Source organism: Lepidothrix coronata, unplaced genomic scaffold (assembly GCF_001604755.1).
Source record: "Lepidothrix coronata isolate B3197 unplaced genomic scaffold, Lepidothrix_coronata-1.0 Scaffold23, whole genome shotgun sequence".
Classification (NCBI taxonomy): Eukaryota; Metazoa; Chordata; class Aves; order Passeriformes; family Pipridae; genus Lepidothrix; species Lepidothrix coronata.
This window is the reverse complement of record NW_016690203.1, coordinates 1927386-1998696: the sequence shown is the minus strand read 5'-3', so window position 1 is coordinate 1998696 and position 71311 is coordinate 1927386. Positions and strand designations below refer to the sequence as shown.

Here is a 71311-nt window from a genome sequence, read left to right as displayed (position 1 = left end):
GTTGCATAGCCGGGGTGAGCACGAGGAGTGCTGAGCTCCCCTTTCTGCTGTGAGCGTGTGTTAAGGAAGGTACTCTCTTGGGAAGTGACTGAACGTCATCAGGTGAAACTAAAGTGGAAAGAAGCGTTTGTTTCCATTCTCAAGACTGAGAGGGGGATCTCATTAATGCATAGAAATATATATAAAGGCAGGTGCTGAGAGGATGATGCCAGACTTTTTGGTGGTGCTCAGTGACAGGATGAGGAGCAGTGGCTGTAAGCTAAAGCACGGAAAGTTTTACCTCAACAAGAGGAAGAACTTCTTTTTGTTGAGGGTGGCAGAGGACTGGAACAGGCTGCCAGTGGAAGTTGTGGAGGCTCCCTCTCTGGAGATATTCCAAACCCACCTGGATGTGCTCCTGTGTAATGGTGGTTGGACTAGATGATCTTCAGAGGTCCCTTCCAACCTTAACAATTGTGTGAATCTGTGATTTATTGAAACTTACAGTGGTGTGGAGATGCTGAAAGATGAATAGTTCATGTTCCTTCTGGACACTGTGCAAGGCTGGAGACTTCAAGGTCCAGCAGCACTGAAACCATTGCTGTCCTGAAACTTGCTGTACTACTCACTGCATCGCAGGAAGAGGTTTCATGAGGGTGGGAAAAGGTAGCCTTGCTGTCATGGATGAAACATCCTGAGAAAGTTGTTGTGAATCATTTTGGTTTGAAACCAAAGCTGGTTTGGAAGAAAACAAGGGAAAATACTCAGAGCAGACTCGAATTCTTCCTTTTTGATGTGCCCTATCCTAAAGGCCTGATTCAAACAAATGAAACAATATACTAGACTTTTGAAGAGACTTTTAAAAAAAATTACTTAAGACAGTCTATTTAAAAGTACAAATATTTACTGTCAATGCTATTGACTTCTTTCTTGCAGCTGAGAGTCAGGCTTTTAAATAACTGCTGGTCTTTGATTAGAGTAATGGATTTGCAGTAATCTCCAGAACTGGATCCACCTGTCATGGGATCTGATTACTGTCAGCTTTAGTAATACACAGTCACTACCAAGAAGGCTCTTGTAGCACCAAATTGTTTGTTGTTTAATGGTTGAGTTTGGGTTGTTTTTTTTTTTTTTTTACTTTTAAAATTTGTATCAGCATACATTCTGTACTGTGCAGTACTGCCAGTTTTGATCATTGAGAATAGTACCATCCTCTCCGAACACTTTTGGCGATTTTGGGATTACTGTAAACAGGTTGGTGAGATTGAGTTGTGGGTGTTCTGCTTATCTGTGTGGGAGGTCTTTATTGGGTCATATATCCTAGTTTCTGTTTATTTGAGAGTAGCCTGTTTAGCATGCAACTATGAAATGGTTGGTAACGTGCAGTGCTTGTACAGAAGAAATGCAGGTGATTTGCTGTTATTCATTGCATTTTGAAATGTAATTCAGACAACTAAAACAATTTCAAATTGTTGCTAGTGCTTAAAGCACCATTAATATAGTCAAAGTGAAATTCTGCTTAAATTACTTAGTATTTGTTCAGATCCTCTAAATTTACACAAATTATAGATTCTGTCAAGCTATTGTATTTTGTCCTCTATTTGTCCTTTGCTTTAATCTTTCCTTAATCCTATGTGAAGAGATTATGCACAGTGTGTCCTTAAGAGTATAAAACAAGCTGTTGTTTAGAGTAGGATTTCTCCTTCCAGTTTGGCAGCTGACTATTTTGATAATTTTACATTTTAGAGCTTCATATCACTGGGGAAATAATAGTATATAAGCATTACAATGGGAAAGGCCACTTCAGAGGCTTGTGCTAACCAGAAAAACTAGACTGAGCCCTTGCTTTCCCTCAGGTTGGTAAGAAAGAGAAAACTGAACTGCACATTTGAAAAACACAATATAGAGAGACCACTGAGAAAAAAAATTCTCACCTGAGCTGGGTACATGTGGTTTAAAGTGCAAAGTATGCAGAAGTCTGTAGTGAAATGTGAATCTCTAGAGCATTTAGATTCTAACTCATTGTACTCTGTAACTCCAGTAAAAGTGAAAGAAGCCTCTGACCCTGATGTCAGATCAGGCTGAAAAATGCAAGTGCTTGGCAGCCTCCTTTGTTCTAATATGGGTGGGCAGTGGCAGTAAGTTTTGCAGGAATCAGTGCTGCCTTTTTTTGGTCAGCAAACCTCTGTCACCCTCCAGCATTTCCTACAAACTATGGTGTGCCATAACATTGCTGTAAATTTGACCACTTAGTATCCAAAGAACCCTATCAGGTTTTTTAGATACATGTGTATGATGGATGTATTCTCTTAAAAGCTGGAAAAGAGCTTATAGTCGAGTGTGATAGCTGCAGTCCATTTTTTCCCACTGCATTTGGCTAGTTTTCATTTGACGATGTCTCACTGTAAGAGTTCCATTGTTTGCCTTTCTTTTGTGAACTGTAAGTGCCAAGACAACTCTTTAATGACAGTCAATAGTGGAATGGCCCAGTGTGCATCATTGTGGTGGTAGGTATGCAGTACATAGACATTGTTACCAGGGTACATAGTTTTCACACCTTGTTTTGTGCATTTACATAGAGTAGATTTGACACTTCCATTTGATTATCGAAGGAATGTGTTGACTTTTCTATACTTTACTTGATTAAGTGTTTTTGTGCCCTGAAAATTACAATATACAGGAGAAAAGGAATAAGGAAATAAAATATATTACAGAACAGGCTAAATGCACAATCACACACCCAATACAGAACTTCTGGAGGGGAAATTACACAGAACTTCTGGAGGGGAGAACTACTTTATGTGATGTTGTTTCAAGGGCACATGCCAAAATATTAGAATTGGACAAAAGGAATAATTGTAAGAGCACTTGATTAATATATACTCCAAAGAAAATTACTTGGAAAGCTGGTAGGGTTTAGGCACCAAAATTAGAGGACTTAAAGGTTAAAACTTGAGAGCTGTGTCTAGATCTGGGTCTGTTTATTGCATATACAGAGGTTTTCATCTTGGTTTTTTTGGTTTGCTTTGTTAGAGAGCAAAAGATTGAAAATGAAATGTGTGCAAATTCTCCAGATTTTTAATGTAACTTCAGGAGTTCAAGCTAGGGCCATCTTTGGCAGATATTGCTAAATCCCCTCCAAAAAACATGCCTTAAGCAATGTACAATGATATTTGTTGAAATGGAGAAACACAGGCACCCAAAATTTGTTACATTTAGGTTTACTTCACATTATATGTCTATGTATACCTATAAACAAAATGAATACACAGTTTATCATTGATGATGCTTTAAATGTGATGCTGTGTTTTAAAATGGGTATAAGAATACCTTCAGAATGTTTTTATGTTGATCTGGTTTTTTAATATATACATAAAACCAAAATTTGACAACTTGCAAGATGGACATGCAAAATATATCTTAACTTGGAGTAAACACTTGATCATCTGCTTATTACTGGAGTAAAAAAAATAGTCTTGTTGAAGAAATGGCAATATTGAAAGTATTAAAGACTTCAGTGTGTGCAGGCATTTTGGGGAACGAGATATAAAGCTGAACTCTGAGAAAAAAGCAATAGGCTTAAATATATGAAAGTCCAATTTAAAATCTAGTTACAATTTGAGATGTCTATGACTGTTACTTTTTGTTAAATCTGCTTTTTAGCTTTGTTTCAGAATATGCTATTAACCAGAAATCATATTTTACTATAGCGATGGCTTTGGAGGGGAGGTGTAGAGGGGGGGGTGTAAAAACATCTTTGTATTTTTCAATGCCAAAGTGGTGGTTGTCTGGTGCAAAGATTATAGACTGAGATGTCCACTAAGTCACTTGGTACTGGCATCTTGACAGCTGATGTGAGATTCCTTCCTGGCAACAGAAGCAATAAGAGTAACAGTGTGTGTTACAAGTGCTCTGAGGAAGCAGCATTTCAACTAATAATAGCTTAGAAACATTGGTCTACTGTTTAGGCAGATGTTTACAGAGCAGGCTAGTCGACTTGAGAATGCATTGTTCACACTCCCGAGAAGCCAGTTTTAATGTTAAATTTTGCCAGGCCTGTAAATCTCAAGACTGAGGCTTGTTATCAGCTGAATTTGAGTTCCTTAATCTGTTTGGACAGGACAGCCTGTAGCTAATTCTGGCATAAGGCTAAGGAGTACAGAGTTGCATGCTGAATTCTGCATCTCCTATAAAGGTAGGCTGACTGTTTGTTTCATTGACTTGAGCTATATTTTGTGTTTTCAGACTACAGAGGCAAAAGGTAGAGACAATGCTATTACTCAGCATTCAGTGGTTTGTTTGTGTGTTGGCATTTGGGTTATGGTGAGTAAATGGTACAGTGATTTACTGTTAGTTTTTCCTAGACTTGCATAAATAAGTGGATGACTACAGTGAGTTTGCCTGAGTGCCTTAACGTCAGTTTTTAGGATTGTGTCCAAAGTGCAGCCAGTGCTTGGCTGGAATTTAGGATTTGTGCATAGGACCTATGGCAGCTGGCCCTCATCTGACACACTGGTGATGGTATTGTGTATAATGAAACCTGGGGTTCAGATTCAAGTTTGGATCAGGATTCAAATTAAGATTTACATATATTCAAAGATGATCATTCAGCATTGCTCAGTGTGAATTCTTCTCCGAATGATAATTCAGATTTAGTCTTTTACACCAATGCACGAGAACTCTATACTTCTCTCTGCAGGCCTTGTAAAACTGAAGAATAAACTTAACTCTTCAGCAATTACCATGTCTAAGAATTATGGGAACTTCAGAGCAAGATATCCAAGTACATTTACAACAATTCAGTTTACCTTAGTGAAGAATGAAGTGGTTATCTCACTGCTTTACCTCCCTTCCTCACTAACTTTTTAAGCATAGAAATCCTGCTTTCACTACCAATCCAAAATAGTGTTGAGACCCTAGGTTTACCATGGCACCCTGTGCAAAATTTGGGTTTTTATGTTATCCAAAACTTAAACTGTGCCTTTGTTACAGATCAGGAAGCTGCTACTGTCTGCAAATTCAGAGTAAGGAGTTCCATCAGAATACACCAGCCTTAAACACACTTCCCTTGTTCTATGGAATAATGACAGTAATCTTAGCTCTCCAGTCTCTGCTTACTCTGACCCTAATCATACAGTAGGTACTTTCTGTGATTTGAAGGATTTAAAGGAACCAGTGACAATCAAGTATTCTATTTAAAGAACACATACAGTTCTGGAGGGGTAGTTTGATACAAAAAGTAGTGTCTCTTTTCTAAAAGCTTGGAAAATTATGTAGTTTCCTTTTTTTGTTGTTTTTATTTTATTTTAAGGATCTATGTGAGAATGACCATGTTCTTGTGTCTCTTATACTTCATATCTGGATCTCAAAGTAGCTGTAGTTTGGGGGAGACCAGTGAATATCCTGCTCCGTTATGAGAAGCATTCACCAACATAAAGCAATCTGGAAGAAGATTTCTCTTAAGAAAATCAAAGAGCATAGAATCCTTTAATAAAGCAGAAGACATTGAGAATTTCATGAGCTTTTGGCTATCCAAGTCTTAAAAGAGATGAACCGTTACACAATTATGAAACAACTGGGTGATGGCACCTATGGCAGTGTGTTGATGGGGAAGAGCAACGAGTCAGGAGAACTTGTGGCTATCAAAAGGTATGTAGCATCTCAATTCAGTAAAGGTACTTGCAAAATCTTAAAGATTTTCACTTCTAACTTTATCGTTGTCTTTCATTTGTGTAGGATAGAAAAAATGTCCCTTTTTAAAAGGAACTTAACAAAATTATTTTTTTTAATTAAGGTGTTTAATAAGATGCTTGTGAGTCAGACTTCAGCTAATATCAGTTTAAGTTACTGATTTATCTTGGCTTATAAGATTGCATGCTGTTTTGTTCAGTTTGAATATGCTTTCTTCTAAGAATGTTGTTAGGCTAACACCAAAGGAGAAGCAAAACTGAATGTGCAGTTGATTAATTAGGGAGTTTATTTATATGACTTGTAAGAATACCAGTCTTAATGGGTAGATTTAAAATACCTTCCAACCCCCTAATATTTGTAAATACTGCATTAAGTTTCATGTGTTGCTACAGTGATAAATAACAGCAACAATCTGACCAGGTAAATAAAGGCTGTCTCCTTGGATCTAATGAAGTTGTATTATGTGTAATCATGAGCTTTGTCATACTTGCCTTAAAAGATGATTCCAAAACAACAATTTATTAGAGGAATGGGGAAGTTCCACGTGAAATTCCTAGGGAATTGCAAGCAGAATATAAAGCATAAATTGAAATACCAGAAATTTTATCTTGCTGAGACTCTTTTTCCTTATTCATGGATTTACTGCACTGAGTTAATTGTAATATAATTTACTGACTTTCTCTTTAAGAATTTCTGAGAATTTCAGGTTTCTCCATATCTTGCTAGTACTGTTACTGAAGTTAATATTAATCTAACCTAAAGAGAACAAAATCTCCAGTTGATAATTTTTATTATTTTTTGCAAAAGGAACAACATTTTGTTTGAAGTGTTTTTCATTCTCATGATTTCAGGATGTGGAATTCTTCTGTGTGATTTTTAAGTTTGGGATTTGAGAGGAGACAGTTTTGGTTGAAGATACGTTTATTTTGAATGAAAATCTTGGGTTTAAATCTCTTCGCTTTAGGTGCTAGAACTTTACAGAAACACCACAGTGACATTCACAACCCTGTCCCAAGATCTGAGCAAAACCAAATATCCATATCTGGATGTATGCAAGACATACAAATAAATGTATTACACTGTTATGTACAACAATTAGTTTAGAGGCATATGTATGTATACTGTTGCCTGAAAAAAATGAAACTTTTTTTTTTGTAATTAATACCTTGGAACAGATTTGTAAAATGACTGGTCAAGTTAGATGCTTAATTATAATGGTAAGCAGTCCAGACACCTTGCAGATTTTAAAAGTATAATTTTTTTGTTTCCCTAGAATGTGCAACTTAGGCATAAGGATGTGATTTTCCATGTTTTACATACAGTGTCATCATTGCTTACCATATTATTAAGAGCATAACTCCAATAATACAAAGGGATTTTGTGTCCCTTATACTTTGGAGTAACATGGTCTCTGGCTGTACTTCTCTAAAAGTATGTTTTGAGTGTTTGATGATTAATCACTGCAAATTTATAGCAATTCTAAGTGTTGAGCTGGTTTTTAATAATATTGCTGATGGGTATACTTGAATTATTTAAATTGAGGTCGAAATACAGGTAATGCTGCACTTAGGAAATAACATGTTTGGGTTTTTTATTCTAAAAGCATTCTGTACTGTTCACTGAAAATATTTTATCTCGGAATTGTATTTCAGAATGAAAAGAAAGTTCTATTCATGGGATGAATGTATGAATTTGAGAGAAGTCAAGGTAAAGTCGTGAACAGACCATGTTTAAAAATAAGTGTCTTGTTAGGCTTGCATGAAGGAAAAGGGCAGCTGCAATGTCCAAGCATAAGGCCAAACTCTTTAAATGGCAACAGATTTCACAAAACCATGGGCTGCTCTTACTTTTAGAGGTCCTGCTGCTTTGTGGAATACCCTACTATTCTCAAGCAGTGGCCATGTCTCACAGCCAAACCTCTTGTCTCTGAGAGAAGATAAAGAAATTGGTTTTGTATGTGTGTATTCCTGTGGCTGACTATCCTGCTCTTTCATTTTATTTGCAGATTTCTAGGTATATCTCCATTCTTTATATCTTGCATTTGGGGCATTTGTAGAAAACACTGGGATATTTGGCTAGCCAAGGGATAGAATAACACTTGAAATCCTGGGCTTAAATTCTGTATTTTGGGCATCTGGGCATTTTCTGTATATACAAAACTCCCTAACAAAGGAGTTTAGATTTAACTTATTGGAGGTTTCGCATAATCAGTATATCCAAAAAGTACATCCATAAGAAAATCCTTGTTCATTAAAGTCTCATGCCAAAAAGGAAAAAAAAATGAATGCTGGGGTTTTATTCAGTTCAGTGAGCAAGAGCTGTTACAGCTTCAGATCTGTCTTTCATTGTAGGGAATTAGGTTTTTATGCTAATCTTCACTCCAGCTCTGATGTAATCCCTACAAATAGGTTTAAACTACTATTAATATAGTTGTTGGTTTTATTTTGAAATTAAACTGCTATTTTGTTGTTCTTTGAAACAGACATTGTGAGATAAGTAACAGTATCAGATGAACATGTTTTGTGTTCTGTACTAGAAACTTACATGTTAAAAATTTAGTTCTGATAAGGAATCAAGGTCACCGTGGAGTTATCTGAAGCCATATTTTGCTCTGTTACAGTCTCTGAAGAAGCTAAACCATGCCAATGTAATAAAATTGAAAGAAGTCATACGAGAAAATGACCACCTTTACTTTGTATTTGAATATATGAAGGAAAATCTCTATCAGTTAATGAAGGATAGGTATGTCTTTTTTCACAGAACAAGCAATGTGCTATCATGTTTTATTTAATGATTCTCATACTACTTTGAAGACCACATTGGAATTTCTGGTTTTGGCTCTTCTTGCAGCCCTATTGATGTTCACGGGAGTTGCTGCACCTGCTTACCTGAGGGTAGAATTCTGCATTGCTCTGAGTTACAAGATTGCATATTTTAATGCTTTTGGAAATAAGTTTGATCAGTTGTTAACATGATAGTTTGCATGCCTTTGTGTAGACTCATGAGAGAAATTCCAAATACTTTTTTTTTTTCTTTAATAACCTTCACTTTAATGTATGAAGGATTGGATAAGCACTGTTCATTCTACTTTTGCTCATGGGTTTGGCTTAATGTGGGGATGCTTATGTGCGTGTACATGCATAAAACCAACCTATATATAGGTTAACACTGATGTTGCCATCTTGGACAAACAGTACGTAGCAAGACTTGCAAGGTGGACTTTGGAATAGGATCCGTCTTTGCAGTAACATCTTTCTTTGCAGAATGCTTTTGCCTTTAATGTGTGTCTCCTTCTGACTTTGTCATGCACTTTTACCTCCTAATGTGCCGAGCTCTTGGGCTGATGTCCTGCGATAGCTGCTAGCGATACTAGCACAGAGTTACTTTGCAGCTGAGCAGCACTGCTCTCAATCAGGGTTCCCTTAAGGGTACCACTGGGTGACACCCCTACCAACAGTGCTCACTGTGTGATGTCTGCCTCGCTGCGTTACTGTGCATTCCATGTTCACCTGGTCAAGCACACTGCCAGCCAGCCAGCTTCTACAGAGGGATAGGATCATGAACCTCTCAGCAGAGAAGTTCCTCTGCAGCACTTACAGTGAGTGAAACTAAGGTCTGGTAGAGTTTTGAAGTGAGCTAGCTGAATATGTCTTATTTTTGTGCACAAGACTTGATGTGTCATGCAAAATGAGGAAATGGGTGTGTTCTGAAGATACATTATTTTTTCTTAATTACATGAAGTTGTTACTCTGTTTCTTCACAGAAACAAGTTGTTCCCTGAGTCAGTCATCAGAAACATGATGTATCAGATATTACAAGGGCTGGCTTTTATCCACAAACATGGTAGGTTTCATACTAGAGTTTAATTGTGTTGCACTTTTTTTTTAGAAAAGAAGATCATGTGTAGAAATAACATGAATAAAAATATCTAGCAAAGGCTATTAATTATCTCTAATAAAATATTCTTATCTGTTTCAAGTATGGTGCAGTTTTAAACCATGCCTTGTTACTCTTTGTTTTCCTATAATTGGATTTTCCTCTTTCTTTTGGAAAGCATTGGATGTTGTTCATACAATGTTCAGTAGTTCTTTCTACCTTAGCTACTAGATGAATAAACAAACTGTAGAAACTTTTATGCTGTGCTATACTAAACAATTCTGCTTCCTCAGAAAGATCTAATCAAGGAGCATTGATACATCAATACTTTTGTGTTCCAATACTATAACTAATAGGATACCCTACATATAAAAAATACTAATATAACTTGTTAATTGAGAAATTCAAACAATATCCTTATTAAATACAATCTGAATTTATTTAATACAATCTGAATATATTTTAATAGAAGGGCTGTTTCTAGGAATTACAGGCACGGTCTAAATTAGAGGTGCAGTGTGCTCACAACAATAGAAAGTTTCACAGAGTTTGCAAACCTCTTAATTAGCTGAAAATGAAATAAGAAACCATGTTCCCAGTGACATCTGATTGACTTTCATGTACCCCGATAAGGCCTGTTGATGAATTCAAATAAATAATTAGTTCTGTTCAGTATTATCAAATACCCAGAAATTGCCATTTTCTTGTCTTTCTGATCAAGATCATATACTGTTCTCTGATTGTTAGCATCCTCTTTTCCTTCCCCATTTCTCCATGAAATCAATGAGAAAATTAGATTTTAAGAAAAACTTCAAATTTTAAGGTACGATATTAATATTTTGATTTGACCATGTTAGGGGATAAGAATATGATAAATCCGAATATTTACATTTCATTGTAATAGTTTCAGCCAGCTTCTTAGAGTGGTTTTCAATTTGTGCACGCAGAAGTTGAATGCTTTATTCTAGTAAGTGAATTTCCAACAAGTTAATGTATAATATAACAAATTGTGTGTTCCAATTAATTAGTAGAATTGATTTGCTTAGCAACTTAACCACTGCCCAACTATAGAGGTGCTCAAGCCAACAGCAAGCACTGAAGAAACTTTATGTGCCTCATTACTGATAATTAGTGTTCCTGAGCAGAATTTGCATCTCTTTTATATGTCTGTATCTCCAAGTTGTTGTCAGAATGATAAGTAACTATTAAAAAATCATTCAAGGAATTTTATGAATCAAGTAAGTGTGTCAGATGCTCAATTTTTCCATTATCCAAAACTGAAAAAGCAGTTGTAGCTTTTGCAAAAGATTTCATTCTGAAATTGGTTTGGTGCACAAACTGATGTTTCTGCAATAGCCAAGTCATTTTCCTTAGTGTGCTCATGACTGTTTACATTTGTTAATTTAAGAACACTTGGTGTAATATTCACTGGAGGGAAAATGTGTGCACTTGTTGGGGGAGGGCTACAATTCTTTTATGTTGAATTTATATTAAAAAATATAAAGAAAAAAAAGACAGGAAATATATTCTTCTAAAACATCCCAAAGTAAATATTGGATTATTCTATTAGAAGGTGCTGCTTAAGAAATGATTACATGATGATTTGCCACTCTTTTTTGTCTGATCCTCTACAGGATTTTTTCATAGAGATATGAAGCCTGAAAACCTTCTCTGTATTGGACCAGAACTTGTGAAAATAGCAGACTTCGGTTTGGCTAGAGAACTAAGATCTCAGCCACCTTACACAGATTATGTTTCTACCAGGTGGTAAGTATTTTAAGAATTTAATACATTAGATTAACTAATTACCTTTCTATTACCACTTTAATTTATCTGTTATTTCCTTCCATCCTTATAGGTACCGTGCTCCTGAAGTTTTGCTGAGATCATCTATCTATAGCTCACCTATTGATATGTGGGCAGTTGGCAGCATAATGGCTGAATTATACACACTAAGGCCTCTTTTCCCAGGCACAAGTGAAGTAGATGAAATCTTCAAAATTTGCCAAGTACTGGGGACTCCAAAAAAGGTAAGACTTAAAAAGACTCTTACAGTTGTATTTTTAAAACAAACAAATTTTTACAAAACTTTGTGGTATCTATATTTCAGAACCTACATATTAAATTATTGGTTTAGTAAGTTTCCTGAGGCTTAAGGTTTTCTCAACCATATTTCATTTAAGCTTCCATTATGGCATGTAATGCTAGTCCTTTGTTGTATATTAGCATCTGTTGTGGATCATACATTATGTGTAGCCTTGTTCTCCTCTGATGAAAGCCAGATAAAATTGTTTAATTTAGTTATTTAAAGCTATTCATATTGGAAAGCAAACCAGAAGTCTCCCAGGATTTCATTTGCCACAGCCAATTTGCTTTCCTTTCCTGAAAGTGCAGTTTTTCTGTGGTGGCACCCAGAATTTAGAGCTAGTAGAAGATATGATAAATAAGACAAATTATGCTTTTCTTTTGAATTTGATCTCAAACACAGATGTCTCATTACTTCTTATTAGCAATAAGAAGTAATGGAGGGAAAATGTGCAGTCTTCTAGAGAGGAAACAATGTTTTTCAGTTACTTTCTGGATGGGATAAATACTATTTTAAATTACAAGGAAGGTTTGGTTAGGGCATATAAAATGTATGCAATTATATCTATTTCAGTTTAAAGTTCTTTTAGCAAATGAGTATGTGAACATGCAAGAAAAGGATAAGCTTACCTTCAAAATTTTGAATAAACTGAAAAAAAGACCATATACAATTAAATAATTTTGGAGACAGGTAAGAATTGGCAGATGTCTGTCAGTACTTTATGGATGCAAACAGATCTTGGTGATGTAACTGACTGACCAGAGTCTCTAGATCTGGGAAAACCTAAGGGTGAGAGAGAAAAATCAGTTTCATTAGTGTTCTACTGATATAAAATATAGTATAACTCTTGTCTAGTAATGGAGCTGTTATCGATAGAGAAGGAACTGAAAACGTAAAACAGAAATAGATTAAGCTTAGCTAGGAACATGAAGAGCTTGAAAGTGGTGGGAAGACATCCAAGAGAACATACTGAGAAACAGGTGCAAACTCATGACAGAGCAGAGGATAAAAGGTCAAGTGGAGAGTTACAGATGGTATGTTGTGGAAGAGAAACTTGACTCTAGAAGACTAAGTGAAAATTGGTATGATGTGTAAAACAGTGCTTGCCATGACACAGTTATGCATCAAAATAATGCGGAATATAAGTAGTATTTTAGGACTTGTGTTTTCAAATGCAGATGTGAAGTTTCTTAAGCGGATCACAAGTCTAGGGTACTAAGAAGAACATTTTGATGTATATTAAGAATACCTGTGAAAGAGAGTAACCTTCTAGCTTCTGGCACATTTTCAATGTATAACATAAACAGCATAGAATTCTGGAAGTGCAGGGAAAGGTTGTCATTTTGTAGAGCAATAGCTGAGCAGCACTGAGCTGACCGCTGTGTTTTTTCTCTAACCTTACAAGTAGTTAACAGAAGCAAATTATGACTGTTTAAAGTGTCATTCCCTGACTAGGAAGGTTATTGCTTGGGAAAGCAGGGAGCATTACCAGCTGAGTATTTCAGAGAAAACTGTAGCCTCCAATAAAGACCCTAGGGGTTAGAGACAGCGTAAGTCAGCCCTCTGGGATCAGGAAGCTGTAATTAGTTCCTTTGTGCCCCTGTCATCTGATGGGCAGACTTGGGAATTTTCTCTTGTTACCACAATGCAAAAGGCATTCTTCAGGGAGATCACTGTGTAAGAGGAGTACTTAAATATTATTATAGGAATTATCACAACAAATAATGCATTTGTTTCAAGTGAAGTACTGTTCTGCATTCTGAAAAACAGAAGTAGTTATTTTAATAGTGTGATTTTGCAGATAGTTTTACAAATAGTATTTTTTTCAGACACAAATTTTGATTAATTCCATTATCCCACAATAAAGAATTACAGAAATTATGCACAATAGTTCCTTCCAGTTTGCCTTCCTGTGTTTAAGGCCATGATACCGTACTAATGACTTCTGTGAATCTGGGTGTTTTAAATAGTGACAGGCAACTATTTTGTTTTATTTTATAAATTACATTGCTTTATTTATTTTATAAATAAATTGCACCATTCAAGTACTGGCAGTGATGGTGCACTTCTAATTTTATTTTTTTTTTATAAAAATATATTTTTCATTTTTGCTCTTATACTGTTTTCACCGTATCCCTATACTTCACCAGTTCAACATTCAGCCCTTGGTACTTCATTGTAAACTGTTCCTTTATCACTACTTCTAGAAGACAGAATGTCACCAAATCCAACAAAGGAGGACAGTGCAGTGGAGGAGGAAAGAAGCTTTCTCCATTAATTTAAATGAACAAACTATTCTCTGAGGTGGAATAGGAAGTCACTTGAAGTCTTGAGACTTATTTTAACCAGATGTGGTTTATAATTATATTTGAGTTCTTCGGTCACCATGGGCTGTGCTAACAGAGCTAATACTGTTGTACATAAAAAGATGTGTAACAGCTAACATGGTATCTTAAGACCAAATTCTGTCAAATCAATCCAATTTGCCCTGTAGCAGAGTAATAGGCTTGGTGGATAGAGGAAAAGCACTAATATCCTACATTGTCTTCAGGAAGGCTTCTGATGCTGTTCCTCACATTTTCATCAGCATATATATATACAAACTGTACAAGTGCATACCTGTTTTGAAGGCCTTCTTCAGAGAGTAAACTTCACTGGTTCTCATTCAAAATGAAAGATAGATTGAATAGAACTCATGAGTGGTTCTGCATCTGATGAAATTTTTGAAATTGAATTGAAGTCCTTCAGGTGGAATAGATTTTACTTCTTAAGTTGGTAGATAGGCTGAGAAGGATTGAGAATGTTAGAAAATGAGATTGGAATTTAGAGGGTTTTTTAAGTAAAACTAGAGATGTAGCTTTAAAGAAATTTTTTCAGTAATGTGTTGAGTGCTGTACTTAGGCAGGAATAATCCGTTACATAAATATCTGTGGATAACTATCCAGCTAACACATCTGTAGAAGAGGCCATAGGAGATATACAGTGTATTTTATGTCAACAGTATTTTGTTGCAATAAAGACAAATACCGTACCAGTGTGTAGAGAAAGGAGTATTGCTCATGGACATATGAACTAATCTTTCTGTTTCACTTGCTATATTACATCCAGTTTAAAGTTTCCCTTTTCAAGAGAGAAAGATCAGAGTCTAGAGAAGAAATAAAACTTTACAAGCCTAGACCCAGGAATTGTTTGGGTTTCTCTAGCCTATACAAAGGAGTACTGGAAGAAAAGGAGAAGAAATACATCTTCTAATGTATAAAAAAGCTGTTCTAGAGGGAAGAAAGAAGTAGTACTTCTTGGTATCTATGGATGATGCACTCTCTTGTCCTTCAGGTAGAATGTTTCCAAGTGTGGTATTCACAACAATGGGTCCACCTTTACCTACAGGAGAGCTTGAGAAGGATTGCCAGAAACTGGAAGCTGATGTTGCATTCGCTAGTGTTGTAATAATTGTAATGGATAATAGGAATGCCTGTTTCTGGCTACTTAGCAAGGAGCCGTGCAAACCAAGCATGACTCAAGCTGCATTAATTTTGATGTAATACTTCAAAGATACATAGTCTTTGTTCTTTTTTAGTATTAATTTTTCTTTCCTTTAAAACAGAGTGACTGGCCAGAAGGATACCACCTTGCTTCTGCCATGAATTTCCGTTTCCCACAATGTGTCCCTATAAGCCTAAAAACTCTCATCCCAAATGCAAGCAATGAAGCAATACAGCTTATGAGTGACATGCTAAACTGGAATCCAAAGAAGAGACCTACAGCAAGTCAGGTCTGAGCACATGAATAATTAAGTATAAGGCTGAATTTTTTTGCATTGCTAAAAAATTGTAGATACAGAAAGCATTTGGTTCTCATACTACTGATGACCACAGAAGCATCTCCTCACTTTGAACACTTGGGTGGGAATGAGATTGAGTGGTGAGGAGAAAAAGTTCTAAACCTGGCTCAGCAGACATCATAAACTCTTCAGTTATTTCTGCAGTGTTGTCTTCTGTATTGGCATATTTTAAAACTCTCTCCATACAGGATAGAGAAAAAGCTGAGCCACAAGTTTCCTCAGTTGTGTTCTATAAGTCACTTCTGCTACCTTTGTTTTCCTCCCCTAGCTGTGCAAAGGGTGTTATTGAAAACTACACTTTGCTTTCTGTGAAGCTGCAGATGGAATACAGTATGGAAGAGCTAAGGATTATTTTTACTTGGAGGTGGAATGTAAATTGTACTAAGTGATAAGGAAAGAACTTTGTGAAGAACATACCAATAGATCACAAAGGTCACAGTTTTTCTCCAAGTTGATTTGAAGAAAACATATTTCAAGTACCAAAGATGGTTACATTCTGTGGATTTATTTTTTTAAAATTCATACCTAATGCAATCCTATTTAGAAGTATAGGAAGGAAGTATAGAGGAAATTGGGAAAGAAAAGACATATTGCAAGTTGGATGTAATGTAAGTGATTCAGAAGTGGTTAAACAGATGGTACCAAATACAGCAACCATTTCTATCCACTTTATAAAGCATAACTATTGTACAGCCACTGAGAGATCTATCTGTAGTCCAGTACTATGTATCTCTACACAAAACGATGTATGGTGCCTTATAAAAGCAAATAACCAGCTTTTACACAAGTGAGTTATCAAGGAAGCAGCTGCAGCAGTTGTGTAATCCACAGTCAAAACAAAGAATTTAATGCATACACATGGTAATGTGTAAAAAGGCAGCAATTCTTGAGTGCAGCTGAGGCAAAACACCTCTTTGAGAACTAACAAAGAGTAGGATCCTACCCAGAAGGAGTAGCAGAATGTGCTGTTTTGACATAGAAGGAGGTGTGTTACTAAGGTGTGTCCATGCTCTGCATCCAGTGGTGGACATGAAAAGGTCAGAGTAAAAGGATGAAATAAACATCTGCCTTAAGACAGACATTGTAGTTTCCTAATAAACACCATGAAGGCACAGCAAGCACAGCTAATGTATTTTAAAGCAAAACAAAAGCAGGGAAAGCTGGTGATAAGAAAAATGAGGGAGAAACTTTGCTCATTAACATTCTGTAATTGTAAAACCCATACATGGCAATCATCACACTTCTGGTTTTTTCTTGGTTTTGTTTGTTTTGTTTTGTGGGTATTTTTGTTTGTTTGTTTGTTTGCTTTTTGTTGGGGTTTTTTGGGGGGGTTGCTTGTGGGGATTTGTTTTGTTTGGGTGGTTTTCTTATGTGGGGTTTTTTGCTTCTGTTTGTTTTTGTTGGTATTTTTTGTTTGGTTTGGTTTTTTTAATTAAAAAACCCCAGACTGTTCCTTGAGTTGCCAAAACATAGTCAGCAGTGGAAACATGCAATAAAGCATGTGGTAAAGGTAGTGGAGACTACTTGTTTTAAAACTGAGATTTGTTACTGCATGAATTTAGAATGGTGTTGAATGTAAAACACACCACAGAGCACAGACTCCACAAAACCTAGCAGTAAAGGAGGGAAAGAAAGGACATGACTGCTGTAACATGCACAATTGGATCCGTCTTACTAAGTTATGATGGGAAGACTTTGAAACACAGAACTGCCAGTTATCAATACACACTGTTTACATATGATCTCATTATGCATCCATCCTGCATCTGTGCAGGATTTGCTTGCTTAAATGTTTCAGAAACCTGCTTAGATCCTTGCTGAAGTTACCAAAATCAACTTTTTGAAGTAAAATTAGTATGTTATATCTTCTTCTCCAGGCTTTGAAGTATCCTTACTTTCAAGTTGGCCAAATTTTAGGACCTCCTCCACAGTATCTGGAGAAGCAGACTCCTATTAAACCGGTTCAGCCAACAGAGCCAAAGCCAGCTTTTCCTAAACTGGAAGCTATATCCAAGCCAGAACCTCTGTCTTCACCTGATTTACCTGACAAAACAGAGCCACAGTCCCTGCCAAAGGTTAACCACCAGCCTCTCCAGCAAATTCAGTTGCCTCAGAATACAGCTAACCAGCAAGTACCAAAGCAGCAGCAGCCACAGGCACAACCATTTTTTCCAATTATCAATAAAAATTCATCACCTGTAAGTTGTCTTTAATAACTACTTAGATGGTTTTATTAAAAGTTCTTAGTATATTAAACCAGGTGATCACTTGTCCTACATTTTATTAGAGGAAATACAAATAGATAACTAGGGACTAATAGAGGATATGCCAGGTTGCTTCCTAAAATTTGGCAGCCAGTCAGAAGAAAAGATTGCTTGTAACAACAGTGTGTGTTCATTTATAGTAGCCCTTACTGACATGCTTATGCAGTAACGTAGTTATAACAGCTATGACTTATTGACCTTTGAGAAATAATTCACAAAAATACTGTCAGTATACAGTAGAGAAGTGGAAAGGGAGAACTTCTCTTGCCTCATGCAGGAAAATACCCAAGAAGGTTTATCCAATTCCTAACCTTACAAGAATTTAACAATTAATATTTTTTTGTAAGATGAATAGTAAAATTTGGTTTGTAATCTTCATTTTGCTTTTGGGTTGTACTCACTGAACTGCAGTATAAAGCATGTTAAAAGTAAAAGGTATTCAGAAAATACTGGAAAGCAAATGGTAGTCAGATGAAAGGATAGTTTTTAAATTTAGTCATTTCATTGGAAGAGAATGTTAAAGAAAGGCCTGACAAGCTTCTTTTATTTGCTGTACTTACTTTGGGGCCACAGCAGTGTTCTGCACCACTGTATTCTATTTCTCGAAGGTTCATCTACCACTGTTTAGAGCACAAGTTCAACAAGATACCAGCAGTAGAGGCTGAACACAGAACTGGATCTGCAAATAGAATGTTAACCTCACTACTTTAGGTAGACTTGGGCAATTTAAGGATGAGAGTCCAAAAGAACTACACTCAAAATACATGCTGGCATTATTGTTATGGTTTGTACTTAAAGTCATTCTGAGACTATGACCAAAACAGGCACAACGTAACGAGAAAAATTCCCTCAAAGTCTTTAACCAATATTCAGAAAGTAAACTAGATACAAAATATAAAATTTTAGAATGGAATTAAAGGTTGTTTTTTTTTTTATTTAAAATAGAAACAAGCAGCTAGTGGCCCTCTGAATGTTGCACTAGGTCCTAAAAGCTGCAGAAGACGATGGGGTCAGACTTTGGTAAAGGCTATGGATAGCTGGGATGACTTGGATGACCCTGAATTTGGAATGTCATGTTCAAAGAAGCCTAGCATTGCATTGTTAAAAGAAAAGAAAAACAAGGAATTTATTTTTAGGTAGGTCCTACAATTATGAAATCGTATTTTCTTTTAGCAAACAGTCCAGTAGATTTATAGATTGATTAAGACAAGTCTGTGAAAATTCAAGTCACCCAAATTCTGCAAGAATGCCAAAAGCTGTATGAGCAGACCAGCTTTGGGTGTGGTGTTGATTTGGTGCTAGCAGTATCCCAACACAATCAAATTTGCTTTCAGGCACTACATGGTTTAGGTGTTTCTTGTGTTATTAAGAAAATGTCTGTCTTACTAAAATCAGACATACTAACATAATTTCCTTTGTCAGTTAAGTGATACTGTGCTCCCCATTTGCTCTTATTCTGTACTGTTGGATACACTTATTTCTTCCAATACCAGGTCAAATGCTCATGAGGTATTAGATTTGGCTGTTACTTTTTGGAAATAGACTCTGCTGATGAAAGTGGGATAACTGAAGAGCACCCTATTCTTCAGGCTAAGGTCAGCTTGTGGTATTCTGAGATGGAGGTGTTGGTCACATTGTTTGAAAATTTTGATTTTTTTCAGTGTGCCAGAACCAAAGCCTTCATGCTATATCCAGCCAGGAGCAGAAAATAAGGTTCTGATGAGAAATGATTCTGGAAGATCAAATACATCAGCAAAACAGTACTATCTAAGACAATCAAGATATCTACCTGGTAAGGTTAAAATTCAATACATATAGAAAATACAAGGTGGGCACAATCTACATACAGTACATTTAAACTTTGGATTTCTCATTGGATAATTTTACTGTTCATAACCAGGCTAAATTTTCAAGCTTTGGACTAAATGCCTTTCCCAGAACATATCACAATTGATGCAGAAGTTCATGGCTATGTAAACGTGGCTCGTACACCATAAAAGTTCACAGGACCTCTTATGACCAGTAACATAAAAAATCCTCAGTAATATAAATCCAACGTCTCTGGGACTACTAGGACTATATCCTGATTGACCTATAAGCAAGTGTGTCTGAGGACTGAAAAAACTACATATATTCTCTTCATCAGGAACCATAGTGATAGGACAAAGAGTAATGGGTTCAAACTGAAAGAGGAGAAATTTAAATTAGATATATAGAGGAAGTTCTTTACTATGAGGGTGGTGAGGCACTGGAACAGGTTGCCCAGAGAAGTTGTGGGTGCCCCATATCTGGCAGTGTTCAAGGCCAGGTTGGATGGGGCTCTGAGCAACCTGATCTAGTGGGAGGTGTCTCTGCCCATGGCAGGGGTGTGGGAATTAGAAGATCTTTAAGGTCCCTTCCAACTCAAACCATTCTATGATTTTATACATATATAATGCATATTTATCAGTTTTGCAGTGTCAGGAGGTTGGAGGTCTTTACACAGTTAGCCTTCTTTGTAGGAAGTGTTTAGAAATATCAGCCACTGGCACTGGCAGGAATTCACACATTCACTTCCCCTCCCTGGGTATCTTTAAAAATAGATAACTTAGTCTAAATCTGGGTGCTTTTATCAGGAAAATAACATGAAATTTTGTAATTGCTAGAAATGAGAATGGAAAGGAGGGGAAAGCAAAGAGAATGTTTCCTTCAATAAGTATTCTAAATATATACTATAATCAAATTATTTTCTTGGTGTCACTTAGTGTCATTTATTTGTTACCATGATGCTTTGTACAATTCCAATAAGCATATCATGACTTCTGCTGTAATCCACATGTGAGAATTCAGGTGGCTCACAAAGGAATTCCTCATTGTCAGGCAAGTTGTTTTGTTACAACGTATCATTAATTTGTCAGGAATTCATTAGGGCAGTGATGACTTCTGAATATGAAATCACTTCCTGAATGTTAAATAGGATGCCCAGAGGCTCAAGAGTTTAAGTCCAAAAGAAAAGAAAAAGAAAAATATAAAGGGCGAGGAGCTTCCCTATCTAAAGGTAACACAAATGGAAGGTTCATCTATATTTCTTATCTTCTTTTAAGCATGATTCTAGTGTCTCTCTGGTTTTCAGTTAGAAAGGCATAGATGTAAAAAATAATTAATTCCAAGATTTAAGGGAATAATAGCTCCAAGGAGCACATTTGTTATTTATACATATTACTTTAGTTCTGTAACCAGCAGATCTGGGAGCTGTTTTCGTGCAGTGTAATCCCCTTAAGTCTTGTAATGCTCCTAACATGTGAAGTAACAAGAACCTCTTTGTCCTACTTTTTAACTTAACCCTTAAAGAAATAGTTTATTTTCAGTCTTGAGAACCCTAGTTTTTGATAGGTATTTTTAATTTGTGTTAATTTTTTGATGGACAAAAATATCAATAATGCGATTATGGTTTTATAGAATCCAAGTAACTGTACTAAAAAGACTGTTAAAAGTTCTCTTGAAAGCATGAAGAGAATTTTTCTTAAATCAGTGTCACTAGTTTTCATGGCTTAGCTTAAAAATCTAACCTAATCAATGGACATTGTTAATTTACATTAATGGTGTTCACATTATGGCACAAATAATTCAGTGTTGGTTCACTGTTCTAAAAATGTGCATTTTTCATGGGTTGCATAATGTTTGAAAATTGATATTTATAACATTATTTATCATTTGTTTTCTAAGGTGTAAACCCAAAGAGTGTCTCTTTAGCAGCAGTCAATAGAGAAGGATCACAAGGAACCTGGAACAACCAGTTGTTTTCTAAATCGCTGGCACATACTGGAGGAGGATTTACTTTCAGGAGAAATACTACAGGTAAAAGTGCACATTATATCTCATCATACTTTATTTAATTAATGTAGTTAAGACCATCTGGTTTAAATTCTGTGGTCAAGCTTAGCTTCTAAACTTTTTTTTCCTCTTGTTTTAACAAATGTTTTTTCATATGTAAAACTATGTATTTTGCTTTCAGAACATTAAGAAGGTATAGACCAGCCATTCTTTATAAAGTTTTGTCAAGATAAATTTTGTCCATAATCCTCTTAGACCATAGGTACTGTATTTAAGCAAATAGTTTGACCTTATTACTGCCTGCTCAGTGTGCTATGGAACATTAGCAAACAGCAGTGTCACCTGTGAAAACAAAATGGTGAGTGGTGTGCTCATGTAATAAAAGTGCTGCCTAATATTCTAAATATGTCTTTTATCTGTTTACTAGCCTTGTCCTAAATACTGTGCTGCAGGAAAACTCCCCTTATTTTCGGGAACTTTCAGGGAAGTTATTTTTGGGAGTATGTTTTGTGAAGTACACTAGTAGTGAAGACTAAGGCTAGTTAAACAAAGTTTCATTCTTGCTTGCTTTTTTCCCCTCTGTTCTTTTACATCACCTAAACAGGTTCTTCTTATCCTTTTTCTAAAGTTCTGTCTTTCCATCTTTTTCTTCCTTTCGTTTTCCTTACCTACAGATGAGAACTTAATTATACCTATTGAAAAGCTATCGTGCAAAGAAAGGTTTAATGAAAAATTAGAAGATCCAAAAGGTAATTTATAGCAATTGTAGCCTAGTTCTTTGTATGTTTCTTATTTATGTTTTACAGTTTCTTGTAAAACAATTATGTTTATAATGCATGTTCCTGATGATCATATACTTCCATTTGCAGTTGTACTCTGTTTTGTCAAACCTTGCTCTCTTCATTGTGACTTCTGGATTCTTGGGATTTACTGTGTCTTAAAAGGCAGAGAGTATTTTATTATCCTAATTATAATCCACAGCAGGTCACTGCCCTGTTGCTGGATAATGGTGAAGAAGTGATCCTTAAGCAGCACGTGCATCTCTCCTGAAGGACTGCTTGTTCATGACAGGACTTGGGACTTGAACCATTTCCTGCATTTGGATTCTCTACCTGATTCTTACACTGATTTTACAGTGCTGTGGTTGAACAGATTTTGGTGGAGCTACCTTAGTGTAAGAAGGTGGAAACTCAGGATTCCAGGCACACTAGTTTATGTCTAAATACACTGTTGGCTACAAGCATTGCAAATGCTGGAATGTTTTACCTCTCCCCCTGTTCCTGCCCCCTCTGGTGTGTACTGCCCACGTGACACATCTCATTGCAACTACTTGTAGGGTTTTTTGAACTCACTACCTACCTCAAACAATTCAACGACCTTATCCTTTGCGAAGAATCAGGTGTGTGTTGTTTGAGATGGGGGTATGGCCTTGGCCACCCTTGTGGACATCATGGCAATGAGTGCTTGCCTATAGACCAGCTGCCAGAGCTCCTGGATGCCTGATGGATGATTACTTCTCTAGCAAGAACCCCTTCCTTTGTATGGCAGTAGTCAGAGGTAAGGAACTGTGCTTTTAAATAGGATGTTTTTAAATTTGTAGCTATTCTGTTATTTTATATTGAACTTTTTTTCCTGCTTCCCTTGTTCTCATCCAACAAAAGATCACCCCTGCAGACCTCTCTGTTTCACCCAGACTGTTCATCCTGGCTGCACTTTTTCACTTCCTGCAGAAGAATTCATAAAGGACATTGGACATTGAGAGGTAAGGAGAACAAAAAAAAATGGTTGAACAATTTTTGACAGCTATGCAGCTTTGCTGAGCTGTAGCAAAGAAGCAGACAGAAGTAGTCTTTTTGAGGTTGTATTAATTGAGGCCTGTCATGTTCTTATTTTTAGACCTCAAAATTTTAAGGAATGCTATTGAGTTCTCAGATCTGAACTATTCCCAATAGCTAGGATCTGGGGAATAAGAGAATGTGTGTGTATATATCCACAAGCAGGTGAATGAACCACTAAAACTGTGTTGTTTTGGTTTTCAGGCAAATTCCTGAAAAGGAAGAACAACTTAGACTCTACAAGAAAGTTAAATTTTATTGGAATACTTCATTAAAGTTTTATTTTTCACCAGCTGTATTGATGTGTCATTCTTTACTGTGGAAACTGGCATCAAGTGGACAGAGGAAAGCTACATGGAGACCCAACTATTTGCAGAGCTGTGAAGTGATAGTTTGAGGAGACTGGCAAAACTGAGTTAGCTGAATGCTTTTTGTTAGTGCTCCTGAACAGGGAGGTTTGCAACAACCCAATGCAGCTGTAATTAGCTGAGGATACCTTTTTTGGGTTGTAGATGACCACTTTTGCAGCTTATAGATCCACTGCTCTGAGCTCTGACATAATCAGAGAGGACTGAGAGTGTTTGTGTGAAGAGGAACATTATGGGATTGCACAAAGGCTAGCAATTTAGGAGACAAAAACTGTCAAAACAGAGACTGCATGTTTAGTGCAACTACCACTGAAACTATGATGAATATGCACACATTTAATAAAGGTTAAAACAAACTACTGTGTATGGCCTTGTATTTCACAATACTACTGAACACAGAACCATACCACTATAGAAAAGCATTTCTCTCTGGACATTGTGCCAGCACAGTCTTTACACTGTCCCAAGTGATGACAGATATGAGGAAGGTATGAAATTGTCTTGGACCAGGGAATCTAAGTATTGTAACAGATCCTTCTGCCACTGAACATTAATTTCAGTACTAATTTTGTGTGTACATGCACAATGCTTCTCAGCTTCCAAATGAGGATGGTTATGTCAACCTTCCCATGGGAGTACTGCTTTAAAGAAAGATCTGAGCCAAAACTAGGCATAATATTATAACCAGGGTTAAAGAAAGAGGGTAGTTGGGTCTGACCTTATAGTAGGCCTTTTAGCTATGGAACTGGCAGTCAACTTCAAGTGGTGCACCACTTCCCACAAGAGAAGTTGGGTTTCAGTTCTTTTAGATTTAGGCCTGTAGTGGTTTGAACCAGGTTTTCCCCCTGAAGCTAAGGAAGTGGTAAAACCCCAGGGGGTGGTGACCCCTGGAAGTTTTGCAGTTTCGTCCAATGGGCGCTTCTGCGAAATGTAAACATACCACAAGCAAACGGAAGAGAAGGTTAGTTGTAGTTTGGTGTTGTAGAAGTGGTAGCCATGTTCTGAGGCCACGAGGAGCAGAGGGCAGGAGCCCTCTGGGGGGCTTTGGCCCCCCAGCCCACAGCGGGGGCTGCGGGGACCTGGAACAGCATAAAGCTGGGCTAGGTGCCTGCAGTTGAGAGCTAAAAAAGTTTTCTCCACTGTGAGTGAGCAGAGACAGCAGCGGCAGAAGCAGCGTCCAGAAGCGATGGCAGAGAGCCAAAAAGATAAGAACGCAGCAGAGGCAGCTTGCAACCAGGCAAGCTGACACAGAGATGTCTAATGAAGAGAGAGAGAGCTGAGAGAGCAGCAGGGAGAGAGGAAGCTGGGGTAAGAACTAGAATAAGACCCCATACCCCTCTGAGACCTCCGAGAAAGGAGGGAGATTAACTCCTATTAAGGAGAGGAGCCTTGGAGTGCTGCAGCACCAGAGAGAGAGGAGCTGAGAAGCTCAAAGACGTCCTGAAGCTGGACCAGGACGGAGAAGGAATGCGGGGGGGTTGACCTTGGCCCCCCTCGCTGCTGCTGACAAGCCTAGCAGCCTGAGACAGAGCACAGGAGCTCTGGTAGAACTCTTGAGGCAAAGGCTTTCAATTCAATGCTGCCCAAGATGTTCTGACTCAGGGGTGAACCCCCCTGAGGAAGGGACTTCCACGAAGATGCCGCTGCATTTCGTGATATGCCTGTGGTGACGCGAGTTTTGTCCCTGCTGGCAGTCCACAGGTGAGACCTTCGCTTGGAGTCGAAGGGCCGAGAGGGGTGAAAGGAGACCCCCTTGTGTCTTGAAAGACCCTCGTTTGGAGACGACGAGCCAAGGGGCTTGGAGACCCCCTTGTGTGTATTGAAAAGAGATCCAGCTACAACAATCCAGTTACGGCTGCTGCATAGAGACAGAGAGACCTGCTGCCTTAGGGACATTGCTGCTCTGAAGAAAGGATCTTTCCTTCTTCCCTCCTGGACTTTTATTTGGAGGGGAGAAGAGATCTGATCCATTGAAAATACTTATGTCATGGTAGAGATAGTTGTGATCGTGTGTATAATGTATTATAATATTTATTTGTACAGTCATTGTAATATATTCCCTTTCGCCCATTCTGAGTCTCGTGTTTTGTCTGGAAAAAACACGTCTTATACTAGGTTGAGATGGGGGAGGGGGCTTGGACTAGGGAATTAGATTTTTTTGGGGGATCTCAAACCATGACAAGGCCAAACATGTTGAGCATAAGAGTAGGGCTGAGTGCTAGTTTTCAAATAGCTTAAACCAGCTTCTGGTAAAGCAAGTAGATGTAAGCAAAAGGTAAGATCCTATCTATCTTTCTCTAAAACTCGGTGTAAACCTTTCTATGTTCACCCTTCTCTGTTGTTTTTTTCCTGCTGATCTCCAGCTTGCAAGTCTGCTAAGTGCTGTAAAGATACAAAACAAAGAATTAATATATACTTTTTTTCAAGAGATGAGCACTAGGGAGTACTCTTGGGGTACTGCAAATATATTTTGAAGTGACTTTAAAAAGTAGGCAAGGTTTTCTGAATGCTACTGAAAATTCTAAAATTCTGTAATGTCAACAGGAAATCCTGGCTTTGTAAGTAGTGCTGCTTACAACCCATCAGGAATATACACCCCGTCCTTCCATAAAAAAGAAGTTGGCTCAGCGGGACAACGGATACAGCTAGCACCTCTTGGTGCACCTGTATCAGGTAAGAAATATCCTTTTACCATACATAACCAAGACAAAGAGAAACGTTAATTTTCCATGCTTCCAAAGAGATCAGCCCTTAGTAAGGTTTTCCTCAAGTTCTATAATTAAAACTGTAGGGCATAAATTGTTCTTAACGTAAGTGAACTGAATGTAGGCGTATAGAGGCAGCCCTGATAGCTAGAGAAACTATTGCTACTAATATTTATTAGGTAAAAAAGAAAATAATTACAAAAGGTGCAAACCTTTTATAATTCTAGAAAGTTTGGACCATTTGCTAAACTATGGCTCATTAGTGGTGATGGACCAAGCAGAATTGTAAAAATATGTAACTCCACAACTCTGTAGTAAATGGTCATGTAGACTGGACTCCATCCATCTGGTAAAAACAACGTGAAGTCTGTTCTAAATGTAACTGTTACCTTGGATCCTCTACAGTATGGATGATGTTCTGAGCACTTTCTTTGTATGTTCCTAGTTCAGAGAAGACGAACAGAAGTGCTCAGGATGCAGGAGAAACTGGTTTGTGAGTGAAGATTTAGAGCTCTTGTCCAAACCCAGCAGCATGCTCCTCTAGTTACTTCAGAGGAAACAGCAAGGCCCTCAATTTGGTGAATTGTTTAACCAAAGGGCTTATGGCACACCAATCTCATACGGTCCTGCTTAAATAATGTCTTTTTGCTGATGTGCTCTTTTGAGTTACCTGTTCTCCTTAGGAATTTGCAAGTAACTTCTGAGAAGCAGAGAGGGAAGGAAGGAAGGAGATGGCATGCATATATAAAATATGCTTAGATGTATATGTATTCTGTGCCTGAGTGCATCAGAAGCCCACCAGGGAAGGCTGGAGCTGCAGTTCATTATCTTATCAACTCACTGCTGGAACACAGCTGCGAGAGTTTTGATTTGTCACAGTGTGTGGATCAAGAAGTTCATAGAATGACAAAATCTGCAACTATCTCTAGACTGCTGTGAATAGTGTGAAAGAGAAGGGATTAGATATGGTGTTCCAAAGGGAAATAAATTCACTGTTAATCTGTAATTAGAAATGGAAAATGTGTAGTAAAAGTCAGAAAAGCTGGCAGATGGAGGTCAATTAAGACACTCTTCCATGTCCTGGAAAAGAGCAAGAATACTATTGCTTTAAACCCCTCATATTTAGCCTAAACTTTGCAGACTTGCATGGGAAGAGAGATAACGATGAAGGAAATGGCAGGTTTTATCTCCTAGCTGTCAATATTTGAACGTTAACATTTTTTGTGACCCTTTGCTTTGCATTATGCAAACTGAAATAAGTTATGGTCTCAATTGTATTTCTCTCTTAATTTGTTAAGTTTTTTAATGCCATGATTTAAATAATTTAATGTAGTATAAAGGATCAGTTTCTCTGTGGAAAATGCCAAGACTCAGGAAAAGTGGCCTTCATTGCCAAACTACTGTAGGCTGGAATCATACTTTCTGACCAAAGATAGGGAATGCCAGCCTACAATAAAAAGGAACAGTATTAGTTTTCATAGAGGTGGAGACCTGACCCCCAGTTTCAGTTCCTTGACGTTCCTCCTTTTTAAATGCCTTGATCCTCACCTGTTCTTTAATGGGTTCAATCCACTGTTTCTGTAAGAAACAGAATGATACACAGGCACCAAAGAACCATTAAATTTCAATGTGAAATTTTTTTTAAGAGTATCACTAATACATAATAAAAGAAGACTAAACTACAAATGTAGGAATGGAAGGGGTAGGACCTACTTTGGGAATGCTAAGGTATAGCAGGAGTCTGGATAAGAGAGGTCCCAAATGACTGACTTTAAAGGATTGGGAAAATGGCAGAATTGGTCATGAACATGAAGAAGCATCAGCCCCTGCAGCAGCACAATTACTTTAGTCACATGAAGCTTGAGGAATTGCCAACTACCTGAAATGCAAAAAGGGGAAATCTGAGTAGGAAGGCCAGGAATACAGTAATGCACTACTGCTAGTACTTGGTATCAGGTGGATACCAATATTAAGGAATAAGAAAACCTTCAGACTTGGAATGGATCCTATAAAATCAATGGAGAAATGGGAAAAGGAGCAAAGAGGTCTTGTCACCAGTTAAACCAGGAGTTCTGAGTTGAGCAGGAGGGAAATAAAAGGCATAAAATCTCAAAGGGAACAAAAAGGTCTCCAGAAACTGTCCTTCAGTCTAAGCTGTTTGGGTCTTAATAAGTTTATCAATGTTATAATTACATGCTTTTATAAATATTTGAGATATTTGAGATAGAAGAAAGAACACACTCATTCTGTAGCAGTTTTATAATGGGAGATACAAAATTGTAGGTATATGCATCAGTTTTTCTACTGAATTTCAGTCTCAACGTTTTCTCGAGGGATTGCTGCAAAACAAGTATCCAGTAGGTGAGGATTAAACACACAAACTATAGGAAACATGCACCTTATCTTAAAACAAGCATAGACAGCATGCTCTCAGGCATATAGTGGGATTCTTGCAGGTGTCCTGTGCAGAGTCAGGAGTTGGACTTGATCCTTTGGGGTCTCTTCCAACTCAGGATGTTTTATGACATGTAGGAGACCAAAGCACCTTGCTACATTGGCACCCTTAAGTACCATAAGTCATCTTTAACCTCTCAGTCTTTTCTCTGTGAAGAAGTAAAGTATCTTTTTAGTCATCATTAATTCTGAGTTCTTGTTCCTTTCAGATTTTTCCTGGAAAACCAAAGCTGCTCGTGCTCCATTACCAGGTCCTACCTTCAATTCACCAGCAAAAAACATGAGTATCTTAACTTACCCACCAACAATTCAGCGAGTACATGGAAGAACAGACTGGGTGGCCAAATATGGAGGAAACAGATAGAAAATGCCATCCTGTACAGATACTACGTGCGCTGTGTTCGGTCCTCCTGCACTTGGAAACCTGAAATGCCTATTTGCTCTAACTTTTCTTAAGACTATGCAATAGTAAAGAAGAAAAAAAGACCTTGTGTTCTATTACCTGTTATAGTACACATATAATACCATGTAAAATACTGGCTATAAAGTAGGATGTAATGAAGTATTGTATAACACATATTGCCAAAACTACTAGATTTCATTTGACATTTTTCTATAGATGATCTCCTATCCCTGTTACGGTTATTCATCCAGTGCAACATCCACTGTTGGGATATGCTTGAAGCACACAAGCAGTTAGAAGTAGGGCTGAAGCAGAGCAGCACCAGGCTTCCAGGTGTTAGGCTGGTTCCTCAGCAGGAAGATGAGAGTGAAGCACAGCTCCGGCTTTGTGAGGAATACCAAACTCTCCTACAAGGATTTCAGAACTCTCTTGTAACTAAGAATTACTCAGGGTCTGTAAGCTGCAAATATTCATGTAGCAATGAGAGCTTAAATCCTTGTAGTGGGACATAAGCAATCCACTTATAGATACTACACAAGAAAACTCTAAAAACTTGGCTGATACATGGCTGTAGAAAGATATAGCAATACTGGAAAATAGCTAAACAAGTACTGAATGCTAGACTCAAGCTGTGAAGTGAAGCCTAACAATTAGATTCTGCTGTTATAATTAACTTAATGCCATTTTTGGTCAAAGACCTGTAGAGATTTTCCTCTGTCCTGTCAAGGGAGTGTCACAGTGACCTTTTAAGAAGCCTGAATCACTGTGGTCTGTCAGTGATTTTAAGGGTGAATAATAAAATAATAAAATGCATAAATTATCAATAAACTCCTGTTTCTTTATATCTTTATTGGGTGATCAAACTTAAACTACAGAAGTTGAACAAGCTACATGAGGGGCTACATATTGGGCTGTTCTTTAAAAATATTGTTTTCTGGTTTAGATCTTAAAGGCCAACTTAGGTACCTAAAAACACACAGCAACTTTAATAATTCATTGTGTCGCTGTTTATATGCTCGTTCAGTACTTTCCCCAGCTTTTATGGTAAGTTTTATAATAATATCGTGCAAAGGACTTTGCAATGTACAATAAACTGTTTTTTTAGGATGTTGAACTAGGCTATTTCTGTTAACAATTGCATTTAGAATAGATGCTTTAGACTTAATAGTTACATTAAACTTGCCATTTTGAAGTATAAACAGAGTATGTTCTTTAAGGATTTAAAGCTGTTAATGATTACTTTAAGCATTGTAAAAAAAAGAAATGTATTTGTAGGCTTTTATAATGGATATTAAAATTTAAATTTCTGTTGTTGACCCAATCTTTCATAATATATAGGTTACATTAATTTCCTGGAAAGCAATTTAATCTAAAACAATTTTACCAAAAAGTCAAATATTTTGTTATTAAAATTGCACCTAAAGAAAATGCCACTTTAATACTGTAAGAGCTACACAGGGATAGGGATATATGGTTAGTAATGCACTAGAGAGTTTAATTCAATTGCCATTGGTCTAGGATTAAATATTTGTCATTCCATTAGTACTAACAGATGTTCCTATGCTATTTAAATGTGTCTTAATTTATTGGTAGAATATATGTAACTTGTCATGGCAATGAAGGACAACCTCAGAATGTTTGTAACAGGCATTAAAGCAATGGTTTTATAATTAAAAAACAAGATAAATTAATCACTTGTCTCTAGTACAATATGCCAATGATTAAGTTAAAAACACGGCCTGGTCAAGGAACATCCAAAGCTCACATGTCCATAGCTCACATGTCCGTAAGTCACCTAGAGCAGAAAAATAAACAGGTACTATTTCTGGCACTAAATATGGCTAGAAGAAACATGCTGTCCCTTACCCTATGCTAATGAACCTTGAAAGGGCTTTGACATAACTAAACCAGCCTTTACTTGTTCATAATCAAAGCATGACCAGTGTTAAAAAATTCTTCTTGCAAACAGCAAGAAAAGGCTAATGAGCTCTGTACAGTCATTTTCATTCTGATTCATTGACACATTATCAGATTGTTAGTGCAGAAATGCCATCTAATGCTTAAAAAATTTAGTATGCTGAAAAAGTTTCAAGGGGGTAAAGAGTTTGTAAGACTAAAGCTTTTCTCTTGTCCCTTTGTCTGTATTACTGCTGTTTCTCCTGAACATGAAAAGTGGTAACACATTCTACCAGCAGTTCTCAGTTCAAGCTACTGCTTTCCAAAGCTCATGGAACAGCAGCTTAAGACTTTGGTCTAAGAGTTTAAAAGCTTTTAAGTCCAATTCCCTGTTTTCTATTTTCTTTATTCCATCAGAGACAACTGCAGCTCAAATTTGCAAGTTACCTGATTTGAGACCAGCATTATACAATTAGAAAACTGCTGGATCATGGATGTTCTCATTTTATTGCAGGAGATGCATTTATGTGTGCATCTTACTTCTACAGAAGAAAATTGATTCAACAGCAATATGAAGAGGCAAAAAAAAATATGAAGTAGTTTAAAGAGAAGTGTCTTAAATGCTAATGCTAATGGCTTACTAACTTTTTCAAGTTAGAGCAGAGACACTGAGACACTTGCCCACCAATGGTGAGTCCATGGGCTGGGATTAGGCACTTAAAAGGATGACATATAAACAAACCATCTTCTGTTTCTATGCAGGGAGGCAAGAGGGAAATGTAAATACAGGAGAACACCTGAAGCTGAACTCTGCAGGATGATGAATAAGGGTTTTAAGAAGATGCTCTGAGTACAGTTCCCCCTCAAGATCTCACTGCCTGTGCTCAAGCCAGCTCTGACCTAAGTTGTTTGGCCTGGGAACAGGCTGCTGAGACCCTTGCTGGAGCTGCACCCATTCCTGGCCATGTCTCTGAGGATCTGGAACCCAATCTGATTGACCTGGCATCCTGGCTTGATCTCAGCCTTGCCTCACCATTGTGAGTTGCCTGGCAAACTGCACTGCTGGCAGAGCATGGCTATGGCTATGGCCACTGGCCCAGCTCTGCACCTCCTGCTCAGGCAGCACAGGGTCACTGACCTGCCTGTTTTGCTGCAGCAAGGAACGAGGAAAGGAAAACTACAGGATGTGACCCTCCTGCAAAGCTACTAGCCTGATACTTAGAGAATTCTAAGCAACTCTAGGGTCTCACCATCTAATGGATCAACCCTGCTGCTTCCATCTCTCTCTGTACCAGGCACCAAAGAAAGGTTGAGGAAATAAAGCTCAGGATCTGTGCAGAAAGGGATATAAGTTAAATGAAACCAGAAAAGGGATACATTACCAACCATGTGTAGCTTCCAGGATTATTTCTCTATGGCAGGTTTATATTTGGAACAATTTCAGGCATCAAGGGAATCAACTGAGGACAAAGACTGATCACATGAACCCTTCAGTCTTTAAAGAAACTTTCATACAGAATTTTCTAAATCTAAAATAGACGATTCCCTCGGAAAACAAAAACCAAACAACCTTTAATACAATACTTGTCTGAATATTTGGTCTGTATGCTTTTGTTCTCTACACCTCCCGCCAGTTCAGATTTTTATATGTACAAGTTACTAGATTCAGAGAATAGAATAGAAATTATGTATACAATTCATGTTTGCAAATATATCCAGACACCCTGCAAGAAAGGCACCAAACTATCAATCCAGATGAATGACTAAAGACAAAAAAAGTTGTGTAGAACACAAAGGTTTGTAATAATAATTTGTTAGTTTATTTAAAATAACATTTTAATAAAAGCTATGCCTGCAATTCAGCATTGCCTAATAAAGCATCTTTTTGATTTATGAAGAATAATCTGTAAAAGTGAAATGAATTACATATAGCTGGGCACTTTTGCTTACAAGTAATTGCAAGGAACGGGTCTGCATTCATTGCATTACAGCAAAACCTCAACATCCTGTTCCATGATTATGTTTTGTGGGACCAGCTTCTGACACACAGTGCTGGGAGAACACAGTCCCTGACTGACAAACATTGTGACCAGATAAACTTGGCAAGGAAAGGGAGATGTAATGTTATAAGCACGTTTATTATATTAATTACTAGTGACAGACTGGCATCTCCTCTTCCCTTGTTTTAGAGGTACACATGATTTTAGAAGGACAAACCAAGAGGTACATTTAAGCTTCAATCCTGCAACTGTCTGCATACAAGGGCCAAGAGGTCTTTGCCTACAGTAAGCTGCAGGACCAGAAGCTAAACTAATGCTATAGTCATATTTTCTTGCTTCACAGTGCAGAAAATGTTAAGACAGATACCATTTGGGAAGACATAACAAGGCCTCTCTATGTCAGTCCTTTAAAAACACAACCCATGTGTGTTAGGATATGAAAAATACAATGCACAGGTAGCAGTGTCTTTTCCACTTTTGTGCAGCACATTTAAGCAGTTGCAGCTTCAGGCTTCTCAATCACATATCTTCAAGTAACTTGATGCAGATTTATGGCTTAAGAGGCTTTTCCATTATCTGCAGTCCAAGCCGTCCAACCATCAGTAAACTGTTGAACAGAATAGTTGTTATAAAAAGAGGAGGGTGAAGGCAAAAATCCCATAAAGAACAAAAAGGAAGAAAATACTGACATGATTTCATTTAGCTGAACTTCACCAGAAGATTTCATTTTTTCACAGAACTTGCCATGTAACATTTTTAAAACAATATAATCCACAAGTAAGTTAAATAAAATGCACATTTGATAATACAGACAAGAGCAAAAGAGAGGTGATTACCTGGCACCGGCAATTATCCCAGGCATTGCTTTTTTGGTGTTGTAAAATCTCATTCCCATAACAGTAGACAAGGTTCCAGACGCCACTGTTGAAACAAAGCCCAGTCAGAACCATTTGGCACAGAAGTACCAGTGCAACACTGCCACGCTTGGACACTGAGCAGCGCCGACCACAGACCTATGTGTACAGACAGGAATGCCTCCCTCCGTATGCACTGGATTTTCTTAAACAGTAAAGCTGTTCTTACAAACGTCTCAGCAACTCTGGTAAGCGTGCTCCACTGCTCAGGAGAAGCAATGAGGTCTTGTCAGGGTCACGACCACTGTCTGATTGCTCACAACCTCCAGTCCTCTGGAGAGATCACTAACTCTCCCTCAATTACTCCTTATTTGCAGATGAATTATTATTTCCTTGAACACAGGCAGGCTCGAAACTGCCAGAAGGCTGGGATGGTGACAGAGTTCACTATGTGGGAGGCAAATATTACAGTCCCCATTTCTCTGTGGCATTTTGAACTAGAAGGGGCACTAAATATTACAACTGGAAAGAAAACAACCCCACTTGAAAATACAAATTAGAAAACAGAAATCTAAAGGAACAAATTGAAAGAGTGATTACTCTCCTAAACATTACTCTAAAATATTTAATCTCTAAATCGGGAAAAGCAATCCCATCAATATGCATATAAAATTTACAGGGACATTGTTTCTTTGAAGAAAAAAGGCAGGTGGAGATGGCTGTATACCTTTCTCCAAAGCCTCAAGTTTGTTTGCATCAGACAGGGCAAACGGTATTTTAGAGACACTCTGTCAGGGTTCCATTTCTGGATTTCTACCCATGATGTACTGTGACCAACCTAAAGCTCTGCAGGAGCCACAGCTGCACATCAGAAGCAGGGCTGAGGAGGAATGAAGAGTTGTACTAGACTGTGACACACCACCACTTTCAACAGGTGCTTTTGAAGGCACTACATGCATCACATCAGGATACATGGAAGCTGCTCATCCTTCTTCCATGACACTGACTAAAAACTTGTGTCAGAGATGCACAGCCATGCACAGCCACTCCCATGTCATGCCAGAGACAGTTCACAAATGGAAATTTTGCTTCATATTGACCTGCATTTTACATGTCATTCCTTACTGATGAGGCAGTTTGGTCCTCTGCAGTATCTACCAGTGGCTTCATAGAGCCTTTCGGCACATTAGTCCTACTGGGTTAAAACAGCCTTAAATCACTGTAAAGCTATAGTATCACAACACTAGTAACACTGAGGAGTAGTTACAGAACTAGAGGGAACCTCAAGAGGTTATCAGAATACCCTAGTGCCCAAAGGCAAGATCAATTCCCAGCAGTGGTTTAACCAGGCATTACAGTCCTGCAGCACTGGAAGTCCCTGAGGTTCAACTGTTCTGTGCTTCATAACACTCTCCACAGTCATTTTCTCCTTCATCTGAAGAGCTAACTGCAAGATATGCCCACAGCTTCTTGTACATTCTACTGTAAGCAAGCAGAATAGATCATCGCCTCCTTTCTTTTACATACTTCAGACTGTTTCCTCCACAGTGTATGATGCATTGAAATATATACTGCTCTTCTGACATGCTTGTGCAAACCAAGATTCCATAAGGCGGCATACCACTTGTCACAGTGCTGTCACTATTGCAAAAATAGTGCTTATTCCATGACCACAGGCTAAAAATGCTGCTTCACAACCGAACATTTTCCATGCATGTTTTCATTAGTTAACACAGTGTCTAATCTGGCAGAGGAGATAGGTATTTCTCACCAACACTGGCTTCAAACAGGACAGCCCAGGTTTTAGAACCAAGTACTGTGCTTGGTACACAAATAGAGCCAGGAAGTCCTGTCCTGCCACTACTTACAGTTGTACAGATAAATGGGCACAGGTCAGATGAAACACGCTAGAAAAAAAAAAAGGTTACTGTTCCCACCGCTACCAGTAACGCTCAGTACTCAGGTGCCGAGCAAACTTACCGAGGGAAAGCCACACATTCTTTGGATCTTTGGACTGCTGGTAAGCACCTAGTCCCGCTAAGCCACCAAACAGAAGACCAGCAGCTAGTGAAGGGACGCTGCCTTGAATAAAAATAAATACAAAGCAGTCAGTGAAAGAACACATACAAAGTCACTCTGCACACCAAAGAAAGGCTACCCGCGGGTTCCCGTTATTTGTAAATCCGCAAAAACAGCCTAAACAGAGGACACTGCACTGGGTTGGGGTTGTCTTTAAAGATACTTTGCAGGCCTCAGCACGCACCGTTTCGGCGGCAACAAGGACTTAGCGGGGTTTGCGGGGTCACCGCCAGCAGCGGGCCGGGACCTGCGGCTGAGCGCCCCCGCAGCTCCGGCTGCCGCGGGCCTGGCCGGGACAGCCCCGGCCCCGGCACCCACCTGCCTTGGCGTAGCCGACGACGCCGCCCGCCGCCACCAGCGCCGCGTAGCCGAAGCCCAGCCAGTCGTATTCCATTTGCGGGCACAGCGGAGCCGCGGGCAGAGCCACGCCGACCTTGAGCCGCTCTCTCTCCCTCCCTCTCTCCCTCCTCCCTGCTCTCCTCCCCGCCGCGGCACCGCCTCCCCCGGAGGTCCCGCCCGCCGGCCGTGACGAGGGCCCGGGGCGGAGCCGCTCGCACCGGTCAGGCTTCGGGAGGTTTTACCTAATTGACTGCCGGTTAAGAACACGGTAGGAAAGTCAGAAATAAAGCAAAAACCCACCCATGCCGCTCTTTTTCCCAGGCTCAGCTGACATCACTTCGGACTGCCAGAGAATGGGGAGAGGCGGCTGCGGCCAGTCCATAGCGCCTCTTCTGCGCTGCTCATTTCTCCTCGCTCTCTTACCGTGCCCCTGCTTCTTACCGTGTCCCTCCCACGGAAGACGGTCCTGCACAAACTGCCCCAGCGTGGGTCCTTTCCACGGGGTGCAGTCCTTTAGGAACAGGCTGCTTCAGTGTGGGTCCTCTACATGGTCACAAGTCCTGCCAGCAAACCTGCTCCGGTGTGGGCTTCTCTCTCCAGGGGCTGCAGCTTCCACCAGGGAACATCCACCTACTCCGGTATGGGCTCCTCCATGGGCTGCAGGTGGAATATCTGCTCCACCGTGGACCTCCATGGGCTGCAGGGATTAGCCTTCCTTACCATGGTCCAGTTCTAGGCTCACTGGTGCAAGGCAGACTTGGACATACTGAAGCAGATCCAGCAAAGGGCTATGACGATGATTAAGGGCTTGGAACATCTTTGATACATGAAGTGTCTGAGAGACCTGAAACTGTTCAGTCTGCATGAGAAGAAGCTCAGAGGCATCTAAGTATCTAATGGGGGAGGGTAAAGCAGGTGAAGCCAAGGTCTTCTCAGTGGTACCCACTGACAGGATAAGGGGTAATGGGCACAAGTTGAAATACAGGAAATTTCATTCAAATATAGGTAGAATCATTTTCATTATGAAGGTGGCCAAACATCGGAAGAGGCACTCAGGCAGGCTGTGCAGTCTCCATCCATGGAGATATTCCACTCCAAACTGGACACAGCCCTGACAATGCTTTGAGAAAGGGAGGTTGGACTTGGTATGGTCCAGAGGTCCTTTCCAACCTCTGTTGGTCCATGATTCTCTGTGACACAAGCACCATGAAATTGGTGCAAATTTCTCAGCTGATCTCTGCCTCCTTTCTTCCCAGATGTGCTTTGAGAACTGACCACTGTGGTTTCTGCTTGTGACAAGATCTTGTATGTGTTTTACAGAAAGGAATATATCATAAGGCCCACCTGACACAAGAGGCAAATCACCTTCGGGCAGGGCTTATTCATTAACGTGTACCCAAAGATTTACCGAACTTGGCAAGTTTCAAGTCCTGCCTTGTGTAGACAACATAAATGATCTGTTGATCATGCTTTCTGCTTTACGTTTCTTTTTTCCATGACTGCACTACTGATAGTAGCTATGCTTGGGCCTGGATAGATTTGCAAGGAAGGAAAAAACCAGAAGATTTGAAGCTTGCACACAGTAAACTATGGTAAGACCAATTCCTTCACGAGACAATGAACTTTTCCTTCTGTAACAGACTCTGAAGAAGAGGTATGCAGGGTAGAACTTTGTTCTGTTGTATATGAATGGTTATGAGACTAGTACAAATGGATTTCAACAAAAGAAAGTTAATATGGTTGTCAGGCTTTCACTAAACAAACAAAAAAGCCCAATACAAACCAAACACATACACACACACAAAAAGAAACAAAGCAAACCAGAAACCCACAACAAAACCAAAAAGGGCCACCTATTACAGATTGGTGGCTCCATGGCAAACCAGCAGTTTCCCTGTTTTTGTCCTAAGGCTTTCTCTATTTTTTCTGTTGTCCTCTTCCTCCTATTCTCTGGTCCCCCTTGCTCAGAGCTCCGTGCCTGAAAAATGCTTAAGACTATGGATCACATTTGCTGAAGTTTTGCTCCCAGGCAACTATCAGTAAGATAAGAGGGCATAGTCTTAAGATCTGCCAGAGAAGGTTTAGGTTGGATATTAGGAAGAAATTCTTTACAGAGAGGGTAATCAGACATTGGAATTGTCTGCCCAGGGAAGTGGTGGATTCTCCATCCCTGGAGGTTTTTAAGATGAGACTGGATGTGGCAGTTAGTGCCATGGTCTAGTAACCGCAGCGGTACTGGATCAAGGGTTGGACTTGATGATCTTGGAGGTCCTTTCCAACCTGGTTGATTCTATGATTCTATGCTTGGCAGTCTTTTGTGGCAACAACTCAATTTACATTTCTGTGCCGTTACCTGCATCTAAGCAACAGAGCTAATGACTTGCTGATCAAAACCAGGCTGGCTCCTTTGTTTGATGCAGGACCTCTGCTTTTGCTTTGAAGTACCTAATCAAATCAGATAGAAAGGTTTAAGTGTTACCTACTTGATGCCGTTGTTTTGCCTTGAGTGCCTATTTCTGGGCCTATTTCTAGGTCTATTTCTAATGCCTATTTCCAGCCTCTTCAGGTGCCTCTCCCAAAAATGACATTCGTATGGCAGCCAGTTGTTTATCATTGCTATGAGTGAACCTTCATGCTCGCTTAGCAAACCACCACTAGCAAGCCACCTTAGAATTCCTGCTGGCAGTCACCAGCCACGAGCCAGCAGGATTTGCTAGACAAAGACCTTTTCTTGGATGACCCTCTGTTAGCAAAGGTCTGAATCTTCCCTGGTTTCTCTGGAGTGGGGAGAGGAAGGAGATGGAAAGTAGTGCCATAGCTATAGTGTGGCACTGTGAATCTGCAGGAATGAAAATCCATCTTTGTTCAAATCCACTAAGAATGATTTCTAGAGGGTCAGCAAAAGTGCCCCCCTGCTGTGGAGTAATGCCAGTAGAATTATCTTAAGCCTTGAGTTTCTTAGATATTTGTATGATCACAGGCTGGTTCCTGATGGATGGTGAGAGCATTAATGTGTCCTGCATGTCACAGTGTAACACAGTGTCTTGACCTCTGAGTCCGTGTGTGCCAACAAGAGGCAGATTTTGGAACCATCCTCCATTCTGTTTGTAGCACCTTAATTCATTGTTTAGTGTTGCTGATGTCAGTACTGACTTCACAGCTCACATAAGTCAGAATCTTTGATGCTTTAACTGAATTAGAAGCCAGCAACTAACTCAGAAGCCAGTGAGAAGACAATTCTACCGGCTACTTCAGTTTTATACCTCTTGTGGCATATGATTTATTCATGGGCGTCAAAGTTGTGGATTCCAAAATGATGAGTTTGTGGTAGCCGTGGCGTCCACAAATTAAATGAGACAAAGTTTGAAGGACAAGGCAGTGTACTCTAAAAGAGGAATGGGACATTGCAAGAGAGCAAACCAAACCAGACCACAAGCCCATTAAAGTGTGCTTGGATTTTGCTCTGTTCTGCAAATTCAGCATCACCTCTCCTTTATTTTATACCATTTCTGTTATTCATTTGCAGGAGGGGGGTCCAGTGTTGGACCCATATTAATTGGCTACTATATGACCTCTAAGATGATGCTTCATAATAGTGGTAAAACTAAAAACATGAATACATATTTGACAGGCTGAGACAACCGGAGTTGTTCAGCCTGGAGAAGAGAAGGCTCAAGGGAGACCTTACAACAGTCTTCTAGTACCTAGAGGGGGCTTTTAAAAAAGTGGGAGAGGGACTTTTTATATGGGCGGATAGTGACAGGATGAGGGGCAATGAATTTACACTAAAAGAATAGGTTTAGATTAGCTGTTGGGAAGAAATTCTTTACTCAGAGGGTGGTGAGGCACTGGAACAGGTTGCCCAGAGAAGTTGTGGATGCCTCATCCTTGGAAGTGTTCAAAGTCAGGTTGGATGGGGCCCTGACTAACCTGGTCTAGTGAATGGCATCCCTGCCCATGGCAGCGGGGTTCAAACTAGATGATCTTTGAGGTCTTTTCCAACCCAAAACATTCTATAGTTCTATGATTTTAAAGTTCTATGAGTCCACATCCACATTACTTTCATTCCTTAAGTGAAGTTAAAAGGATACCTTAGTAAGCCTCTCCTTATACCTCAGTAAGCCTCTGTTTTTTCTTTTTTTTCCTTTTTCTTTTTTTTCACTAGAGTCAACTTGAGCAGCTGCCTGGCTCCTAGTCCTGGGATTGTCTCTGCTACTCCTTCCTTTGGGCTGGCACAACTACTGCTTGGTCTTTTGGCAGAGAAATTGATACAGCTCGGATGTGGACAGGATTCCACAGGATTAGGAACTAGAGGGCTGTGAGCCTGCTGGTTTAAGGCTGGCTTTTGCAGCACTGCCACCAGACATCAAGCCACAAGCTCAGCATAAGACTTGTCCTCCCTTCTCTTAAAAAAATCCATCTTTTGGACCCACTGCCAGGGAATTTAGTTCAGGGCCTTGAGACCAGAGCCCTAGAGCAGTATTTGCACAGATACCTGGCTTGAAATAGGAGGCCCAAGCCCTCCAGGGAACATGAAGAGGCACAGTGCTGCATCTTGTTTTCCTTGGACCCTCTCTCACGGCTGTGCTCCCAGGGACTCTTTCACAATCATTGCAACCTGGCACTCACTGCCAGACATTTTTGGCTGCTGTGCACGCCTCTGATGATGCAGGCACACACAGAACATATGTCTTCCTAGGGGTGGGGGATTTTTGGAACTATTTGGATGTGTTCAGCTGAGGGAAATTACGTGAAACCTGCAAATTATTCACAATGGGGAACAGCACACCTGCAGCCACATATGTTGTGTAAGCCTGAAACTCCAGGTCCTGCTGATCCCAGCAACTCTGGGGAGCGCTTGGCCACAGGGTCTCTATCTGCTGCAGCCCTGCTCATTGCCCCATGTTGAGCACTGGCTTATCTGCCACTCTTTCTGCTGGCTTGGATCAAGACCTGGGAGATAACTAATGTCTCAGCTTCCCTATTAATTTCACAATTCTGTGCCATGGGGTGGAAAACAAGCTACGTGAGGGTGTTTACTGCACCTGAAGGAATAGCGTCTTAGGAAGATAAGCTTACGAAGGTAAAAGCTTGTGAAGAAACTCTCAGCTAAGTTTAACATCTAATAGATGGGAGCCTCTGTAGGAGAAGGTTCCACTTAATTTCAGGCTTAGCAAGCACTGGCCCTGTCAGCTCATACACTCCATTGCAACTACTGTGCTGTAGAGCCACACAGCAGATACTCCACGTCTTGCATGACTACCTGCTTTCATTAATAGACCAGTTAAACAAACCCCGGTGATGAGTCCAAGGTTTGTCCTAGGCCAAGATGATAGCAAGCAAGGGGTGAAGCAATGGTGATGACTCTATGACTGACAGAAGGTGCTAGCTCCTCCAAATGTCCTTTACCTTACCTACAGAGTGAAAAAAGAGGAATGCATGCTGCTTCTCTCTTTAATTTTTGATATGTTGAATATCTGAGATGCTAGGAAAAGAAGGAAAAGCATTGCAATATCTACAACAGGCACAGAAGTTCACACAGTCATGGAGCTGCTGCATCATACAGTATATAAAAACATCCTTGATGCTAGGAGTGCACAAAGGTTGATGAAAGGAAACTGGTGATTTTCATTCATAAGCATGAATCCTAATCCCAAGGTGATGACAGCCTGTGCAGATGTACTTGTCATAGCTTCAGAGCCTTGTCTAGTGGGGTCCTGAGCCCCTCCAAGGATGGAGGCTGCCCAGCCTCTCCACACAGCCAATTCTGTGCTTGTTTTAATGTTCTTGGAATCCAAAGGCTGCAGTTCCACCTACCTTACATCATATGATGTGAGATTTCAGCTCCTTGGGCAAGGTGTGTAAAAGTCTTTAGGAGCTCAATAAGCAGAAAGGCATCCAGTAGGTTGTCCAAGTAAGTCAAACTGACTTCAGTGGAAAATCTGACTTGCTTGGAAATCCCATTAGAGAGAGCATGTCCTTTGCATGCCCTATGCCAGTCAGTGTCTCAATGATGACTGAACAGAACTGAAAATTTTGCATCTCTGTTAATACTGATTCAGAATGGCAGCTACAAGTAGCGCTGTGAAAGAGTTTACTTTTTTTTTTCCTTTGCCATAACTGTGGAAACTGAGGAGGTACAGATACAGGTTGCTCAGAGCCCAAACTCTCTGTGGAGGCACACTACAGCTGCTGAACTGAATCACTGCTGTCACTGTTGTGCAAGGGAGTGTACCTCCTCCAGTTTTTATCTTTCCCAGTCTTCTACTGCTATTTCAAAGTAACACTAGTATGGTTAGGTCTCATTGGTTTTGATACACTTCTTCAGCTCAGCTGCCAGAAATCATTTTCTCTCTTCTGCACTGATTAACTATAATGTTCTTTCTTAATAACAGCAACAAAACCAGAAACCAAACCAACCCAACCAAACCAAACCAACTAACCAACCAAAAAAACCCACCAACCAACTCACAACTGGACAGAAATCTCTGATGTTTTCCTGTATTTTTACTTAAAGAGTTAATATAACCCATTTTTAAAATACCTGTATTTCTTCAGGTTCAGAGTGCAACACTCTGTTGTATGCATAATTTCAAACTGCTGATCTTATTGCTTATACTGTTGGGTGATATTTTGCCATTTGTCTGTGGAGTCTGAACAATGACTTGTTCGTACTCTGGGCTACTTTAAATATTCACACAGAATGGGGAGAATTCCTTTATTTTATTTGGGATGTTTCAGTTTGGGGGATACTCAGCTTGACAGAGCAAGAAGGAGATGATCTGGTTTCAGACCTCTCAAGATCTTAAGTCTCCCAACCTTCCTAAAACTCCCCTTTTAAAATAATTACTTTCTGTGAAATATTTCTCTCTTCAGCTGCCCCATGAGAGCAAGATAGCAAAGCTCTCTTCTTTCCCCTTCAAAATACTGAAAAGATTTTCCATCAAAGTTCTGCTCTTGAGGTAAAGTTTTGATGCCTTTCTGCTGGAATCTGCAATATTAAGTGTTGGCTGCTATAAACTCAGAATAAGCTGACTGAGGCAGATCAGTTGCCTGTTCAGAACCTTGCCTGCAGGTTACCAGCCATGCTTCAGGACATCTATATGTGATGTGATGTGTTATTGTTTCTGAACTGCTCCAGTTTGCTAAAAGACCCTGAAATTAATGATGTTTTAATAAAGTTGGTGTTAAATTGCTATTACTCGAGGTATTCTTCGAGCCATCACTGCTTGCTCAGAAGAAAGGCAGAAGAGCAGCACACAATCTCCTTAGAGTCAGGCATCCCAATTTTTACTGCTTTCATGCAGCTGACTAGGTCACTCAATACTGCTGCTAACATGCTACGTAAATAGAACCACAATACAGGAATAACCATTCACAGGTTTGCTTCTTTGCTTTGTTTTTCAGGATGTGATGACCGATAGGCATAACTTCTACCTTCTGTTGGCCATCCTAAAATATTCTCAAGCACTAATTTGTTGTTTTTCTTTTTTTCTCTGCAGCTTGTTTAGTCTGTTGAAATTTTGTGTATTTCATGTAAACTTGGAAGGGAAAATCTGCTCAGACATTGTGTGACCTCCCTCTAGTGGCTATGACTGCGAAATAAAAGTAGGGCTGTGATGAAGCGAACCCTAAGGTTAAGTGTTTGTATTAACCACGGTATGAAATGAAAGGAAGTAAACTTGGGAAGAAGACTTATGCCACATCAAAATATGCCACAGAATTCCTGTGTTGTTGCCAAAGCTTAGTTACTGCTCTTTCAGCCCTGAAAATACCTATCTTCCCCACTTTCCATCTTCTCCCTCTGTATCCTTACACATGACAATTGTATTGGGTTTGCATGGCCAGGTTTTGGTAGCGGGGGTGAGAAACTGCCGGAAGCTTCCCCCATGTCCAGCAGAGCCAATGCCAGCCAGCTCCAGGGTGGACCTGCCTCTGGCCAAGGCCAAGCCAATCAAGAATGATAGTAACATATCTGTGATAACATATTTAAGAAGTAAAAAAAAGTTATTGGGCAGATGAAAATTGCAGCCAGAGAAGAGAGGAGTGAGAACATGTGAACAACTCTGCAGACACCAAGGTCAGTGGAGAAAGAGGGGGAGGAGGTGCTCCAGGTGTCAGAGCTGAGGCTCCCCTGCAGTCCATGGTGAAGACTACGGTGGAGCAGCAGTCCCGGTGCAGTCCGTGGAGGACCACAGAGGTGCAGAGATCCACCTACAATCTGTGGAGGAGACCCGTGCAGGAGCAGGTAGATGCCCAAAGGAGGCTGTGACCCCATGGGAGGCCCATGCTGGAGCAGGGTTCTGTCAGGGACCTGCTGACCCTTGGAGATAGGAGCCCATGCTGGAGTTGGTTTTCCTGGTAGGACTTGTGGCCCTGTCGGGGACCCATGCCAGAGCAGCCTGTGCCTGAAGGACTGCACCCCATGGAAGAGTGACCCATGTTGCAGCAGTTTGTGAAGAACTGTTGCCCACTGGAGAAGTTCATAAAGGACTGTTTCCTGTGGGAGGAACCACATGGGAAGCAGGGGAAGGACTCCTCTCTCTGAGCAGAAGCAGAAAACAACTGACTGTAACCCCCGTTAACCAGGAGGAGGTAGAACTTGGGAAGGAAGGAGGGGTGAGGGAGTATGTTTTTAAGATTTATTTTACTTCTCATTCTCCTGCTCTGATTCTGGTAGCAATAAATTTAATTAATATCCCCACTTTGAGTCTGTCTTGCCAGTGACGGTAATCAGTAAGGGATCTCTTCCAGTCCTTACCTCAACTTATGAACCCTTTGTTATATTTTTTGTCCTCTGTCCAGTTGCAGAAGGGAGTGGGACAGTGGATTTTGTGGGTACCTGACATCTAGCCAGGGTCAACCCACTACACAACCTAAGGACACTGGTAGGCAGAAATCTGCATGTAATTAATTTTTTTTTTATTTTTTCCAGTTCTATTAGTTGTAAGTATATGTAGTTCTCCTCATCCGAGTAAGATGTGGAGAAAAGCTGCTGTGCCTAAAATCCTATCTGATTTTACTAACCACACACATTAATCTCTTATAAGATGCTGTTTTCTCTTGCAAACCTTGTCCCAACAGACATTTAAAGAACAGGTAAGATCTGGGAAATGCAGCACCTTTATTCCATTTCTAGTAATTTTCCTTTAGTTCTCTGCAGTAAACATCAGTATCTTTGACAAAACAGTATCTGTATTTATACCTAGCAATTGTATTCCTGTGTTTAAGATCTTGTTGACTGTTATTCAGTACCTTATCTGCACATTTGTCTTTTAGACACAAAAAGTTCCAAGGATGCATGGCTGTGTTAGTATCTTTATAGAAAAAGATGGCAATGACAGTGTAGCAAGACAAAAGTTGTGGGTGGAAAACAGCCCGTTAAAAATTACAAAAATGCAAAGCTGCAAGAGCAGCTTTACCCTCGTGTCTCCTTTTGGATCTCTCATATTTTGGCCTCCAAGTGTTAAGTGGAAGGTGAAATTTACAGACAGTGTGAGACAAGCCAACCCAAGCTGCATCTACAGAACATCCAAAAAACCCCTCTCTCCTGAGTTTATGTTTCTGGCGTAACAAAAAATAATATGGCTGTTGCCATAAACGGAGGTATGCTGCAGCTATAACCAGAATTTTGTTGCTTCATTTCACCCCCTCTCTATATTGGGTTTATCAAATAAAATAACAAGCCAAAAAGTGGGGGTTTGTCCTGGGGAAAATACAGAAAATATTACTTTTTCACAGAAAGCATTAAGCTAAAGATAGCTCTTTATAAAAGACAAAACCCAGCAGTGATAGCAGGAGATAAATGCTTTAAATGACCTGGGACATGCATTACAATCCCAAACTAAAAACCTGTTCAAAACAGATGGCACTAAATGTGGTGTGTGGAAAGTCTTGTAAAGTGCTGACACAATGGCAAAGCAGAAGGATATCTGACAAAACAGGAACTACCCCAGGACATTCACAAAAATACTGGAAGGCACTGCCTTCCAGGAATACAAAACTACTTACTTCACACTATTCAACATCTCCCAAATTGAGCAAACTAGGCATTTTTGTATGTTAATTAAAAAGTGGGGGGAAGTGTAGCTCAATACAGGTTAAAAAAAATGATTTTACAACATTTTCCTTCAAATATTTGCTTGAATTACTGAATTTAGGTTCAGAAGCTTTTCTGCGTCCTCTTCTTATAAATACAGTTTGTCTGAGAAGTGGTGCTGATGATCAAAGTTAAAATAAATTTTGGCATATGTTGCTCACTCTACTTTTGTCCATCTCTCATCTCTCATTCCGTCGAGTTCAGCAGAGTTTTATCCCAGAAAACCAGGAGCAGGGAGAGCTGCCTCATGAGCAACAATACTGAGCGCTGCCCTGGAAACAAGTTTGCTGCCTTTGGGTCTTAAGAACAGCCACCATCATCACTGCACTACTTGGGTGTGAAGACAGCAACAAGGAAGACAGGTCAGCCCCTCAGATGCCTTTCATTTCATGTCTTTCCTTAATGATGGAGGTTTGGAAGTAGGAAAAACACTGTTTCAGAGCCTGGACCTCATTCACAGGATTAAGGCAACACATCCTGCTTCTCCTCTAAACCCTTCCTGGTTTTTTGCCATTGCAATTCCAGTGCAAGCTGATCTGCAAGCATTGGCAGCCCACTACCTTTCCTCCACACACCAATACCATAGATGGTATACGTAGACAGTTTATACAAAATGACCCCCTGCATCCACATTTCTCTTACACACGCATATAAGCCGACATCAGGCTGGAAATCTTGCAGCATAAAAGGCTGCCTGATTTTCCTTGACCTTCCAAGTCCCATAACTGTGATTCCAGAGTCAAATCAATGAATCAGTTAAAACCTAGCTGCCAGTGGGCTAATCTCCACCAGCCCCCTGAAGCAGCCTGTGCTTCCACTTTGGCATTTCTCTCTAGGCAAAGGGGCAACTTCTTTACACTTCTATGCCACTAACTGCTCCAACCTTTTTTCCTGCACTTTACAAGCTGGTGCACAGGATTCTGTTCTTTAGAAATCTTCCTTCCTGAAACATTCCCATCCTTGGGAATATTAATCTGCAAGTAACTTTTGCTGGGTTTTGGGGCCATGTGTTTATGTTTGGGAAACATACAGGGCTTGAGGTGGGCAAATGCATGCCCTTATTCTGAGTGAAGATATCCAGCCTGCCAGAGTGTGAGGGACTGGAAATTCCCAAATCCCTTTAGTGGTTTTGGAGAAGCAAGATGGTACAAGGAAGTACACGTGGTACTAGTGAGACAGTATGGCCAAAGAGAGTGGAAGCCAAGTGGATGCCAAGCTGCATCCCTGAGTCTTCATGGAGTAGGGTAGCTGCTGCTAAGCAGGAAGGCATGCAATGTCCCTGAACCCATCACACTGCAAAACCCACCACCCCTTGGACCTCCCTGCCCAGTCATGGGTACTGTTTCCCCGAGAATACAGCTCAGACAAGTGGATAAAAGTCCCAGACATCAAAATCAAGCAGGCTCAGCATGCCTTCCTTGCTTGCCACTAGTGCTTCCAAAATGGGCTGTCACCAGCCTGGGTGTTTCTCTGTGTGAAACAACAGGAGTGACAACAACGTGCTGGTGGGCACTGCCAAGAACCACAGCTGGAAACACCTCCATGGTGAGCCGTGGTGGCCACCACATAAGGTCCAAGTGGTGGCAGGTGCTGGGGCAGTAGGTGAGGCGGGGAGATATCTCTGCTCAACCCAGACTTGATTTCCTATCTGGGATCCTGTTGAGCATCACCCAGAGTGCTTGTCAGGGCTGTAGTTGTCCCTGGACAACAGCAGCAGATCGAGGGTGTGCTGGTCCTAGAGCACAAACTCCCCAAAGGGTCAGGTGACAGCCATGTACACAAATCCAAGGTAGATGATCAGGTTATGTGACAGGGGTAGCTTGCACACATCTGGAGGGTGACCAGCTCCGAGGTGTTGTGCCTGGCCCCATCCCTGTGCAGTCTCCCCACTGCCCAAAGCTGGTTCAGCCATCAGTGTTTAAGAAGATGGAGAGAAGCCGATGAGCAATTGTGAGTAGGATGGAAACTGTCACCTCTTGACCCTGTACAGCAACAAGAATTTGTCTGACTGAGCTCATAGACAGCATGCAAGAACACTTTGCTCTGAAATTCTGGTTTGTCTGTTTTCTTGTTTGTCCAGTAAGACAAGTTGTCTCATCTGTCCTTGGAAGGGAAGTGGCTGGTAAAGGCAGGGGGGACTCCTCAGAAGAAAAGATTTTCTTTCAAGGTGAATTGCAACAATGGAGAAAACAAAACCCAACACCCCTCCTTAAAAATGTATAAAGGCTCAAGTTTATATTTTGCCATCATAAATTTTCATTTCAGTGGGTATGCAAATGCAAAAATGTGTGTGGAGGGGTGAAGGTTTAACTAGAATAAGCTTAAGATTGTCAAGCTTTAAAGCAGACCTCAGAACCTGAAGAGAAGGAACTTAAACTCAGGAAAAAGAAAGAAGTTTCTTTAAAACACAGTGCTCTGAATTAAGGCAATGCGTGTCACCTGCTTGTGCTGTAAGCCTGTTGACAGTCATAAGAGAGGTAAACTTCACCTTGTGTGTTGAATCATCTGACGGATATTAAAGATATGGTCTCAGTTCTAGGAACTGCATTTAGTATGTTTTGGAGGTAGTCTTTCTGAGCTGATATTGACCAATAAACTGACTCTAGTGCTTTGGGAGAGTTGCAGTCCTGTATCAGAGGAGCTGAATTCTAGAGAGAGGTTTGGGAAACACCTGCTTCCCCCAGTGGGAGTGAACCGGACCTGTGGGGACACACTGGGTGCTGAGGACAGCCAACAGGAGAGCTGCTCTTCAGGAACTGCCAGTGCCCACCCCAGCACCTGTTCAGGCATGGATCTGCCAATTTCCACCCTGGCTGCCCAGTGTGCTGGCAGCAAGGTTTGTCTCTCAGCATGTGTAACAGAGCTTTAGGTGTGGTCAGATGAATTTGCTCGTAGATGAAAGCAGGAGACAGTTTCAGGTGGCCGAAATGGAGTTCCCCCCTAAAAAATATGAGGGCTGTTGGCAATTCAGCATCTGGGAATGTCAAGAAAAGTCTCTATTACTGCATCTGGACTAATGTTTGGTTGGTTACATGCATGAGTTATCACAGACACTACCTGATGTTGGTATTTAGAAAGAAAAAAAAATTTTCCTTAAATGAGTCTCATCAAATTCTGTTCTCCAAGGAGTTGTGCTCTTTGAAGCCTCTTAAACCAATGTCTGATAGTTGAAAAGATAAAGGAAAATCAAGTGAGGAAGCCCAAGTTCATTTAGTAACTATGGCTTTCCAAAAAGACTTCTTGATGACATACCCTTCCTTATCCCATCATCACTAAGTGCTGTTTTAGTGAGAAGCAAAAAATTGATTGTGAAGAAAAGTATTGCTCGTTTTCAGTATTTGAATTTTGATGACTGTGGATTGCATAGAGACTAAGCCCTATTTTAAGTTATATCTTCTCAGATGAACTATAATATCTGAATGATGGGTAAAGGACAAGAGTAATTTTTCAGATAATTCATGAAGAAGGTGTTTTTGTGATTGCTGAGATGGTGTTGCAAAACCCTCCCTTGAGCAGGTTTTTCAAAAGAGGAAGGTTTTGATGATGAGATTGCAACAGCTTTGTGGGTATGAGACTCAATAATAGTCACAGGAAAATCCCTGCTTTTTTAGTGCTTTATTCCTATGAGAACTTCTTGCTCAATCAGGAAGTTTCATTAAAATAATGGAGAATATGAACAAAAGAATGAGGATTAGTTATATGAGTAATGATGCAGACATAGGTACAAAATACTTTTTTTTCTAGAGCGTGGCTTATTCTACTAGCATCACTGTCTGGAATCATATTAAAAAACTTCTGTGTCTCTCTGTCTGACTTTTGAAGGGTGGGGACTAAGCTAAGGAAAATTAACAATTATACCAGGTGGAACAGAACCACATTAGTGCATGATGTATGTATTGTGGAGAAGGTTGTTCCAAGAGCCCATGTCTGCAAACAACAGTGGGATGGAGAGGTACCAAAATGGTTTTAAATCATTAAGTTGTTGTGGTGAGAAGCTCGGTGCAAGCTAAAGTGTCTGAAAAAAACCCACAGCTCTGTCTGTACAAGTAAATAGCCATGTAAAAACTTAAAAATAAGGAAATGGCTAATGTAATTGATTAATATGCTAGCAGTGCTACTCAGAATTTTCTGGTATTTCTCTTTTATCTCACACCCACATACAAGGCATGTGAACAAGTTGTGCCTTGAGAGCTAACAGCTCTAGTTTGGAAGTAAAGCTACTGCATCAGACAAACTGCAGTGAAGGACAACTCCCATCTCTCTTGAGATCATACTGGTTTGACTCTCAGAATCACCTGCCACATGCCTGCCATTACCCAAGACGTACTGTAGGCCACTCTTCCTATTTTTCTATCTACTATTCAGCTCCTAACTGAGGAACTGCCGTCAGGATGATGCAGACATACTTTCAAAGTGTAGGAGCGGTTTAACATTCCACTTACTTACAAACAAAACTATCCATCTTTTTCGTTCCTTTGTGATAACTGAGAAAAGTAATGAATACATTAGCAACCTTTATCCTGCTTGGAGAGAGCTGAGGTGTCTGATTCTTTGCATTTAAACAGACGCAATAAGCAACTGCCATGGATTCCCAACCTCTGTGTCAGATTAGCAGCAAGAGAAAAAAACCCTCACTGAAAGATTCCGTGTTGAGACTACTTATGTCCCCAGTTGCCTGTGTTTGACAGAAAGCTGCTGCCCTGTGGTTCTGTGCCTACCCATTCAGATCAGAGAACAGTCTGGATTTGTGGGCTCGCACAGGACTCTGTGGGCTACCCGCTCCAGTAATCAATTACCTCCTATTCACTCTGATGCAAAAGTTCATCTAGTTTTAAATCAGTCAGTGATGGCATGCCATGTACCCAATGTCACTTTTGGTCTGGCACAAGAGCAACAGTGCCACAGTGCTCCTTTTCCACTCTCTTTCCCTCCAGGGCAGATGGCCCATAGCTGGTCCTCATTCTGTAGGCTTCTTGCAGAAACCAGGAATAAAAGCAGTTCTGCTCTGGCACTTTCCCTGTGCATTCCCATCTTCCCTTACACCAAATGACTGCCAAGTGTCACTCATGATCTCTATGGAGAGGTGTTAATGACCAAGGCATATCTCAGAGGTGGAACCATACTGTCCACAGGTGTCTAGGTGAATTTTGTGACAGCCAGAACAAGAGCAGGGAAGACAGGTGCATTTCTGTGGCTAATGGCTGGCACAGCTGCTAACCACTGTGCTCTCCTTGTAGGAGCAATTACTGCCTTTCCATGGAAGCTCAGAAGGGCTGCTCTAGCATGGCAGGATGCATCTGCAGCCTTGTTCAGTAGCCGGAACATACCTGGGCACTTGTACAGGGCAGGGAGTGAGTGGGTGATTTCTGTGGCAGCCAGTTGCTACATGCAAACTTTCTCTTGCAGCTCATAGCCTGAGGGGATTGCTAAGTGCTCAACGACTCCTATATTTGGATTGGTAATACTCATTGCATTGCTGCAAAACTGAGACAGATGGCTCAGAAAAGTGATCCCCCAGTAGCCTAGTGTGTTCCCATACTTTCCTGCCATATCTGTATCTGAGTCAGAGATATGAATAGTGGAATGAAGTTATCAATGCTGGGCTTCAGGTGAGATGGAAAAATCAGTGTGTCTGGGTGTGAGTGTTCTCATGCAGGGTTTTTTTGTGGTATCCAGGAACAAGGATGCTGGATGCGTGCCAGAACCTGCTATCTCGTACGTTTATCGTCAGGGAATGAAAGCAATAGGAAAGGGGAATGCTGGAAAACAGATTAAGTTGTCCCCACCACAACAGCAGTAGCTGCTGCACATACCCTATTAAAGCAGGTAAGAGACAATCCCTTGGGTATGTGTCCCAGGCTGCAGTAACAGTTCTGGTCTCTTTGTAACAGGCCAGAGAGGACAGAGACCAACTTGCCAAGAAGCTGTCAAGGGGGACTCCAAAACGGGTCTATTTTGGCAACAAAGAGCTTCTAGTGCTCAGCCATCCTGTGTACTCTCACTCTTAGTAAAGAGAGCAGAAGCAGCAGTGCAATCACACACTGTTATTCCGCAGGTGAGCCTGTTCTGAAAAACCAGTTCAATCCAGTGCATTAGACTGGGAGTCAGGTGTCAGCGTTTCAGTAGTGGCTTTTCCCATGGTCTGCTTTAAGACACTGGGAATATCATTTCACTCTTTTCTGCCCGCTTTTGTGAATGGAGAATAATAGCACTGATCTTCCTTGTAAAACTGTGTTGACATTTCTGAATGAGAAGTGGTTCTCTTACTTCTTGTGACCTTAATTTTCCCACTTGAACAATGTGTAAGTTGCTAGTGACCAGCATAGGTGTATGTCAATGTACACATTGGTGCATATCCTGGGGGATTATTATCACCTATGACTGCCTGTATCCCAGCTCATGCCTATGCTGTGACACTATTGTATGGAAGTGAGGACAGGACTTTAGCTTGGAAGAGAATTCAGTAAAGTTACCCTGAGGTACTCAATACCAGGGACTGCAGATTCACACCTCTCCCAGCGGCATCAGAACCTACTTTCTGCTTTATATGAACAGAGAGGGGAAAGGTGGCTCAGTGGTAATACTGCTAGCCTGGGATGTGGCTGCTACCCTGCACTGTGGTGGTACATGCTTCTTGTGAGACCTGGAGAAAATGATTTAGGGCCAGACACTTCAGACCTACATACCTTGAAAATACTTTCTCTTAATTTCCCCATGATTCTATTTCTTATCTGAAAAGTGACTTTCAAGAATTTCTGTCATGCAGGAATGATGTGGGAGATAAGTGGCCTGAGACAAGTATTAAGGAGAAGTTAAGACTGTTATAGAAATTGGAAGTCTTTAGCCTTTAAGGGGGTAAGAAAAAGTCTTGGTCTTAATTGCATGACTTTGGATAGTAAGTATGCTGTTTTAAGATTTGGGGACCAGGTTTTTTTATCTTTTATCTGAACTGAGATTATCATATCTATCTGAAACTACAAATATCTCTGATTTAGTTCTTTCATGATACACTTATCCACCCAAACTGCTCCTTAAATGACTTCTCTGCTTGCCTGGTGGCTTACAACTTTTTGTTCTAATAGCTGGACCACTGTCCGACACCATTACCTCCCTTTGATAGGCCTGAAAAGTTAAAGTGTCTTGGTCAAACTTGGATAGAAGTTTTTTTGTTAGAGCCTGGAACTGAGTCCCAGGCTAACACCCCATGCACTGAGAGGGATGATTTCTCACCCGAGAGTCACTCAGTGATCTGGATCTGACTTGGATATGTTCTGGTGAGTGTCTGACAGAGTGTTAGGCTTATAAGTTTGGATTCAAAATCCTGGGCAACCACAGTCCTTGAGCACATCTGTCAGAGCAAAATGGCTAGTTTTGTCCAGGCAATCTAATGTGATGGCAAGGAAAACAAGGAAGAGGAAAAAACCATACATGCTGTGGAAATGCTGCATCTTTCTGATGCAAAGAGAACAAACTCAAAAAATTGTTTTGCCAGTGTGCAACACTGGAAAACATATGGTGATTATTGTGGAAACAATAATGAAATATGCAGCCTATGTAAACTACACAGTGCAGTACAACAAATGGCAACCACCTAAAGCTTTCTGTCTGTGGAGAACATATCTGGTCCCAGGTTTATTGCTTCTGAGGCAATGAATTGTAGTAAGATCACAGCAACCAGCTTCTAGGAAAAGTCAGGTAGCTACAAATAATACATGCTGATGATTATACTATGAATATCTTGATCAGTAATTATTTGTGTTTCTTGTGTATGCTAGTTGTAAAATATGGTTATCAGAAGAGCAAGCACTATTCTCATAGAGTTATGTGATAAGTTACAGTAGGAAGAGGTTGGAAAGAAAGAAAAAGACAGAAGAAGAAATTTGCCTGTGCTTCCATTCCTTGTATCCCCACTTTGGGCTGCTGTGAAGCTCTAGGGAGTCAGAAGCAGTGGAGTCTTACCAGGTGCTTCTAAAAGTAACGTGCATGGGGGTGAAATCCTGTGCATCATCCAACCCTTTCTCAGTCGTGTGAACAAGGTAAAAGTAAATGTATATACGTACAGTAAAGATGAAAATACTGGATCTGATTCTGTTTCTCTGCACAAATCCTTAACCTTGTACAATGGAGTTTAGGCAGTAGTTATGAGAATGTGGGGTTTTTGCAGTTGCTACAGGAGAGCTGGTATGTGTGTGCGCGTGTTTCTGGTCCCATAGAAAAGCATGTGAAGACTAGAAGTCGACTCTACCCTGAACTCAGATTTTCTTGTGCTGGAATAATAAGGAATGAGGAATTCATTTCAATTTGTTAAAAATAAAATTTCTCCCAGAAAAATGAACATCTGGTAAAAAACTTTACTATGATGTTTATATAGATTACATATTTTAATCTTTATTACCTCTCTTTTCATCATCTCAGATTTTATAGGTAAGAGGCTTAAATCAGCTTAAATGTCTGAGGATTTCTGTTTGAACTTAGATCCCCAGGCATTTTCCTGCTCAGATGTGGAATGGTAATTCACATTCTGCACAGCACAGTCACCTTTTCCTCCATGTTCAAAACGGGCCAGCAAGCTTATTTGTTAGATCAACCTTTTATATCAGTTATGATCTGATTAAATTTTTCGTCTAGGCTTTGCCAAATCAGCCTCAGTTATGTGGTTCTATGTGTGTACATGCATGTGCAGAGAATCATAGAATAGTTTGGGTTGGAAAGGACGTTAAAGATCATCTAGTTCCAACCCCTCTGCTATGGGCAGGGACACCTCCCACTAGTCCAGGTTGTTCAAAGTCCCATCCCACCTGGCCTGGAACACTTTCAGGGATGGGCCATTCACCACTTCTCTGGGCAGCCTGTTCCTTTGTCACACCACCACCACAGTAAAGAATTTCTTCCTTATATCTAGTCTAAACCTACCCTTTTTAAATTTAAATCCATTTCCCCCTGTCCTACCACTGCAGGGCACAGACAAGGCCAGAAGGTCTCTCGTGCAGTGAAGATCAGCCCGCAGCTGGGAGATGCTGACACAGACCTTCCTTTCTGCCTGGGAGGAGAGAAAGGTATTGGCGAAGCAACCCATCAGGTGCTGCAGCACCCACCAGAAGAGAAATGGTGACTTGGCATCCATGTGGACACAACAGACATTTTGAGGCATGTACAGCTCCCTGAAGAGCCACTTGAAGGTCTTGAACTCTTTGTGCAGTGTCATGATGTAGGCAACAAGGAACACAGCCTCCTCAGCCGAGAGGGCACAGGTGATGTAGTGGTTCTGTGTTATGTACTCTGTGCAATTAGATTCTCTGATTTTTTAAAGCATTTTCCTTCAAAAAGGACACCTTGTCTTCATAAGGTGCTTTACAGGCTTCTATGAAAATTGAACTCACTGAGAAGTTCAGCCTCATAAGATATTTTTGTGCATGCGCATTAACGGTGTAGAAAACAAATGGAAGTGAAAGACTGAGAATCGGAATGGCAAAGAAGCAGTATCTGAGTGTATTCACTACTGTCCAGAAAAAGAGTCTCTCTTGAAATATTGCAGAGAGGTCTGATCAGACACCACCAACAGCTTGTTTTGCTGTCCGTGTTTGCTTCCTGCTGGAGAATGTATGCATCCATCTGATGCCCATTATGCAGCTGCTGCCCTTACTTTCAATACCAATAGTTACATAGCCATCATTGATGTGGAAGCAGCATAAGTAGTGAATGACTTGCAGATGGAAGCTGCTTCACAGCACCCTGAAGATTAAACAGACATGTTGCATAATTACTGGCTTGGCAGCTGGCACATATCTCACGGTGTCCCCAAATTCAATTTATGGGTGTGTTCTTAACTGCTTCCTCCCAGTCTCCCTGCATGTATCATATAGCTCTTAAAATGTCTGTGCATGCACCTGGTGACAGGAAAACCTCATATTTACCTCTTGTATAATTCTATTTTTTTACTTATAGGACTTTTTTTAAACCATCCAAGTGTATCAGTTATCACCACTTCCGAATTGTGGAAGGCTTCTGACATGAAATAAATACTACTTCAATATGTCTCAGTGACAACTACACTACTTACTAGATCAAGTATATATTACCTATTGTGGCCTTTCTGCTATTTTATATCCTAGATGAATATAATTTCTAGAAGGTAATTATCAGAAAACCAGTTCCATACATACCATTTTCCAGCCAAAGAATACAAGATGGAGAACAACCACAACAACCTCTATATTCTTGTCTTCACTATTCTTCATTTCTAATGTAAAGCCACCAACGTTCACATATAAGAAGTAAGAAAATCCTTTTTGCCTCTGCGTAGAGTCATATCACAGCCATTACATTTTTTTCAGCAATGTTTTCTTAATTTGTAAATTTGAAATTTGACAAACAGATTCTGCTTAGAGTCACGAGTGTGTTGTGATGAGCTCCAGACTTACATCCATCACAAGGAACTGGGTTAGCAGTTATTTAAACCACTGAAGTTAACCGTAGGCTTTCTGATGAGACATTCTTATTTCTAAGAACTGTGCATGCATCTGGTATAACATGCTTATGCAATGAGAGCTTGTGGTGTGACTGACTAAAGTGAAATCCTTGGTCTCTATCTTTCAGCTGTGAGTCTGTTCATGTGAATCTCCTGCTGTGAGACAGCATATTTGGGGCACGTAAACTTTTTGCAACACCATGTCCCTTTGCTCCAATGTGAAGCAATGCTGAGGCAAAATCAGTTGATCTGAGATTATGCCAGTCAGTAAATGTCCTGAGTGAGCCACTCCTCACTGGGCAGTCAGAAGGAACAGGTAGGGATACCTGCAGTCCTGCTGGAGATCCAGTGCAACCTCCTTCACAGATACCAGTGCCTTCGGAAGGAGAATGGCTCCGATGGAGCTGAGGAGCTGGAGCAGACCTATGCAAAGTCCCAGGGAGTAACAGAGACTCACCTGATGCTGCTGAGAAGTCATCTGGAGAGCACTGCTCCTAAGCTGAGACCACTGTTCAAGTTTAGAATAGAAATGCACAGCAAACACCATCTTCCTAATCTGATTGTTACAGTGAATTATATCCAGGTGTAAACACCGCTCTCCTGCCTGATACCTCAGAAAAGCAAATTGTCATGACAGCTGGTGACAATAAGACCAGCAGCCTCCTGCTGTCCTCTGTGCAGCCCATAGACCAGGGAATTCATTGTCTTCCCACCTTCCTACTGGGTCAGCTGGCTGCAACACCATTTCTCCCCCTCTGCCACAGTCTTAACATGAGACCTCCATTCAGCTGGAGTTAGGAAGATGTAGAAAGAGAATAGCAGGGGGCAGATGCCAACATTCCTGCAGGCGTCAGGGTTTCATTGGGGAAGTCTCAGTTGGGAGCAGAGAGCACAGGTTGCTTTTCCAAAGTACCAATGGCTGAGATGTTTCAAAGCATTTAAATGCCTTTGAAACTGTCTGCTCAGATCTTTTTAAAACTACTTTAGGCACTCTGTAACCTGCTACACAGCTAGGAAAACCTTCAAGATCTTAAAATATATACATTATATATACATATATATACATATATGTATGTATGTAAGGAGACTGTTCTCTCTCAGGTATTGAAGACTGCATTACTAGCCTGGGCCACAACAAAAAAGTGAAGCTACACACAGAAAATGAAATGGGTCTGGTCTTCATAGGAGTCCAATGCAAGATTTAACCTTTCCTTGGTCTCTTTTGTTGATAGGGTGTTTTTTTTTCCTTGCACAGACATTGCTGCAACACCTTTGCAGAAATCCAGATTAACCATGATCCTTTGGTACTAATAGCCTTGGGGATAAGAAGGCTGCATGCTTGGTGCTACTTCTTAATTCTGGAGCCTCAATTCTCTGGCACAGTTAGTGTTTAGAAACCTGAAAACATACATGTAAATGATTGCTGTGGAAGATCAAGCTGTTAAAACCTTTGGGGTTTTGGGGGGGGTTTTTTGTTTTTGTTATTTTAGCAATAGTTCTACTTTGTGCTGCTCTGTGTGAAATAAGATCCATGCCTTGAATTATAGGCAAAAATCACAAAAAAGCCCAACCAAACAAAATAAACTTTAAAAAAGCCACCTACCCACCCCCTCAAAAAAAAACCCCAAACAACCAAAAAACCCAACAAACAAACCAAAATCAGTCAAACAAATAAATAGTGTATAAGTCACATGAGCCACCTTATTGGAAAAAGTCTTTCTCAGGTATTAGTGAGTTATTGATTTTATAGACTCATCCTAAGTTCAGATGCAAGGAACAGCCAAATCTAAATGTACATCTGAACTATATTATGGCACCAGCAACCAGCAAGGAGACCTCCTGATGCCCCTGGATTCTCTTGTTGTAGATTGTATTGAACCTCTGCATATTCTGGATGCAAAAACAGAGTTACTGGACAAAAAAGATAAGATTGAATTTACCAGGCACTTTAACAAATATGCTGTGTAAAAGGGATCTGTGCTGGCAGAACTAAAACTGCTGCTGACAGATTTCCAGTGCTGCTCCTTTCTATTGTTCCCTGGACATGCATTGCAGTAATTTTCGTTTTAGCATGACAGGAGATTTTGGTGTGACGCCTATAGTGAAAACACACTCCCCAGTAGGACTGGGGATTGAAATGTCTTCCCTGTGGATGAAAAGGAACAGATCTTTCCAGACAATGAGGATATTATCTTCAGGATAGAGTCAATACTCAGTAAACTGCTCCTGGCCTTAATAAATATAGGTAATTGGTTTCAGCTTATTTGTTAGCTAATTAAAAGGCAAGATGCACAGGCTTTGCACATTGGTTTTGAGTTCCTCTTTGGCCTCAGTCAGTAGTGATGAATGTTATGCATTTCAGGTCTATTTGAAGTCACTTGGTATTTTCTAGTCTCTTGTTAGGACAAAAAAATCTATATCATGACATTTCGTTTCATGACTCTCTCATGCAAAGCTCTGAATTTGAATTGGCACCGTTGTTAAAATCACAGTGAACCTGTTGTGAGCAAACTATTTTGCCTCAGTGTGGTTTTTCTGGTTAGGAGGTGCAGGTAGGCACTGTTTTGTGCCCAAGTAAAGGATCTCCCCCGCCCACACACCTTCTCGCACCAAGATGAAACTTCTTTGGTCTTGTGCTGGTTTGGGATGTCATACAATGTGCATGGTCTCCCTAAAACTCTCTCCCTGGAGCAGTCCTACCCAACACCAATCTTCTCTAACATGTGCCTTACTCATGTGCCCCACCGGGAGCTGGAAGGTACAGTATGCACTGTATTCCCACAGGGGAAGCGAAATCAGACTCTGAGTGCAAAAGCAGTCAGAATTTATTCCTATCTCTCCTCTGCCCTCCCTTTTTTCCTGTTCAAAGCAGTCCCTGCCTTTCCTGCACTTCCCAGCCAGCCATAATCTGACTATTCAAAGAGAAGAAAATTCAAACCTACCTGAAACAGGAGTTCCTAGGCAGATGCACTGACACCGGACAGTCACAACGCAGCAGCACTGGCAGCAAATGGGAGGAGAGATGAAATGACACATCAAGGCAAATGCTACCTCAGCTCACATGGTCCAGTAAAACCATCGAGTAATCTAATTGTACACAGTCAGTGAGCACATCTGTCTGCACAAACAGCAGGGGCCAGACAATGCACCATCTCATCCACCTTTGTCTTGCTGTGCTCTCAAGCTCTAGATACAGAGTCTCTTACGCTGCAGGAACTTCACTACTTGTCTGCATTTGCAGCAGACTTTTAGACACAAAGGTTTTGGGAATAGGTAAGCTGCCTAGTCTCTTAGCAGAGAGCATTTTGCAAGTCAGACTTGCTACTGGTCCAAAGCAGAGCACTATACTGCTCCCTTCTCCAATTAATTACCAACAGGGACACGTACTCACCTCTGTGCAAACTATTCCTCATCAGCTGCTCAGGAGCAACAGCACGGCATTCTCTTCCCTGCTCATTTATCCTCCTGCGCAGAGAAAGCAAGACATAATTAAACACGTCCTAATAGAGGACAGGCAGGCTGTGGTGGTGAAGCTGGCTTTCTTCTGTTAAATATGACTAGATTTTATAGCTGACACTGGTGTAGTTGACACATGGTGAGAGATCTGTTTTCTTATTGCAGATTAGCGTAAAGTACAAATTTACATGTGCCACTACTATTTGCCCTGGGGAAGTGTCCAAAGGTAGCCCACACTGGATTTTGCAAACATTTGGGCTCTTGCTAACTTTGTGAACATGAACCCAAGGTGTTCCCTTCAGTGGGCAAAGTGGAGCAGCTGATGTCAGACCCTCAGGGTGGTGCCAGGTCAGGGCAGTGTCCCTGCAACCTGGTCTCTGCATGGCCAAGGGTCTGCTCCCAGCTGCAGGTGTGTTAGCAGCTAGAGGAGTAAAGCAACTGGATTTTCAGGTTGGGAGTGACCTGCTCTGCCAAGCAAGTCTGACCACAGCCCTGCCTGCTGATACAGGTAACTGGCTATGCCAGAGAGTGCAGGTATATGGATCACTGTTATTATTTCTAATGCCTACACTAAACATGTAGCATTATCATGTTCTTTATTCTGACAATATAACTTGTTTCCAGCTACAAAATGAGCAGAGAACCCATAGGGATCTAGGAACCATCTACTGTCAGGGATGGCAGAAATATATATATGTTTATTATAGCATTAAAAAAAAGGCAGAAAGTCTTCAAATATGTAAAAAAGGTAAAACAGAAGCAAATTATGGTGCAAATAGGAAGGGAGTAGCTGATTCTCCCTGCTCTCTGTGCATAAGACAAGAACTAATCATCTTAGATAGCATCAGGAGAGGTAAAGATCAGACACTAGGGAAGCTTTGTAGTGATAAACAGTTAAATGTGGATTAGATTGTCTGGAGAGGCTGGAATTTTCCTGCCTACGGTTTTTGGGAGCAGGTTAGGCTTAGCTTTTTCAGCAGCTTTGCAAGTCATACAGGTTCAAACCTGCTAATTTTCTAGGTCTTTTCCAGCTCCTTTTCCTATGATGGTCTATTTTACAGTACCACAACTTGGCTGTAGCTGGGCTGAGGGTCCTGTTACACTCAGCAACTGTAACAAGAGGACTTTAGAAATATGCTCATAATCTCTGCTAATTACCATTAACATCGCAGTTTGGTTAACCTTGGGATAGTCCTGGACCGCTCAAGAAGGAAAAGCATTTGTATGATACTTTTGTGATTCATCCTAAGCATAATGAAAAATAATTTAATAAATGATAAATCTGTGATGGTTTACTTCTTGACAAAGCCTCAAACTGAGGCTTTTCAAATTGCATTTTCTGAACATTTCAAATTGCCAAGCACCTTCCTATTTGCTTTTGCTTTGGGTGGAGGCTCACACTTATGTTTTGGTCTCTTGTTCTACTGCTTGCACAAAAACTTTTTATGGCTCTCTAACGGGAAGGGGAGTGGCTGCAATCACCAGTCCCCATGGGGTAGAAGACAGACCCTGTGGCATTACTGAAGCTGGGACAATCTGGTCTCCCCATACTGGGTCACTGGAAAGTCGTAAAGAGGCTAGAAAACTACTGGAAATCTCCTGCCTTGTACAACATCATATTCCTCAGCTCCTACAGACAGCCTTGTCTTATCTGGTCCCTACCTGCTAAACAGCTTCTTCCAGGCCAAGGTTTTCTTACTGGAGTCCCCCGTTACCATATACACCTGGCAGCTGGTGCTCTGGCATGTTTTCTGTCCTGTGATAGGTTATTTCACAGTGCTTTCTGGAACCTTCCTTTTGAAGCATTCCTGGATCCTGATTTCAACTGCAATTCTACTTTGCAGTCTCAAAATTCTGCAAGTGTTTGTTTCTTTTCTTCCAGTTTAGTACAATTTCTCAATTTGAGAAATACTTACAACTTCTTGCCTGTTGCTCACACTGATAATGCTTCTTGGCCTAAACCCAAGCCTATATTTAGGCTGGTTTTGGTTAGTACTTTTCATTTGCAAAGAATGTACACAAGGGCTTCTTTTTTCCTGTACCTACAGCAATTAGAAGGAAAATGGTACCTTTATCCCTAGGCCCCTGCTTATTGAATCTCTGTGTAAGCTCTGTTCAAGTGACTGGGCAAGTTCATGACAGAGGACCATTTTTGGATACACAACAATTATGTCCATCTCACAAGATCCTGGTCTGCAAATGGTTGGAGGCTGGAAGGGTGCCAGGAAAAGCACTGCGTTTTCTTGCCCACCTCCCTTGCGCTTCCAAAGGCCTCAGCACATGCTGAGGATGCATACCAGTCAGGGATGTTATGACCCTCCTGAGTCCCTGCTCCCTCTCAGGGGTGCACAGACAATTGCTTTTCTCACTCTCAGGTCCTTTTCATATACACACGCATAACTCAGGACTGCTGCAAACACTGCCCTGCTCCAGGATGTTGGTTATCAGTAGATGCCAAAGTTTCTCCAAGTCAGGACTTGCTCAGGACATTACATGAAGTCAGGTATCTTGGCAGTGGCTTCTGTTGTTTCGGTGGTAACTCAACAGTGTGGGAATCTGAGTCGCTCCCGGTGGTTAGCCTCAACACACCACAGAGAGGTACACTGCATCCCTCAGCAGGCTCTGAGGTTTCTTACATAGCCAACTTGCTATGTCCGGCATGAGGCCACCATGTCTTCTAATAAATGCAGCAGTTCTTGAGTAACTTGGCTTCTCTGTCATAAAATAATGGTGAATTTATGTGCTTGTATTCATACAGTACCATTCTAAAAATTTCAGCAGGGCCATCTCATAGTGGAAGTAAGACTTTTTCCAGGGGCATTAGCTGTGGGATCTCCAGAGTTATAGCCACATTAATCATTAATTCCCCGAGAAACTGCCCTACCCCATTAAATACACTGGCATATTTTTTAATAAGGTCACCTGCCTTGTGTCAGTTGAGATGGAACAATTCCCACTTTCATTACCAGTTTGATCAATTTAATATCCAGCCTGCTCAGGGACTAAGCTCTAGTGATGCTGCTGTGTGTACAGCATGAAATTTGTGGTGTTTTACATCCTATTTCATTGGGTCTAAGAGCACACCATGTCTGTCAATGCCCTCCTGCCTTACCTTTCTCTTGAAAGGTGGATTCTTACTCTTTTCCTTCAGCCAGTCCTGCCATTGCTGTTTCCACACCAATGTGGAAAACTACACAGCCAGATGGAGAGCTAGCTGAAGCTTCTGCATGTTCTCAATTTCTTCTGGGACCTGACTGCTTCCATGGGACTATTAAAACACTGAGAAATTACACTGGGGGGAAAGAAACCAAACCAAAACCCAAACGAAAACAAAGAAACAAACAAAAACACAACACAAAACTTCAAATATAAGCAGGATCCACTGGCAGGCATTCTCTGAAATGGGACAGGTACCTTTCAGTTAGTATGTCATTCTCTGCTTATGTTAAATGTTCAATGCCTTCTCTGCAGCATCCCAGTTAACAGCAAGCTGGTACTAAACAGCGATGTTCCAAGCCGTCAATCAGTGATGTACTACATCCAGCCATCAGGTTACTGCCCAAGTTTGGGCCAACCTGTAAAGCCGTATCACCGCCGGGTAGAGCGGTTAAACTAAAGAAGGCCTCCGCTGTCATTTGTCCCCTGTGCCACTGGATGGCAATGCTGGCTAAAGTTTCGCGGCCGGTAGCGGAGAGCGGGGAGAGGAGGAGGAAGAGGACGGATGGCAGCGCCGGCAGACGGGCAGGGTACGGACAGGGCAAGGCAGGACTGCCGCGGCGAGCCCTTGGGAAACGCGTCTCACTGAGACATCGCACCCTTTGCTGTAATTTTCAACCTGAAAGGAGATGTCCGACTCACGGGGTGTGATCTGTCAGGACCCCCGCATCTGAAGGACTCGAATAATGGGAAAGTAATATGTGGTGTCGAGGTTTTAAGCGTCGGAAGGAGTTGTCGGCAGGAATGACTAGGAGTCACGCATTGGCTCGGCTTGCTAGAAATTGCCCAATTTTTATACTTAAAAACTGTACTTACACTTTGTAAAAAATGACTTTGTAAGCACGGCACGGCTGAGCTCAATGACTATTCAGTGAACTCATTTGAATGTGCATAGACAGGGCTTGCTTGAACTGCTGCATCAAAGAGAAATGCTGAAATGAGTCATTTGTGAATCACGGCTTATTTTCTGTTGTTAGCTCATCTGGAATCCCATGGTGATCAAACAGCCTTTTACAATGTGTTAATACATCGCTACTCCGTGTGTTTAGCAACAGCCCTGTTCCAATAAATTGTAGGTAGTCATCCATTACAAAGAGGTAGTGTTTTCTGCCGCGTGTAAACGGGCTGGGATGAACTTGGAGGTGAAAACATAAGCAAAATTTCATGCTGTTCCAAACACTCTTTTCCACGCTGCTTCCACTCCAATATCAATACATGCTTTCTGTCTCCTCGCTTGCAGGGCACAGTCCACTCAGAAGAGATTGCCTGCAAGGGTAAGTGCTCCCATCGTCCAAGAGGCTGCAAGCAGGCTCGAGCGGCCAAGCCACTTTACGGGCACAGGAATGAAAGGGAGGCAGGAAAAAACACCCGCGGCAGCAGTTTAAGGTAAGATCCTGTTTTTCAAATTGGTAGCTGTTCCTATCCTATGCCTTCGGCTGGCTGGAGAGCTTTGGCCAGGCTATAAGCAGTTTCAGGCACCGATCTGCTCAAATTTGTAGGGGACGGTAATCCTCCCCTCTCTTTTTATTTTTTTTTCCTTTTTTTTTTTTCACTGTAACAAACTGAATCAGTCCAGAAGGTCTGCAAAAAGTTGACAGGAGGCTGAGGAAGAGGGTGTGAATCCCTTAAGGCTGCTATTGTCATTGAACTCTCTGTGGTGTGAAACCACAGCCTGAGGTGCTGAGCTTCTACCCAGAGCAACTGAGGCTCAGGAACCAATTCCCTACTGGCAGCTCTTTTATTGGAGTGAGTGGTTGGAGATAGAAACATCTTCAACCAGTACAACAAGCTTCACCATAACCTGTCTGTCAGAGCCCTAAGCCCTATCTGCTTGTATGTGAGTTACGTGGCCATAAAGGCCAAATACCCTCTGCCATCAGCTACTTAGGTTTCTTCTGTCACATATAATTGTAGCTCAAAGGTCCTGAAGAATTGCATTCCTATTGGGACTGATCCAGCCCCCAATAATAATCTTAATAATGTTGCTCTTAACCAGCCACATGAATCCCTTTCAATCCCCAACACAGGCTCAGTCATGCTGTAATTCAGTAGAGAAGGCTATTCACTGTGGGGCTAATTTAGTTTAAAATGCAGACAGTCTATTTATGGGACAATTTTTTGTTCATGCTCTAAATTCTTACGTGCAATCAACAGCCTGTAAACCTGGTCAAGCCAACACATGACCCATTAGCATAGGCACTTGGGGCTTATAGCCCTTAGGAGCAGTATTTGTGCTGTGCTCCCTCACAAGTGGGATATATCCCCTACTTAGTTAATGGGCCCTGTTGTAGGAGAAAAACACAGAAACCCTTTTCCTGTACTGGAAATCAATTTCATACAATCCCAGGATTGAGTTCAACCCCACACTCACCCACTAGCTTTTGCAACCAATGCTGCTCTTCCAAAATGAAGCAGTACCACTTTTCCTCTGTGAGAGAAGAGCAGAAAATTGAGGTAAGGAAAGGAGCATCACCCCATTGAGACAAAGACCATCATCCCACCTGTTGTGCTGCCAAGAGCAGGATTACCAGAAACTTGGAGAAAGGCTTTTCCCTTGTGAAGATTCCGCATAAGCATTAGACTGTTAACAAAGCTTAGGTTCCTTAATGAGTCTAAATGTAGATTCAGTAGCAAGCAGCTTGTTCTCAGGTTTTGAAATGCAACCCACAGGGGTTTGAAGTGCAAGACCAGACAGGGTTTACCACATGCCAATATCCAGCAGGGAAGCAAGCAACAAGGTGGAGGTCCTAGGTCCTTTCACAGGACAAGTCTCCTGATTTAGGCAACTCCTTATTTTTTTCTTCCGGGTTATTTTTAAGCTGGCTACTTGAGTTCAGCAGTGTGCCTTACCAAGAGCTTGGCTGGGGCAACTTGATACTGTGTGAGAGGATGGGAAGAGTGGAAACAGAAAAATAAATGAGGGGGAAGCAGAGAGGAGATGTCTTTTGGGATAGCTTTCCCTAGTGTGGTGAGCTGTTGCCTTAGGGGCCAGATTTACCTCTGACAAGGAAGACTATCATGGAAGAGATGGAGAAAGGACTAATAATCACTCCAGGTGGGAAACAAAGGCAGGGTAACCACCCACCCATAAATATAGGCAGGGCAAGCCTACATCTACATGCCTACAGCTGGGGCCATCTGTCTAAAGGCAGGTAAGGGTGTCAGGGGAGGAGGGCCTGTTCCAGGTTAGTGAGGTTGAGTGTAAAGCAGGTGATGCTGACTCTGGGGCAAGTGATAGCCTGTCTGTGTTTGCATGCCATATTTTTCCAGTGACACTTTGCAGAGTGTGTGTGTGTGTTTTCTAAATTGCCCCAAATAAACACCGCACCCCTCAGACATGAACATCTCTTACATGTTTTTAAATAAGGACCGACAGCTGGAAGACAGGAAAGGGCCAGAGGTTTAGGAAATTCATTTCTGCAGAGCCCATTTATACCAGGACCTCCAACAGAGTAAATCTTGCCAGAACTTGGGCTGACTGGGTTTCCTTCCTCTGTGTCCAGCTGCCTTGCCACATCGCTGTACCTTGAGGCAATTTACTTAATTTATCTGTGTTCCAGTTATGGGATAAATAATGTCAACTACCTCACAGAAAAGTATTTACAGTTCCTCTTGGGATTTTGCTAAATTTTTGTGCCAAATTTCCTCAGTTTCTGCCTTCACCTTTGAAGAAAAATTGTTTGTATTGCTACCCTGGTGTAGAGATATAGACATGTATTTCTCACGTATTGCCTGTCCAATTTGTAAGTCTGACGTTTGAGAGCCCAAGATACTTCAAATGATTTGATTTTTTTTTTTGACTTGTTGTCTTTAAGGCTCTTTCCTGTCTGGACTTCATGCATACTGGGAGGTACAGGTATGTAAAAAGCTGATGATAAATGTCATGACTCCAGGAAGTGGTGCTTTAAAGACATTAGTCATTTTGGATAAAGTAGCCAAAGGAGGTAATTCCAGCAGCTAAAGTAGAAGAGGTAAGGAGTTGAAATGGCAGAGCTCAAATTAGGGTCAAGTTGCTGGGTAACATTGTCCAGGCTGTCCTCACAGAGCTCTCCCACTTTTGAGTGCGGTGTTTCTGGTGCTAGGTAAGAGGGAGAAAAGCCTGGGGTTGTTCTTCAACTGAATTTCCCAAAAAGGAGACACACAGGGGCGCCAAAGTCTTAGAAAAAGAAGCTTAAGCCTTTTTTCTACATCGCTTCTCAGCCAGTGCAGTTGGAGGGCTTCGCTCCCGCTTCGGAGCGGGCAGCTTTAAGGGAGTAGCTTATCAGCTCAAGACTGATTTAATTTGCAAACGCACTGGGGCTTCGCAATCGCTTAAGCTTGCCTGGTGTAAACAGGCTGGGTGGCTGCTGGCTGCTAATAACTCTGTGCCTCTCATAAGGGGAGTCCTAAAGAGAGATGAGGTGTGCCCGGGTGTGGGGGTCTGATTCCTGTGGGGGGCTGGTGCATGGCTTTGTCCTTGCACGGCACTTGCAAGCATGGCCTCAAACTTGTTCTGGAGAAATTTCCCAGATGCCTTTGGAAGAGTGCCATTATATCAGTCTGGTAATACCACCCTTTGGAAAATAAAAAGTTTGTTTGTCCTGTATCCAAGCTATTAAACTGTTTGCATTCCTGGGAGTAAAGATGATGGTCTGAACCTCTGTCTCATCAGTTTGTCCTTGTGAGCTGGATCTGGCATGGTTATGTCAGCAGCTGCTGGAATGGACACCAAGATGAAGATCCCCAGGACAGCTGTAATGTAGGTGCACGACAGCCATAAGCTCCAACCGCACCCTCGTTTCCTTTTGACATAGGGAGGAGGCTGGGTGCAAGGGCGATTACATCGGCTCTTGACTGTGATTAGATTATACTTATAGCGGGCTGGTATTCCTTCGCTGGCTCTATGGAACGATAATACCAGATTATCCAGTGCACAGCCTGCTTTTTAACTCACCTCCAGAGGTTTTACTCCACAGTTGTCAAGCAGGAGGCAGGCAGGACATTTTGGTATAAAATACTACATAAACACAACTGAGCCAAGCGAACTAAACCCTTAATATAAGCTGCCATGGGAAAAAAAAAAAAAAAAAAAAAAAAGCCATGTTGTTCGCTGTTTTGTTTTGCTCTCCACTGAGTGATATATATCTTAGTGACAAGTTGCTCCAGCCATATAGCATTGCTTTTAATACCATAAAGTGTTGTGGGGTGTAGACATGTGCTAGGACAATGGCTAGAGCTAATGTTAAAGGCTAAATGTATTGCAGCTGCATACAAACTGGGCTAGATTAAAGAGTACAGCTTTGGAAGTTTCTTGTTAAAAAAAAAAAAAATTACTTAAAAGATTTTTTTGGCACAGATTAATTTTGGTTTGGACGTCAGAGCCTCCAACAGCCATTTTCCAGTAATATGTCTTTTTGTAATTATTTGACACTTTAAAATATATGCCTCGCAGACAGCAGTTCCAATGTTAGCATAGAAATATTAAAGTAGGTTTTATTTAAACTCTGCTGTGGGTAATGCCAGGCTTTGTTTTTAAAGTATGACTTATTAGGATGTTTTATTCAATGCACTAAAGAATGAAATTCCACTTCCATTATATCATATTATGCCAGGATGGACACAACACCAAAGTATCATTGGAGAAGCTGAGAGTTTCAAATGCAAGTGCTCAAGTTTAGCTATCAAAGAGCACAGTTAGGTATCTGGCTGGAAATTACCTGTTTAATGGAGATCCCTCTTAATATCTCTTCTCTGACTATGGAACAATGTTGCCATCAGCAGTAGGAGAAGTGAGTACTATTCTGGTGGTTAGTTCAGTCTCAATTCTTAGTCTCCTTTCCTTTCCTTGAGCTTCAGCAAACCAGCTGCAAGACCTTGGGGAAATTCCTTATCTTCCCCTTGCATCAGTTTACTTATCAGTAAAGCAGATAAACTAATAACACTGCACTTCTTGAGGGTTTGTTGAAGCTTATTATGCAGTAGCAAGTGCTTTGAGAGGGAAATCATTATAAAAACGACAGTGTAATATGACATGCAGGTAATATGAAGGAGCCCCATTCTGCTTCGTGCAAGTCAGCGGAGCTCTGTTCTTTGCTTTAGCAGAAACAGGGATTTGGCCTATGCTTAAATGACTTGGAATTGTTTTTCTTCTTGAATGCTAATATAGAGTTAAGAGATAGCATTACAGGGAAAGCTCATTCCTGCCTATGTGTAAATATTTAGCAGCTGAATAGGCGTTATTTAGCAGGGCACAGTTTCTGCTTCTCCACACTTTTTAAGGATGTCATTCCAAGCTGCTACAGATCAGAAGATACACTGAAATTACCAGATCAAAATCTTTCCCATATAAGTGTATACATACAGAATTTATTTTACTGGGCAATTAAATGTGTAAGATAAATATCCCTGGGGGAGGAGGGTTGTTTGAGGTTTTATGGCATATCTTATTATGGGCTCAGTTTCGAAATCTTAATCCAAGCAAAACTCCCGATGTAGAGACTTAACGCTGGAGTGTAACTTGTGTTTCGTACTCAGGATATCTGCAGTTGGGTGGATGTGTGCAGTTGCATCAGTGGATTTTAGGGCAGGGGGGTAGTGAAGGCAGTGAAGCTTTGCCTAGAGAAAAGCAGCCCTTCCTAGAACACTTATAATTAGCAATAAGGCTTTGATCAAGCAGGACACATTGAAGGACTTTAGGCAGTATAGTGTTTTCTGAATTTCATGTGACAATATTATTGATGAAAACTGAAAAGAAATGTAAAATAAAACATATTTGTAATTATTTTGGGGTGGCATGATCAGTAAAACTGCAATGAGCTATGAGATCGGTGGCAAAATAGTTACCTGTGTTTCAAATGCAAAAGTTTTTCGGAGGACACATGAGCAGTCCGAATTGCCCAGAAAATACTCCAATTTTATGTCCGAGCTGGAAATGCAACTATTTTCTTAAAACTGAGTGGGTTTTGTCTGTTTAGAAAGTGAAATGTATAATAGAAAAAAGCAACCAGGATGGAGTGACCAAATAAACAGATCTTGACATGCTTACAGTGGATAGATTTATTTTTCTAAAGATAAAAGTACTTGGTGGTTTTAGCCTGAATTTATTCTGCTTTGCAAGCAAAAAAAAAAAAAAAAAATTCCTCACAAACGTTCGTATTTGAGACCATGCAACTACTCCCTGAGTAATCAAAAAAAGATGAAGCACAGAGTTTTACCCCACCAATGCTTTATTCATAGGAATGATCTTTTTAGAAGTTCGTTTTCTGGAGATGGCAATGACAGTACCCAGCACTAAAGGGCCTAGGTTGAGAAAAAGGTATCCGGTGAAGCAGAATGTACCTGTTACCTTTACGAGGTCTACAACATTGGAATTTGTACCATAGGGTTGCTCATGCACACACTGGTGAGACCTCGGTAACTGGATTGTACTGGCACCACAGCGTGTGCTCAGTTTTAACTCTTGATTACTTGCCGGTTTTGCTTGTTTAGTTGCTTTGGTGTAGTTAGTTTAGCAAATAAATATTAAAGGAGCAGGTGAGAGCCACCTGCCTCTTGGAACCACTTTGTTTTTTCTTCCCCCCTCCCCCCAAAAAGAGTTTTTTATCTCGCTC

At 40.7% G+C, this 71311-nt stretch overlaps 3 protein-coding genes across 15 annotated transcripts in view; 1 reads left to right on the top strand and 2 right to left on the bottom strand.

Moving 5' to 3' along the window:
- The window catches only part of MAK (male germ cell associated kinase), a 32969-nt gene extending 511 nt beyond the window's left edge, over nt 1–32458 (top strand). For 2 of the 13 annotated variants that reach the window (XM_017808593.1, XM_017808595.1), the window contains exons 2-16: nt 5354–5628; nt 7323–7377; nt 8291–8412; nt 9434–9513; nt 11181–11313; nt 11405–11576; nt 15237–15404; nt 17351–17671; nt 18683–18873; nt 19399–19529; nt 21443–21574; nt 22225–22299; nt 26298–26426; nt 26904–26951; nt 29122–32458. In XM_017808593.1, the coding sequence (XP_017664082.1) occupies nt 5528–5628; nt 7323–7377; nt 8291–8412; nt 9434–9513; nt 11181–11313; nt 11405–11576; nt 15237–15404; nt 17351–17671; nt 18683–18873; nt 19399–19529; nt 21443–21574; nt 22225–22299; nt 26298–26426; nt 26904–26951; nt 29122–29276 (2013 nt within the window). In that variant the 5' untranslated portion in view covers nt 5354–5527 and the 3' untranslated portion in view covers nt 29277–32458. Of the gene's footprint in view, nt 1–1181; nt 1234–4983; nt 5004–5290; nt 5629–7322; nt 7378–8290; nt 8413–9433; nt 9514–11180; nt 11314–11404; nt 11577–15236; nt 15405–17350; nt 17672–18682; nt 18874–19398; nt 19530–21442; nt 21575–22224; nt 22300–22531; nt 23660–26297; nt 26427–26903; nt 26952–29121 lie in introns of those variants that run through there. The other 11 variants (XM_017808592.1, XM_017808591.1, XM_017808596.1 and 8 more) reach the window with 10 other exon arrangements.
- Nucleotides 32459–33013: 555 nt separating this feature from the next.
- Nucleotides 33014–36639, bottom strand: LOC108494265 (transmembrane protein 14C-like). Its single transcript, XM_017808604.1, has 4 exons — nt 36463–36639; nt 36046–36147; nt 34048–34132; nt 33014–33818 (listed from the first exon to the last, which is right to left on the bottom strand). Exons 1-4 carry the CDS (start codon nt 36536–36538, stop codon nt 33761–33763), a joined length of 321 nt encoding a protein of 106 aa, XP_017664093.1. The 5' UTR covers nt 36539–36639; the 3' UTR covers nt 33014–33760.
- Nucleotides 36640–48317: 11678 nt separating this feature from the next.
- On the bottom strand, nt 48318–62224 carry GCNT2 (glucosaminyl (N-acetyl) transferase 2, I-branching enzyme (I blood group)). Its single transcript, XM_017808376.1, is given in 5 exon segments — nt 48318–48481; nt 55496–55878; nt 55880–56081; nt 60442–60515; nt 62169–62224. Coding segments are annotated over 5 exon segments (879 nt in total).
- Between the last annotated feature and the right edge of the window lie 9087 nt (nt 62225–71311).

Excerpts from the sequence above, each read along its gene's own strand:
- LOC108494265 (XM_017808604.1), bottom strand. The coding sequence starts at position 36,538 with ATGGAATACGACTGGCTGGGCTTCGGCTACGCGGCGCTGGTGGCGGCG. Across the intron at positions 36,148-36,462 it reads CGTCGGCTACGCCAAGGCAG|GCAGCGTCCCTTCACTAGCT; the intron begins GTGGGTGCCGGG and ends TTTTTATTCAAG. Across the intron at positions 34,133-36,045 it reads GAATGTGTGGCTTTCCCTCG|TGGCGTCTGGAACCTTGTCT; the intron begins GTAAGTTTGCTC and ends TTGTTTCAACAG.